The sequence below is a fragment of the Eumetopias jubatus genome, unplaced genomic scaffold, assembly GCF_037043125.1.
Source record: "Eumetopias jubatus isolate StellerSeaLion01/CBP00866 unplaced genomic scaffold, mEumJub1_p1.0 scaffold_1, whole genome shotgun sequence".
Classification (NCBI taxonomy): domain Eukaryota; kingdom Metazoa; phylum Chordata; class Mammalia; order Carnivora; family Otariidae; genus Eumetopias; species Eumetopias jubatus.
In genome coordinates, this window is record NW_028274807.1 from 58,541,908 (window position 1) to 58,602,855 (window position 60,948).

At 49.2% G+C, this 60,948-nt stretch overlaps 1 protein-coding gene across 5 annotated transcripts; it reads left to right on the forward strand.

Moving 5' to 3' along the window:
- The first annotated feature begins 19,229 nt into the window (after positions 1 to 19,229).
- Positions 19,230 to 59,128, forward strand: BOC (BOC cell adhesion associated, oncogene regulated). Of its 5 annotated transcripts, XM_028110705.2 has the most exons (19): positions 19,230 to 19,264; positions 23,850 to 24,025; positions 24,705 to 24,983; positions 40,995 to 41,141; positions 42,999 to 43,142; positions 44,623 to 44,916; positions 45,289 to 45,561; positions 46,886 to 47,193; positions 50,477 to 50,639; positions 51,091 to 51,201; positions 51,713 to 51,919; positions 52,285 to 52,466; positions 52,924 to 53,029; positions 53,342 to 53,464; positions 55,799 to 56,020; positions 56,695 to 56,930; positions 57,145 to 57,224; positions 57,699 to 57,892; positions 58,941 to 59,128. In XM_028110705.2, exons 1-19 carry the CDS (start codon positions 19,230 to 19,232, stop codon positions 59,126 to 59,128), a joined length of 3,468 nt encoding a protein of 1,155 aa, XP_027966506.2. The 5 variants fall into 5 exon arrangements, with proteins under 5 accessions (XP_027966506.2, XP_087883282.1, XP_027966507.1 ...); XM_088027156.1 differs by lacking the exon at positions 19,230 to 19,264 and having other exon boundaries at positions 23,935 to 24,025; positions 57,151 to 57,224; XM_028110706.1 differs by lacking the exon at positions 19,230 to 19,264 and having other exon boundaries at positions 23,935 to 24,025; positions 50,480 to 50,639.
- Positions 59,129 to 60,948: the final 1,820 nt, after the last annotated feature.

A 60,948-nucleotide genomic window follows, 5' to 3' on the forward strand; every position in this document is an offset into this window, starting at 1 on the left:
TTTCCAGGTTGGCTTCTTTTACTTGGCAGTCTCCTTCGGTTTTAAATTCAGCCTTCTGTCCCCATCGGCTCTCCCTCCCCCACATGCACACACCCAGCTGGAGTAAAAGCCCTGTGCTGAGACCCACTTGACCAGAGCCCACGAGTCTCATTCCTTCATCATCTCCCAGTGAACATGCCTGGCCCCGGTGCTACCGGAGTTTAGCCCAGGCTGGTGAACTGTCAGGAGCTGCCTGTGTTTTGGTTCCACATCTGGAGGTATCAGCTGTGCAGACCTTCGCATCCCATTCCTAAATAGAGACAGGAGGAGCACATGGGGCTGTTTGTCTTCCTCCTCAGTAGTTTGTTTTACTTGCTTCGGAGCCGGAGGAGGAGGGTGGGGAAGTGAGCTTCCCACAGGCAGGCAGCACTCCTTCACATCCACATCCACTGGCCAGCCACACGTCCCCCAGCCTCTGCAGTCACTGCTGTCAGCCCTGTCCAGGTCCAGGTGGTGTGTGCGCTGAGCCCAGAGAGTGAGCACTGAGGCCTGTTTTGTGGTCATTTGGGAGGAAGACCAATAGGGAGCAGAAAGACTGAGAACATTCTCCCTGCCCAGAAGGGCTTCTTTCCTGAGTCAGCCTTGTGAGCCAGGATTCCTTGGGAGCTGGAGGCAGGCACCTCAGTATCCAGTGCACTCACCAGTCACTCCAAACAGGGAGGCCCTCTGGGGGAGTAAGTGCCATGATGATGGATGTTCTAAGGGAAGCGGGAGGAGGGAGCTCCTCAGACCTACGCCCCAGCTAGGGCAAGGAAAGTGCATGCGAATGGGTCCTGTGGGTCATTCGGTTGAATGAGGCTCAGAAGTTCCAGGGGCTGAGGAAAGGGGGTGTGCAAGGTGCAGAGAGTTACAATCCTGGGGAACAGGGACTGAAATTTAGACCCCAGGTTCCATTGCTTCCTGTTTGGAATAAACACAGAGCTCAGGCCAGTTGGTACCTTCGTACTCTGAAGGACGCCAGCCAGGGTGTCAGAGTTCAGTGTGAAGGAGGACGAAGACTCTTTGGCCCCCTTGGAAAGTCAGCTTTTGGACGATGGAAATTCCATGCTTATGGTCCAAGTCCATACCGCCTCCTCCTCCGGTTTTTCTTCACCCAGTGCACCATCCAAGCTGTATCCTGATCAGTGACTCACTAAAGGGCCCCAGGTCACCATACATTGGCTCTGCCTAGTTGTCCCCAGTGCAAGTGGAGACAAATAGTACTTGTCCCAAGGTTTGCCACTAAAATTGTGAGCACTATTGCAATGGAGTTTTTAAAGTTCTTCAAGCTCTCTGTGGGCAAGTTGTCCTTGACTTTGTGGTTAGTTATGGAATCAGAGTGTAGCCTCCTCGCCCCTTGTCTTCCTGAGTCTAATTCCTCGCCCCTTGTCTTCCTGAGTCTAATTTTAGAGCCTAGGAGGCTGTGGCAGTAATTACTGACACTCAACACAGGGGAAGCCTTGGCCCTTTCCTCGGTTTGCCCAAAGAGGCAGACAACAGAAAACTACTGAACTGTGTGAGTGTGGGGCCTGTGTTCCTTACCAAATCCAGCCTTTACCCCTGTCTCCCTCCTAACATTCCATCCCCACAGGAGGTATAGTGAGAGTCCTGAGAGAGAATCCCAGGCCAGCTCCTGTAGGTACATGCCAGATAGAGTGTGCCTAGGAACAGGGGCACTTTTCCCAAACCAAGAGATAAATACATGATCTGACAAAGCATTTGGGCTTGTTTTTTTTTCCCCCTGATTGGTGTGTGGAAGAAATCTCAGGAAGGCTGATTTTATAAATAGCCTTTATATTTACTAAAATATAAATTTATAAATGTAACGCATTTTTTAAAAAAATCACCTTTAGCATAGAGAATGGCATTCTGTGGGGATCATGCCAGGACCTCCCAAGATGTGGTTGCCTGTTAATACGGGATGCTCAGGGAGGCACAGCACAGGCCTTGTACGATTTGGGGAGCTTCAGCAAGTGTTGGTAGAAGGAAGTCTCTGGTGCAGTCTGGGCCTTCTTTAGTACTTTCCAGAACAATATGCAGAAATCAGGGCAGGGTCCCAATTCCACCCACTGCCACTCTACTCCCCTCTTTAGAAGAAGCCAGCCTCCATGGTAGCAGAACAAGGAAGGTCCTTATTAACTAAGGTCTATGTGCTTTCAAAGTCAGAAAGTAAAGAGGAAGAGCATGAGCAATTAAGATGGACTCCTAGGCAGGCAGAACTAATTTTCCCCACACGGGAAATGAACAAAAATGCCAGTACCTAACACCCTTGGTCTGCATGGGGGGAAAAGCAGAGAGACCTGTTTCTTTGCATCTCAGCCAAGATGGGGTGTGTTTCCCTGCCCAAGGAGGGGGGTTCTGACCTGTCTCCCTAGTGTGAAGAATGCCACCCTTTGAGACTCATGATACTTGCAGACTGCCTCTCTTGAGTCACTTACAGCAGAGGCCCCCAAACATGTTAAAACCATCAAATGGTGGCCTTCCTGTTGATCAGTGAACAGATTATTGAGCACTGTGCCTGCTGCCCACAAGACACTTCTAGCCTGGATTATGAGTATCTCTGAAATCCAAACCAGAGGTTGTTTCACGTTGAATTGCCTCATCCACATTCTCTCATTAGAGAAGTGCTTGGTCCGAGTAGGTGCTAGATGCTCACCATTATCATCATCATCATCATTATTACGTTGGTTTGAGATAAACTGCCGACTTAGAATTCTTTCCTAAGCCAGTATTCTTGGCGCATTTGGCTATTTAAAAGGAGTTTTGTCAATTATGGTATGTTGGGAATTTTACCGTAGAGACATGGAGGCCCAGAGAAAAGTGATAGATTCAGAAGGCCAAGCCAGTTTTCCTGATGGTCTTTCACCTGGGCCTCAAGGCCTCTGCACTTGGTTAGTTCTGCAGCCAGAGAAGTTGGGGGTATGTTGGTGGTGAGATACGCTCAGGGTCCTGGGGAAGGCCCACCCCGGACAGAGAAACCCCAGAAAGGAAACAGAGGGTGTGGGGTGCAGCCAACTAGCTCTGGGTCCCTGCACCAGAGGGCTAGGGGGATAGGCTCTGTAGGTCTCCTCTGGCTATGGCCAGCAGTCCCCTTTCAGAGATGGGGCTGCCTCTTTGGCCCAATAGCGGGGAGCCTTTCAAGGTCAAAGAGAACACACCTTCCCCACCAGAATCTGGGCACTCACTGAAACTTGCTTTTGAAAATGCTCTTTGGCTTGACTGAGAGGACATTGGGTAAGTGGGTAGGTGGGTGGGTGGGTGGCATAGGGGTTTTCCTGGAAGTTAGTGTGGGATTGGGAAGGTTTGAGATGTTCTAGTTATCCTTTGAAAAAAACAAGTTTTATTATTATTTGTTTATTTAAAAACTCTAACACAGAGAAGCAGAAAGAATAGTATCATGAACAAATGTAGTGATCCAAAGGGGTACGTGCACCCCAATGTTTATAGCAGCAATGTCCACAATAGCCAAACTATGGAAAGAGCCAAAATGTCCATCAACAGATGAATGGATAAAGAAGATGCAGTATATATATACAATGGAATCCTATGCAGCCATCAAAAAAATGAAATCTTGCCCTTTGCAACGACATGGATGGAACTAGAGGGTATTATGCTAAGTGAAATAAGTCAATAAGAGAAAGGCAGGTATCATATGATCTCACTGATATGAGGAATTTGAGAAATAAGACAGAGGATCATAGAGGAAGGGAGGAAAAAATGAAACAAATGAAACCAGAGAGGGAGACAAACCATAAGAGACTCTTAATCTCAGGAAACAAACTGAGGGCTGCTGGAGTGGTGGGGGGTGGGAGGGATGGGGTGGCTGTGTGATAGGCATTGGGAAGGGTATGTGCTATGGTGAGCGCTGTGAATTGTGTAAGACTGATGAATCACAGACCTGTACCTCTGAAACAAATAATACATTATATGTCAAAAAAAAAAAAAGAAGAAGAAGTTAGTAGGAAGGGAAAAACGAAGGGGCGGAATCGGAGGGGGAGACAAACCATGAGAGACTATGGACTCTGAGAAACAAACTGAGGGTTCTAGAGGGGAGGGGGGTGGGGGGATGGGTTAGCCTGGTGATGGGTATTAAAGAGGGCACGTCCTGAATGGAGCATGGAGTGTTATACACAAACAGTGAATCATGGAACACTACATCAAAAACTAATGATGTAATGTATGGTGACTAATATAACAAAATAAAATTAAAAAAATAAAATTAAAAAAAGAATAGTATCATGAACCCCATCTACCCATCACCCAGATTCAACAGTTATCAGGACAAAGGGTTTTTTGTTTTGTTTTGTTTTGTTTTTTAATATTGGTTTGTTTTCATTAGTATCTGTGTGCCAGATGGGACAGGGATGGATGCCACAAGGTTGCTCTTTCCAAAAGACGTGTGTGATCCAGTCTCCCCGCCCTCTTCACAGCAGCATAGAGAGGAAAGAACACCAGCCTGGGGCACTCGAGTTTGATTCCCGGTTGTTCCATGGTGCTCTGAGATGTTTCTGTGTTACCCCCTACCCGATGCTGAGCTCTTAGAGAAAGGCTGAACTCTGGCTTTGGATTCTGAAGACCTGATATTGAATGGGTGTTCAGTAAGCATTGATTGACTTGTAAGGCAAGTGATTGCATGAGACAGGGTGGGTTCCATCTGGATAGGTGTAAGTCATCTGAGTGCTTAGTTCACCATTGGGGGAGCAGTTCACCCAAAGTGGGCAGATGGTGGGATTCATAGTTGGGTAGGGGGTGACTATCTGAACCCTGGGGGACTCTGAATGTGTAAAGGGTTGGCCTTCATCATTCTAGAGTGAAGGGGCTCCTGCTTTTGCCTAGAAAGAGGGAAAGAAGATTGTAGCAGCACGAGAGAACAGGAGAGAGCGGGACTGGGGCTGCTTTCTGCCTGGCCCCCAGATTATGGAGCCTGCAGGCTGTGGGTGTGGCGGAGCAGGCTCTGAGAATGAGGCTCCAGCCCCAGACCCATTCCTCTGGGTGGCCACAGACAGCCCGCAGGCCGCCTGCACCACCAGGCCTGCGTGTCATTCCAAGTGCTATTTTATTCACTGTGGCGTTGGCAAGGAACAGGGCTCCTTCTAATGTGGGGGAGGGGGGTCCACTTCCAGCCCTTGCAGTGCTGGGCAGCTCCGCTGCTCTGTGCCCCTCTGGGCAGGCCTGGGGATGTTAAAGGAGATGAAATGGGGTGTCGGAGGGGCATGAGGGCAGATGCTGCAAACACTTCCCCCTCAGCTCCAACCCTGGGTGTAGCTAGCAGGGGCCTCAGGCAGGGTAGGCCAAGGCCCACGACAGACCCCGGCCAAAGCCTCCAAGCCCTGCCTTTCATCAGTGACCTGCCCCGCCTGCGCCCTGCCTGGTCTTTTTCAGTTTAAACTTCCAGCCCTGCCCTCCCCTCCCATACACTCATGATGTGTGTGTTAGTGTTTTAATTTTTATTCTTGGCAGAAGTTAAGACACAAAATGGATTTGGAAGGAGATGAAACCAGTCTGGGTATATGTTGGGCAGCAGCAGCTTCATTCCTGGAGTGGGCGGGCCGTGGAGGGGGAGGGCTGGGGTGGGGACCAAGTCTCTAAGGCGAGGGTGGGAGCTGTCTCCTTCCCTGCTAGGGACCAAACTGAAAAAGGACCTCTCTGGTGAAGGCCTGAAGCCAGAGGCTAAGCCGTTAACCCTGTGGGACATCGAAAAGACAGTTCCAGTGGAACCAAAGCCCTCTGGTCCAGTATGGTTTTAAGTGGCTGTGGTGGGAGTCTGGCTGGTCAGCACCTGTCCCACTCTCTGGTGGTCTGTGAGCCCCTGGAGACTGTTCTGCCTTTGTTAAAGGACTCATTGCTGCCATTTCAGGTTTTGATGTGCAAGCACTAAAATGTGCATGTCTTCTGCTGACCTCCCAGGCCCCAGAAGTAGTGGTGATGGCCCCAGTCTGGCAAGGGTCACTGAGGACCAGTCTGAACCTCCTTTTCTACGGTGGAGGCCATCTTGGCCCCCAAAGTAGGTGCTCTTTGCAATGGTGGCCTCCCCTTGGGTTTTTATTTCTCTGTGAAGAGGAGAAAACTAGGAATTTGAAAGTACAGAAAATATTTGAGGAAATGTGAGAGAAGCTTTAAGAAAATGTTTTATTCTTTAAAATGTATTAAGATACTCAGTTTTTGGAATTGAAAAAAAAAGTTTTAGCTTTAAAAATTACAAGAATTTCCTTAAAATAATTTAGTAGGGAACATTTTTATACAAAATTCTCCATTCCAGCCATGGCGTCCAATGTAACCGAAGCATTTCTGATAGACATTCTGAATCAAAATGGCCCCCAAATCCATGGCAGGGACACCCAGTGGTTCCCAATCTTGGCTGTACGTTACAGTTTCCAGGGAAGAGTTGTGAAATACTGCTACCTTGGCCCCATCTCCAGAGCGGGGCTTATATTTGTCTGAGGAGCTGCCCAGGGATTGGGGTGTCTTGATGTCCCCAGATGATTCTTCTGGGCAGCCGGAGTTGGCAGTGTTCGGTCTAATGCTTGTGTAAGCACAGAAGGAAGATGAGAGAGGCCAGATTAAGAAGTGGAAGAATTTTATTGTCTCTTGCTACATGCTGGTGCATATAACTTGGATCCAGGCTCAAACCACTCCTGCCAACTTTTGGATGGGATTTGGGCACTCATACCTCAGGCCTGACTCTGAGTGTGGTTGGGGACAGCACATCTTTAGGAGTTGAATGCAGAGTGCACTGTGGGATCTGCCAAACCAGTCCCTCCCAAAACATAGTAGCCAGTGCATGACTCCAACTCAGACCGACTTTGGTTTTTTCAGCCTTTTGCAGTTCCTTCTTTGGAAAACAGCGCATTGTGTATCTGCTTGAAATGATCAAGGACATCAAGACCAACAGTCAGGAAGCAGAAAAGCCGTGGCTTTGAAGTCTTTACTTGAGGAAAATGCTTAATCTTTCTGAGCCTCAATTGCTGCATCTGTAAAATGGGGATGACAATACCACCTACTTCATAGAGTTGCTTAGAGGTTAGACAAGATAATGCATGTAACTTGTTTCACACATAGTAACTCAACGAACGGTCAAGTGCTTTCCTTTGACTTATACCAAGATTGATGATTTCTTCTAATTCTAAAGATCTGCCTTAATCCCATATCGCAACAAAACCTGGTATGTTATATTTATTAAATCTCGATGACTTTTACTTATATTTACAAATCAGTTAAATTAAGAAATTTGTAATTTAGGAGGAAAAAAGGCACTCTTTAGATGTTAATATGCCCAGCATGATAATTTCAGCAAACTAACTTCTCGATGGATACTTTATGCAATTTACTAAACAAAGTAATTTCAGATTTGTAAAGGTTAACAGAATATTAAATGCGTTTACACTTTTTTCCATATAGTATGGCAGCAGCAGATCCTGGAATTAGAGGAGGTGTTCCTTATAAGCCAGAGTTGCTGCATGTTAGAGAATGGACACAGGTACCTCTTCAGATGCGATAATGGGGCAAAGAGCGGTCTTTTTATGGCCCAACGGGTTGTTGGGAAATGAAGTCCTCAGGCCTATGGGAGGATAGAATAGCAGTGATGACATACTATTTGACACACTAGCCTCCTTTTTTCCCCACTTTTAATTACAAAAGTGATAACTACATAGCTAACCACTTTGAATATTTCTGAAGTAATTAATGTAAAAAGTACAAATCCCCTAATCTTCAGAGGTAAATGATGTTAACATTTAAGTGTCTTATGGCCTCTGAATAGCTATATGCCACATATTATATGCAATTTTTTAAATTACAAAAATGGAATCGTGCTGTTTTACAAGTTGCTTTGGGGATATTCTCCAGGAACCTCTTAGGCCAACATTTCCCAAAGTGTATTTGACGAAATTCTCCTCACTAATGGTACTCTGAGAAAAAAGAGTAGTGTGGTCAAATAAGTCCAGGCCTGTGGTTACATAAGTCCAGGCCTGTGGTGAAGTAAGTTCAGACTTCAGTGCATACTCTACCCTCCTCTTGGTGATTCACAGTACCTAACAGCATATTAGAGGCTCTGAAAAGGCCCGCAGTAAAGGAACCTAATTAGTTTTTCTTAACATAGCATTTCCCTAAATTATTTTTGCCATCACATTTTTGCCTCCAGTAAATTTTTTTTAAGAATTTTTTTTAAAGATTTTATTTATTTGAGAGAGAGAATACATGAGAGGGGGGAAGGTCAGAGGGAGAAGCAGACTCCCCTCCGAGCAGGGAGCCCGATGCAGGACTCGATCCTGGGACTCCAGGATCATGACCTGAGCCAAAGGCAGTCGCCCAACCAACTGAGGCACCCAGGCGCCCTACCTCCAGTAGATTTTTAGAAGTGCCGTTTTAGGCATTCCTTGCTAACGTCTCCTCCACCTATTTCCCTCTGCCGTCTGTGGCGTACTCCTGTGGGGGTAGGCAGGAAGAAAAGAGCTCATCCCTTCACTTAATCAGCAAAGGCTTCTTGTGCCCCTCCTGTGTGCCGGGCACTGCGACCACTGCTGCGGATATGAGAAGGAGCAAGCTAGCAGGCTGTCTGCCCTTGGAGACCTTGGGTTTCCTTCCCGCGCTGTCATGGTGTTCGTCATACCAGGATGGCTTGCACCTGGGGATGGCAGCGCTTCAGTAGGGGTCCTCTCTGCAGCTGTTGGAGGCCATGAACAGCAGGCTAGCATTACCCCCAGCCCCGCTGTTCCTGACCCTTCACCACACTTCTCCAACTCCCCACACTTTGCTCCTGCTATAAATAGTGGTGCCTGACCCAGCTGGCGAGCCTCCGTGTGTTTGTTTTCTCTGCGTGTGCCAGGCCTGCACCGGGGCCACTGTGCTTTACAAGTTGGGGAGAACTGACGGGAGATGGGGTCTGGGGCTTCCAGCAGAAGGCCGGGACTGACAGACAGATGGACTGGAGCATGCTTCAAGTCTCCAAATTGGTATTTATTTTAAGTTTTAGGTGGTTTAAAAGAGCTTTGTAATCGAGAAAGAGTGGGGGTGGGCTGTGGACTAAATGTGTATATTTGGGGGTCAGGGAGGTGGTGAAGAAAGTGGGTTTGTATGAGGTCAGATGGGAAAGAAAGTAAACTGTCATGGTTCTAAAGCACACTCACCAGCTGGAGCTGACGATGTTTGCTGTGTGAGCAACACGTGCACACACACGTGTGTGGATGCAAGTCTGTCCTAGAGGTTGTGAATGCACATGCCCAGAGCACGCAGATGGGGGTGTCTGGCGCCTGAGATACCAGCTCTTCTTAACCCTCTTGTTGAAATACTAGGGATAGATCTGCAACAATGATCAAACTAATGAAAGTATTCCTAAAAGTAACCCTAGGGGATTATTCAAATTTAATAAATTGCTGTCATGTATTGAGCAACTATTTTGTACCAGTCATTATGCTAGATGGCTTACTAATGTAATGTGTTTTTTCTTCAACATCCCTGTGTGCAATAGATTTTATTGTCCTACATCAAAGTGGTTCCTTCTAAGTTCAGAATAAGGGTTTCTGGCTTACAGGAAGGTCTAGGAGAGACCTTGCTCGTGTCATAGTGCAGGCAGATGCCAACCGAAGAGTGCTGGCTCCTGATCTCCTGTCTTGGCCCTTACTTCAGCAGTTTGCCCCCAAGGCTTAGCTTTTCATGTGAACGCTTCAGATTTTCTGCCAGCACGCATGAGCCTGTTAGGAGTGGTGTGTGTGTTGGTGTTTGGGGGTTGGGGCTGATTTTGCCCAGCATTTGCTTGAATCAACCCTAGAACTACATAGACCGAGAAGCAGCAGCCTGATCGTCACTCATTCTGGGTCACAGAACCTGAGACACGCTGCGAGTCCTGTGGAGGGTGTGGATATGGGCCTGGTGCCATTGGTTGCTTAATCATCAGGAGGAAGGGGCACAGAAAATGATCGCAGGTGACAGCTTAATTGGAGTTGGTGGTGATTATGTCACCTAACAAAGTAAATCAAAGTCTTTTCAATCCCCAGAGCTTCCTAAATGCCCAGCTTCTAAGGAAAAGCTCCCTCCTTGACTAGATGACAACGGTTCTTTCTGATCTTTGCCATGACCTTTCTTTCACCTTTGTGTCTCAGGTTGTTATTGGGTCACTCAACAGGTATTTGCTGAATACCCAGAACTGTTTTAGATGCTGATGACACCCTTGTGAATATCTTCACCATTCCTGATCCCTGAAGCCTTTGGTCCAGTAGCCAAGCAGACCGAAAATAGTGTGTTGGTACTTGCCCGGGGGAAGTGCGAGACTCTCTAGGAGAACAAGAGCTGGGTTCCTAACCACTGCCTGACACCCAGCGGGTGCCAGGGACATGCCTTGAACAGAAGAGCATTTGCTCGGGTGCTACTTGTCACATATTCTTCCCCACCTCCTCCTTGGCAAGCCCACCCCCACCCACCTCATGCTTGGATGCTACAACAGGAAGGACCTGTGTCCTGCCTGCCTTCTCCACTGAATAAGAGCCACATCCTGGTGGGAGATAGGAAGAGGGATATCAGACACTCAAACGTCACCTTCCCCAATTCAAGCAAGCTCTGCTTTGCAGCGAGAGCACCCTTGGCGGTTCATCAGAGCCAAACTCCAAGGACCAAATAGTCGGACTTGGAAAAGATCTTGGAAGTGGGTCTTTACAGCTTAGCAAAGATTCATTGAGTACCTACTATGTGTCCAGAAGAGAGACTTGTAAACAAGTTACGATACAGTGTGAGATGTGACAGTGACAAAGCTGAGGCTTAAGAGATCCTCATTGGCCTCAATTAGCTCTAAGCCTCTTTCTTACCTTAACTGATATACTTTAAGTTCTAGTACTATGCTGGGAATGAACATGGACCATAGAAAGGGGAACTCTTTTAGGACTTGTGAAGGGGACTACATTGGAGGACTGACCTTTTGTCCTGAGCTGGGCCTGAGAGAGAGAGAGAGAGAGAGAGAGAGAGCGTGTGTGTGTGTATGTGTGTGTGTGTGTGTGTGTGCGCATGCGTGCACGCACATTCAAGTGTGTGACACATTTCTTTTGTCCATCCCCTAATGCTTTTGTTAGTGGGTCTGGTTTCTTGCCTGTACTTAGAAAAATCTGTGGCTTATCTTTGATCTTTGCCTGAGGCCATGATGCATTTTAATTTTGGTATAATAGAAAGATGTTGTCAGAGCTGAAAGTTGACTAGGTTCCAAGTTGTTTAAGGATGGGAGGCTGCCTGTACCCTCTGTCAGTGTGTGGCACCTAGTGGGTACCCAGGGTGGGTTTGCTGAACTGACCTGAATTCTATCCCAAGCCCACCCCAAGGACCTGTACTTCTCATCATGAACTTGGGGTTGCCAGCTATACTCCCTGCTCTTCTCAGCATGATCGCTAAGTAGAATGTCCTTGCTTGTCTTACTATGCTTCTGACATAAATTCTGTTACCTTTCTGGAGGTTTTGGGGAAGAAGCCATTTCTGCAGTTCTGCATATGTTGCAGACCAAGCAGTGCTTGCTCTCCGGTGTACTTCCTGGCATATTTCCTATTCTTCTCAGGCCTCCACTGCTTTCAGTGGATACTTTCAGATAGAATCGCGTCCCAGCCTTCCCCTGAGCCTGCTTAGGACAGGTAGTAAGGGTTGTGTTTACACACTGATCACTTAAACAGGATCATTTTTCCTTTGTCCTAGGAGATAGGACATTAAGCTGTTAAGATCTGCTTTAAGTGCTGTTCAGGCCCTAGGACAGGTTTGTTTATATACCCTGTTCGTGCTGTCTACCCATATTCTAATAAATTCCTTGTAGGTGGGCTCTTTTGTCAACTATGAGCACCCTAAGGTTTGGGAGTGGATGCTCCGGTTTCCTCTCCAGTCGCTATGTTACCATTTTACTTCATTGTTTACTTGTGTGGATACAGGCCTGGCCATAGGCTGTGATTAGAAACAGGTGGATAGGAGCAGGTGGCTTTGTTGTGGCTTTGTTCATTCACTGACAAGGTCAGAGGTGAGCTTCTTTCTGTGCCTGGGCTGGGAGTGAGGGTCCGAGGAATCAGGAGAATGTTTTCCCCTCTGTAAACCCTTCTCCATAACTTCTGGTCCCAAATGACCTATTGTCTGATGGGGATCTTTTCCCCTTTCTCTCTGAACATGTAGAGACACTACGGAGAAATTATGATCATTATCGTCATTATCATCATCAAGAGAGTGCAGAGAGAGGGCATAAACAGGGTGAGGGAGAGGTGGTTGGGAGAGGTTATTAGCTTAAGTGATGTAAATGTTGAGTAGAGAATAAGAGGCTAGAAAGCAAGTCTTGCTGGAAACTTGGGAACACTGTAGCACTCTCCGTGGATCTCTTGCCCCACAGAGCTATTGTGAAGTTCTGTAAAACACTGTATAGAATGTAGGTATTACTGCTTTTTTTCTTTTTTTCAACAAAGAATATTTCTCGAACTTCTGAGGCATGTGTGTAGTACAGCAGATTTGCTTAATTTTTTATAGCATAGAAAGAACAAGCAAAGAGACGGTATCCCATGTGTCTGGAGTTCTTAAAATGCAACATCTTGAAGTCTTAAAGTACATCAATCTGAAAGCCCACTCGGTGGCAGAGCCACTGTATGAAATTAGACTTCCAGTGAATGGCTTCCATGACACCTGTCCCCCCAAATTATTGCATGATTGCTATGTGCCAGGCTGCTTTCACATGCAATCTCATTAACTCTTTGTAGCAGCTCAGCAAAGGAGGTGTTATTTTCATTTTCATTTTCACAGAGTGTAAATTGAGACTCCGAGATGAAGTAATTGATCCAAAGCTGCATTCTACCAGGGGGTAGAAGTGACAGAGCTCATATCTAAACCCAAGGCTCATGGCTTTTTAGTACCTGATCCTGCTGGGTTTCAAAGCAAGTCTATAATAAAAATTTGAGATGCCCCCTAAAATCCTCGTGTGATAAAGCATCGAAAAGGGTTTGGATAACCTCTCTCTCCATCTGTAAAGTGGGGACAATAACACTCCCTGGGTTGTGAATATTAAAAGTGATTGGGGTACACGAAGCCCCCAGCACTGGGCTTGGTAAAGAGCAGGAGCTCAACTTATTTAGCTGCCTTTCCCACATCTCTGCTCTCCTCCCTCCTCCCACCCTTCTCCTCCTTCCTCCCTCCTCCCCTCCCCATGCTTTCCCTTCAGGCCTCAACCCATCTTTCTCTTTCTGACGCAACAGCTGTCTTATTTCTCCTTCTCCCATGCCTTTCTGCCTGTCTCCTTCCACCCTGGCCTCAAGCTTCGGGTCATATTGATGCTGGCCAGATAATACCTACTCACAGTATCCTCCTAGATTAGGTTCCTTGCCATTCAGTGGCTGCAGGAAGCCAGAAGTCTCAAGCTTAGTAGGGTGTTTGTTTTGGGAAGAGAGAGAAGAAGGAAAACAAAGCAGGTCCTTGAATGAAGCCCCAAGCCATAGGAGCCTCTGCAGAGGCACTGACTTCTGTCCCACAACTTGGCACTCCCCTCCAGGGATGCCCACACTGATCTAAGGGCCATCTGATTTTGAAAAACAAAGGCCATGGTTCTAGTCCTTTGCGCCTAGAAAAACCCCATGGTTCCACCACTGATAACTGTGTATCTTTCTCTGTGTATTCCTCCTATACATCCAGGGCCAGATTAACAGTCCTTCTCAATCTCAAATTCCTAATCTGAACAAACCCTTCAGTTTGGCAAACATTGGCTGAGCCCCTGTGATGTGCCAAGGCTTTTCTAGATGCTAGGATTACCAAGATAAAGTGAACACAACCTTGCCTTCAGGAAGTTTATAGTCTGGGATCAGAGAATAGAGATCAGAGGCATGTCACAGACACACACGTGCATCACAGATACACACATGATCAAATACATAAATTATTGTGGAAACGTTACAATAGATGTGCAAAGCTCTGTGGAAACTGGGATGAGGAATAGTCACTGGAGGCATCATACAGTGACACTTGGGGTAAGCTTTGAAGGGTAATTAAGAATTATTCTGGTGGAATGAAGAGAGAAGGGGGAGATGGTTCTGGTAGAAGTGAGGGTGTGAAAATGCAGCTTGCCCTAATTTTAGGACTTGTGGGAGGAAGGCCTGGGAAAGGTTGACGGCAGCCCAGTTATAAAGGACCTGGAAGGTTGTGCGAAGGAGTTTGAACCTTATTTAATCATGCTCAGCTGGGGAGATGATGTGGAAGGTGGGTTTGTTAGCTCCTTAGCTTGTTTGGTTTTAACCAACCTCAAAAGGGGAAAAAAATCACTCCTACTTCCTTTACATTTTCAAATCAGCTGCTTTTGTTTCCTGTTCCTTTCTAGGCCTCAGCCAACTGCTTACATGCTTTTTACAGAATGAGACCTAGGTTTTTTTACTTAACCTCTTTTACATATTTTTCATGTTGCTACCTGATCTTTATAATTATTATTTTAATGGCTGCATAATAATCCATCAGTTATTATGCTATAATTTATTTAAAGCAGTAGAATGAAAAGAACCAAAAAGTTTTTAGAGTTAGAAGCTGTTCAAATCCTGACTGTGATTTACCATCTGTGTAATCTTGGACAAAATATTATCACTCTGAGCTTTAATTTCTTCATTTATAAAATGTGTTGATCATATACCTACCTTACAGGGCCATTGTAAAGAGTATATCAAATTAAATGAATTATGAATTATGGCCTGGAGGAGGCACTTATTCAATGGGGGGTGGTGGCTGCCTACTTATCATCTTTACTGATTGGTTGAGCTTGATTTTCTAGAAGGGAGGAAGGTGGCAACATGGAGGTGGATTAGATGGGGAAAGGAGAGCTCTAGACCTACAGAGGCCAGCAGCAGTCGCCCCTAGTCCATGTGACTGTTGAGTGCCCAAAATGTGGTCAGTCTGAATTGGGATGTGTAGTAAACATAAAACACTAGGTTGAGAAGACTTAGTATGAAACAGAATATAAAACAGCTTGTTAATAATTTTTATAATAATTAACATTATATTATTTTGGATATATTGTGTTGAAAGATGTTAAAATTATTTTCACTTGATTTTAAAATGTGGCTACTAGAAAACTGTAAATGACATATGGGGCTTGCACAGAGTTCCCCTGGCTGCTTGAGTCCCTATGACTGATCATATATAGGAAAGACAGGAGGAGTAGGTACATTTGAATAAGTGTTTGTATACACAGATCGTTAAGTGGGTGTCCTCTGAGTGGTAAAATGAAAGGCAAGTATTTGTTCTAGACTAGAGAAGCTGTCCCCATTTTCCTTGAGTTGTCCATTCTGACTGTTAACCATGTCACGCGCAGCAGTGGTAAGATTACTGACCAAAGTGCTCATTGCACGGAAGCCTGGGAAGAGTGTGACTTCTCTGCTGAGCTCGCAGAGCGCCTCAGGCCCGCCTGGCAGTGAAGCGCCAGGCTTCCCGTCCCGCTCACTCTTTCGTGGAGCACTTCTCTGTCACACGTGCAGTATGCAGGGATCACACCACTGGGAAAAAGACTACATAGACAAAATGAAGTTGGAGGGACAGGCTTCTTCTGTAGGGGGTATAGGTGCTCTGAGTCCTGTGCAACCCTGCTTAGTTGTGTGTCTTCACCTTCTCTGGTTTAGAGTCCTCAGAGAAGAGGTATTGTCGCCTTTATGGATGTAAATGGATTTGATGCTGAGGCTGGCTTCCGGGTAGCATTTCAGATAACAAATGCTATTTAGGTTTTCCAGCCAGGAATTGAAATTGTACCTAGCTCTTAAAATATTCACTGGACCATTTCGTGTAGGGTTGTTGGGTAATAGAGCCTTAAAATCAAGATACAAGATAGAAGCAAAGATAATTTATAAGAACTTTTATGTATTTTCCTACAGTTGGTCTCCCATGGGTTGAGCTCAGGAAACCACACACTTGGGATGCATCTTAGTGGGGCAGGAGCAAGGCAAGTGGAAGATACCAAGTTTGGAGGACAAAAAGTAACCCACAACAAGCACCAGGGTCTGTTGTGCTCTGAGTTTTATCTGACTTAGCCTGCCTGACTTTGGCCTTGGTTGATGCGGATAGCAAAAAGGCCTGGTGACAGATTCTGGCATCACTGTGGCAGCGGCATTGCTGTACCTTTGCCAGGAGCATTCTGCTTCTGCTGAAGTACTGTCACCCATCTGAACCCTGACTGTAGTTGTCAGTTGGGTAAAGGGTTTCATGTTCTTGGCCAGCAGTGGTAAAACTATAGGAGCATATATATGTTTCATTCATTTAGCAACCATTTACTGATCTTTTTCTACATGGCAGACACCATGGGGTTAACGTTTTTCTGTAGGAGAGGACATGAAAGTTTTAATGCTTTTTTTTCTATCTTGATTTTAAATTTGTGACTTTTACAGTCACAGAACAAATAGCTTTGTTTCACCACTTATGAAACGGATTCTTTACTCTTTGAGGACTTCTTGTATCCTGGGTACCAATTTTATTTTTTTGTGAAATTGGGAGAAATGTACTCTTTTACCCCTCCTACATTCTCTGCCCTTCTTTTAGGCCTTGGGGAAGGATCACCTCTGATCTCTGGGAGCCCCAAATCTCACTTCCGGCAGATATACTTATGACAAGGCGTCATCTGCTAGACAGCCCACTCCCTCAATGCAGAGGGCCCTGTGTGCCCTGGTTGGGCTGTGGCAGACTACAACTGTCACCTCCTCCTCAGTGCTGGCCAGCCAGAGGAGGAAACTGGCCCCAATGTGGCAGGCCGGTGGGTCTTCTGCCCCTACAGAGATTTATGTTTGAAATGGTTTCATCCCATTGCACTACCTATGACTTTTCAAGGCAATTGTGAAGAGCTGGAAATTGGCCAAAGGCCTGACACCTCAGGGGGTCAGGTGTCACTGGCTTTAATGACGTCGAATTGACCGGGATTGGGGGTGGTGTTGGGATACCTGGGCATAGATATAGCTGAATAAATATGAAGGATTCTGTGCTCCGAGGCCGTGACGGGCCTTATCTACCCACCACACTCTCTTCCACAAGTGCACAGATTCAGGCCTGCCCATACCTGCACACATACAATATGTCCCCTTGCAGGTGCTGTACCCCTCTCCCCACTTGGCTCCCCTGGAAGTCCCCACTTCTCACCTCTCCCCACCAACTGCAACCCCCACCCCAGCACTGTAATTCCTAACCCCAAAGCCCAGCCTTTCTGCCAGCCCAGGCCTCTCCAGGTTAGAGCTCTCTTAGGGACCCTTTCCTTTTGAGAGGAAGAAAGAAAGAAAAAGGGAGGAAAACCAGAAAGAAAGAGGAAAGCAGAAGAATGAAACCGGACCGAAGGGGCAGTGGTGCCTTGAGCTATCTCACTGCATTACAATGAATATGGACTCTATTAAGCTCCGTTCTGCCTGTTAGTGTTTCCCAGGGCAACACAGCCCCCATATGGCAAGCATGCAGCAGATTAGGGTAGGCCCCTGGGCCTCATTGAAGGCTGGGGGGGCTTGACTGGCAGTTGAACCCCCTCCCACCTCCCCCTACTCCTCACACTTGACACTGCCTGTGTTTATCTAAAGCAAGGGGGGGGGGGGCGGCATTTGGAAGGGTTTTTGTCCAGCTCTGAGAGAAGGGAGAGGAGGCTGGAGGCAGGGTGGGTTGAGGGAGGTTGAGGGAGGAAGGTGGGTGGAGGTGGGGTGGAAAGGGGATAGGCAGGAGGAAAAGCCTCATAAATATTCAAGAGGAGTGGTGAATGGAGAGAGAAATAAAGCAGATGGAATTCGTGTTAAAGAACAGCACAATCACCCTGGTTTGAGCCCTCCAAAAACAAAAAAAAAAAAGAAAAAGAAAAGGGAATGGCTTTCTAGGAGTGTAGGAGCTGCATTTATCCAATTAGCAGGGTTGTCAAATTGAATTTATATGGAATAGGGTGGGGGAATGGAGAAGGGAGTGTAGAAGAAAGGAAGTGGTTTTCCTTTCCTCTTAAGGTTTGTGGGTTTCCCCCCACCCCCGCCCTTTATGGCTAGATTTTTAAATTTCCTTAAAGAGAAATTTAAGGAATGGGTATGTGTGACAGTTATGAAGAAATGAGTAAATGTGACTCCCTAGTAACTTTTTCCTCAAGTGGTAGAGGTGGGATAGAATTAGATCTGTCCAGTGGGCAAATCAAGAGACCACATCTTCCCTTTACTCAAAAGGCAGAGGTGGCTTCTCTGGGGATTCCTCCCCAGAACCAAGATGGTGTGTCTAGATTCCTTCTATCCCCTTCCATGGATGGTGAAGGGGTTCACCCACCTGAGTGGAAATAGGTTCTGTCCATGTTGGTTAGCAACTCGTTATAAATTTTGGGTTCAGTGAATGAGGAGCCCCGGTTGGGCAAATGCCACGTTGCTTATTTATTTATTGCCTTCTCAAAAATCATCAGTGGGGCCCCTGTCTGTGGTGTTCATCTCAGACTCTTTTCCGTAGTCTTCCACAGCCTGACCCAATCTCAGTTTCTTATCTTGCCTCCTTTCATTCTTCTGGAAGTCTCCAAAATAGGGTACAAGCTCCACAGGGGAAATAGAAGAAATTCCACTGCAGTACCAGAAGAAAAATTAGAGCTGCTCTTAAGGTTTATTTCTGTCTAAAAAAGGAATAGGAAAGAAATTCAGCTTTGGTACCTTTAGTCTGTATATCACACAGTGATGTGTCACAACAGTAGCAAGAGATCTCCTCTGCATCATAGTGGAGGCCTCACTTGCTTATTCACTCCTCAGTTTTCCTGTTCTCTGTTAAGTGGATTTACAGATTATATAATTTACTTTTGACTAAATTAATGCTCACAAAAGGACAAGTAGCTTAAAGAGATTGCTGCAAAGAAACTGGGGCTGAAGAGTATACAGCTAATCCAAGCACATGCTAACAGGAAAAAAAACAGCAGAGCTGACCCTCTTCAAGCCATTTAAGAAAGTAAAAACAATGCTAATGGAATCCCATCTGATGAGAAGTCAACAAAATAATTAACAGTCGGGGCGCCTGGGTGGCTCAGTTGGTTAAGCAACTGCCTTCAGCTCAGGTCATGGTCCCAGGGTCCTGGGATCAAGCACTGCGTCGGGCTCCCTGCTTGGCGGGAAGCCTGCTTCTCCCTTTCCCACTCCCCCTGTTTGTGTTCCATCTCTCGCTGTGTCTCTCTGTCAGATAAATAAATAAATAAATCTTTAAAAAATAAATAAATAAATAAAATAATTAACATTCAACCAGACCGTTTGGAAGAGGTTATATCCATATCATTACTGATGCACCTAATCCTAAACGGGCTTTCTGTCTTAAAGTATTAGCTTTAATTACATTATAAAACAATCATGATTAACATGTTATTAAAACATGGTTTCACTTTTACCTACTCTTTTTAAATTTTAGTTCGGCAGCCCATGCATTTATGAATAAATGTGAATGGGTTAGGGATATTTGTCCAGAATATTTTACTCCTAAGAAAGCAACATCAGAAAAGTTTGGAGACCACTGTTCAAGATAAACCTTCTGTAACAGCTAAACTGCTTGATATACCAGCCTCCAGACAGACCTTTCCCACCAGCCCTGCCCTCAGCTCTTTACATATGCACATCCCAAGAGGCCTTCCAAACCCTTTATCCAGGAAACCTTTCCTGAAGACCCAATATTGAAGATGCTCCCCTTTGGAGTTAGGCCTTCTGAAACACACGTGACCTGTGTCACCAAGACTGGAGAGAGGAGAAACAGTTCTCTAGCTCTGGTTCTCTAGCTCTTAACAGCCTTAGCCCAGAAGTGACACATGACATGTTCGCTCACACTCGATTGGCCAGCACTAGTCACATGGCTCTAAGCCATCTGCAGAGGATGCTGGGAAGCGAGGAGCTCGTGGAGATTTGCTGAACACTAGCTGACTTAACATCCCAAGCTGTACGTTCCTCAGGACAGAATCCATCTTTTAATACAGTGCTTTGCCTACTGTCTTCTATGGTAGATCACAGTAATATTTTTTCTACCTGATAGTAGTGAAATCACAATATCATTTTTTAATAGACATCCAGACAAAAATCTGATTAAAGAATAAGCTAGAGGGGTGCCTGGGTGGCTCAATCAGTTAAGCATCTGCCTTCAGCTCAGGTCATGATCCCAGGGTCCTGGGATTGGGCCCTGAGTCGGGCTTCCCGTTCAGTGGGGAGCCTGCTTCTCCCTCTCCCTCTGCCCCTCTACCCTTCCCCCGCCCCACCGCTCGAGTGTTCTCTCTCTAACTCTTGCTCTATCTCAAATAAAATCTTTTAAAAAGAAAAAGGAATAAGCTAGAAATGTATTTAGAGGCTGGCTAGAGCATGACCTATACTTAAGAACATCAAAGTTTTGTTATTCTCTCCTGTTTGACAACAGAGTAGTCTGGGTAGATGTTCTAGATATTAGTCTAGAACTGCATTGCCCAGTGTGGTTACATTAAAAGTTCAGTTCCTCAGTCACATTAGCCACACTTTAAGTATTTGATAGCCACAAGTGGCTAGTGACTAGTGCTTATAGTGCAAATGTAGAACATTTTCACCATTGCAGAAAGTTCTATTGAAGGGGATTGTGTGAAGAGCAGTAGGAGATTGTTCTAGATTTGGATATAAATGGTAAAAGAATGAAAATGACCACAGAGAAAGTTACTCTTTTTCTGTTTTTAAAAAAGATTTATGTATTTGAGAGAGTGAGAACCAGCATGTGCGCGTGCACAAGAGGTGGACTGGCAGAGAGAGAGGGAGACAAGCGGACTCCCTGCTGAGCACCAGAGCCTGACATGGGACTCAATCTCAGGACTCTGAGATCATGACCTGAGCAGAAACCAAGAGGCAGATGCTTAACCAACTGCGCCACCCAAGCCCCACAGAGAAAGTTACTTTTGTAGATAATGATCCAGGTAACATTATTTTTCTGCATGAGAAAATAGATTCAAAAATATTCCCAATTTAGTTCTTAAAATACTTCTAAGCAGTTGGTAAATATGACCTCAGAAACTGTTTGCTGGAGGTAGTATTGGGATAGTAGAGAAAGCCTGGGACTAGGAGTCAGAAGGCCTGACTAGGAGCCCTAAATCTCTCTTAATTAGCTGGGAGACCTTCTGCAAATCACTTAGTCTCTCTGCTCCTTGCTTTTCTCATTTATAACAGTCGATACCCAGAGGTGTTATTCTAAGCTATTATTTTATTTTCTTTGAGGTCCCTCCTAATTTAAAATCTTTTTTTTTAATTAGGTCTGTGGGTAAAAGTACAACTTTTTAAGTAAAAATGACCTTCCTTAAACCCTTCTCCTAAATCTATTTAAACCTCTATATTCAGCCCTTTGGGAACTAAATTCACTTGTTTCCCAGAGATTTCCCCCAATGCCACTCCTCGGAGCAGGAGTGCCAGCCTCTTTTTTGAGGCCGGGGGCTACCAGCACTCACTGCTGCCCCCCACCCCCCCCACCTCCTCCCCGCAGCCACTTGACATCACCTCTTATGAGCAAATCTTCTCCCTGCCTTCAAAGACCTTTGGGAAAAGTGAATCTTACTCTTTAGAATTGGGAACTTGCAAAAAAACAAAGTAATTTGGGGTCAGAAATATTTCTTTTTTCATGTGGCTAGCCCGCCTCAACCAATGGAACAAAAAAAAACCTTTGTCCGATCTTGTTCTTGTCATTGAAAAGAATGCTTTTTTAGAACTAAGTCTCTCTATGGTTTCTGCTAGACCACCTGTCTTTCCATTTCACTCACCTTGGTTATTGGCCATAGGATATCCAGAGGGTGTGCTATGTGTTTAAGACCACGAAGGCTTCCCTTTCTTTCCAGGACAGCTGCAGTGTCCTGGCCGGTCAGGGAGGAGATGTGGCCTCCTGTGCCCTGGTCTCGCCTGTGTTCCAGCCGGTCCTCTTGGGGGAAGGTGGAGCTGGCTGCCGCCTGCTGCTGGTGGATTCACAGGTGTTTGTCATTTTCGCACAAAATAAATACTCTGGGCCTATAATTTCTCACTTGCCTCAACCCCAGAAGTGTATTCTGTTGTTGTTGTTTTTGGAAAGTTTCGAAAATGTCTGCTGGGTGGAGATAATTTCAATGGGAGCAAGTATGTCAGCAGTTAAGTTTCTCAGACACATTTTCCTTTTCTTTTCCATGTCCAGATAATCCTTAAAAATAGCAAGGACCTAGGCCTAGTGAGGAATTCATGTCAGGAATTTATTCTCCCCTCTGTCTTTGATTTTTTTTTCCTTCCATCTCTCCTCTTTTTCTGAGAAAATCTGTAGAAAATAAGAAGGATCTACTTTGCATTGCCAAGAAAAATAATGGGCCTTACTGTTGCCTTCCTCCAACTTTGAAATTGCACCTTGTTCATTTCACAGTGGCACAAAGTCACACTGTAAGTAGGAATTCCAGTTAAGCCTTACTTGTCTTATTTCTATCATTACAACAAAATTCTCAGAAATTTGTATCTTTGGATGATCTTTCTGGACCAAGCTTACTAGGTAACTGGGTCCAGGAAGCAACTCCGTTTTCCTGGTGGCTAAATAAGATGCATCATAGCTACAGCGATGCCCCTTCCTCCCTACTTTTGTCATAGTTTTGCATTTTGTGAAGGAGACTCCGTGTGACCTGCTTTGGGGTCACCAAATGGTATGTTTACAAATCTGTCGTGGGGATTAATGAGTTAACTCCTTTCTCCCTCCTTAGATACCTGCTTCCTCTTACTCCGTGTCTGTCCCCAGGTATATTCTTTTCTCTTGGTTGCTTATAAAAGCGGATTGGTGACTGGCAGCAAAAGTGGGATCTGTTTCCATTTTGAATCCTATAAATTACCAAGGGTACAGAAGTAACAGTAATTGTTTGGCTGGTCCTCGTTAAGCAGAAGGGGGTCTGGGCTGAATTTCCTCAGTAAAACCGTTGTGGACTTTACAACGCGAACACCTCTGCAGCTACCCTGTGCTCAGATAAGAAACAGCCCCCCTGTCCTGTTTATCGGCTTGTCTTCTTTTTGCCCTTTATTCTTTGTGTTCATTTCCTGCCTCTGTGCCCCTTCCTCCTTCCTTCCCTTTCTTCCTTTCTTGGGGCAGGGACAGAACAGGAAGCTGGAGCATGTCATGATCAAGTTCCCTAAAATCCTTTAATTGGTAATTCATTCAGTGTTCTAGATAAATAGGTTATTTCATTGGGAAAAAGTAGAGAATTAGAACAAGTATCTGGAAAATCAAGAGGACACCAAAACTTGCCTTTTGGTATTAGTTTATAAATTTGTTCATGAAATTTTCCTCTAGAACTCACTGTTAAGATGCCTCACTATTCTATATCACCCTTATTCCAACTCTGTTAAGCGCCCCACTGGGTGCAGAGCACTGATAGAAAAAATATGAAAAGGCTCCTGTTGGGGTTAAAAGTACGGAGATTTGAAAAGATCTCCTTGGAGTCTCTGAGACCTTAGGATTCATCAGTAACATCCCCTAAACTAAGGGTTCAGCATGCATTACGCATATGACGGTGCTGTCCACAATAGTCTGGTAGTGGCAGCATGGCCTGCCATGTGGCCGTGGACATCTGGCCTCCTGCAAGGACATGGTTCCCAACAGGTGTGTGAGATGCTCACTGCCCGGACCCTGGCCATGGCTGCAGGTCCCAGCCCATCTAACGCTGGGCTCCCCTGCCCTCCTTGCTGCCCGTACACAGGGAAAGCCTCTAGCACTCGTGCCACAATAAAATACCCTTCTGGCTCAGGGGAGCTACTTAAAAGAAGCTTTTGACAGGAGAGTGTTTTTTGGTCTTCCAGCAGCTGTTGAGGTCGTCATCTTGAATGTGGCCCTCACGTGTGCTGGAGGCAAGGGGGTCAGAGCCAGGCCCTGTGGCAGGCAGCCTCACTCACCGGGGCCATTTCTCTTCCTCACAACAGAGCGGTGCGGGGGATCGTAGTACCTCTTGGAGTGACTCCGCTGGCTTATGGGACATTGGCTTGGACCCTTTGTGACACCGTGCTGCATGGGACGATGACAACTCAGAGACAAAAAAGGCCCGAGGTCACCCTCGCTTGCCTCCTCTTAGCCGCGGCAGGCTGCTTTGCCGACTTGAGTGAGTGCCTCCCTTCCCTTTCTCAGACTACCCCTCTTGCAAAAACACTTTGCCCCCTTGTGTCACATTCAGTAGTGACCCTTTAAAAAGGCCTTCCTTTTCCTGAATTTCAAAGAACACTTCATTCTCACCGGCCTTTGGGGATACTCTCAATAATGCAAGACGAGAAATCATCTTGGCACCCTCATATTGGTTGTACTTTAGAATTGTAATCATTTCAAATATATACCAGCAGAGGAAGAGTGATAATAACTACCTTTAACTGAGCACTTACTATATAGGATTACGGCAGGCAGTTGACAAGCATTGTTTGTAAGCTTCACAACAACCCTGGGAGGCAGGTTAGTTACTAGCCCCATGTTATCGGTAAGAAGCTGAGACACAAAGAGGCTAAAGTGACATGGTTCAGAAGCAGTGGCACTGGGGTTTGGGCCCAGGTCTGTCCAACCCCAAAGCCTAAGCTCTCGCCTTTGCTCCCCGCTGCCACTCCAGTCTGCCTTCTGAGAATTAGTACGGGCTGGGGAATGGGCCCAAGCACCGTGGAGTTCTTCAGATGAAGATCGACTCCTCCCGGTCGCCCGGCTCTGAAAGGCCTCCCGGGTGCTGTGCTTCTAAAAAGGTCATGTTACTGGTTTCATGGGGGTGTTCGTTCATGGCTACGTCCCTGTTCTTCCTCCAGACCAGGTCCCTCAGGTCACTGTCCAGCCTTCTTCCACGGTCCAGAAGCTCGGAGGAGCGGTGATCCTGGGCTGCGTCGTGGAGCCCCCGTGGATGAACACCACCTGGCGCCTGAACGGGAAGGAGCTGAACGACTCAGATGATGCCCTGGGCATCCTCATCACCCGCGGGACCCTCGTCATCACCGCCCTCAGCAACCACACCGTGGGACGGTACCAGTGTGTGGCCCGGATGCCTGCAGGAGCCGTGGCCAGCGTGCCGGCCACTGTGACGCTAGCCAGTGAGTGCTGCCCCTTTGCTCCTCGGCCACAGTGCACTCCCTCTCCCATTCTCTCTCTCCCCCAGACCATTCATACCCCTTGTCGGTAGTGTTCATATGAAAGGGGGCCTTATAATTTGAAATTTCAAACCAGAGAGTGGTAGCTGCCCAGCAGTCCCCAGTGGTGGAGGACCACTGTGCCCCTGGGAAGCTGCTCTCTAAGTAGGGGCAGTGTGTGGAGTGAGCATCTCCAAAGAGGGGAACTCGGCAGGGTTGAACTGTTTCCGTGCCACGCCTTTCGACTTTCCCTCTAGCTGTAGGGGTGGTAGTGCCCGCTCCTCCCCGCCCTCCCCGCCCTCCCCGCCCTCCCCGCCCTCCGCATCCTCCCCGCCCTCCCCGCCCTCCCCGCCCTCCGCATCCTCCCCGCCCTCCCCGCCCTCCCCGCCCTCCGCATCCTCCCCGCCCTCCCCGCCCTCCCCGCACTCCCCGTCCTCCCCGTCCTCCCCGCCCTCCCCGCACTCCCCGTCCTCCCCGTCCTCCCCGCACTCCCCGCACTTCCCGTCCTCCCCGCCCTCCCCGCCCTCCCCGTCCTCCCCGCCCTCCCCGCACTCCCCGTCCTCCCCGCCCTCCCCGTCCTCCCCGCCCTCCCCGCACTCCCCGCCCTCCCCGCCCTCCCCGTCCTCCCCGCACTCCCCGCACTTCCCGCACTCCCCGCCCTCCCCGCCCTCCCCGTCCTCCCCGCCCTCCCCGCACTCCCCGTCCTCCCCGCCCTCCCCGTCCTCCCCGCCCTCCCCGCACTCCCCGTCTTCCCCGTCCTCGTCCTCCCCGCCCTCCCCGTCCTCCCCGCCCTCCCCGCCCTCCGCATCCTCCCCGTCCTCCCCGCACTCCCCGCACTTCCCGTCCTCCCCGCCCTCCCCGCACTCCCCGTCCTCCCCGTCCTCCCCGCCCTCCCCGTCCTCCCCGCCCTCCCCGTCCTCCCCGCCCTCCCCGCACTCCCCGCACTCCCCGTCCTCCCCGTCCTCCCCGCCCTCCCCGCCCTCCCCGTCTTCCCCGTCCTCGTCCTCCCCGCCCTCCCCGTCCTCCCCGCCCTCCCCGTCCTCCCCGCCCTCCCCGCACTCCCCGTCCTCCCCGTCCTCCCCGCCCTCTCCGTCCTCCCCGCACTCCCCGCACTTCCCGTCCTCCCCGCCCTCCCCGCACTCCCCGCCCTCCCCGCCCTCCCCGCACTCCTCGTCCTCCCCGCACTCCCCGTCCTCCCCGCCCCGTGCCCCGCACTCCGTCCTCGGGGCAGTTATGGTCCACAAGGCCATGGAGTCCGAACAGAGCTGCCCATCCCACACTTGGCCTCCTGTCTGTCTGAGGGCCAGGCAGATTCCAAATGCCAGACAAATAAATAGTAGAACACAATGAAAAGGAAACTGTGTCACAAAGAGTAAAGAGAACAGAAAAGAGGATGAGATTGGGGTACAGTTTGGTCCAAGGAGGATGCCAGGTGAAGACTTTATACTACTCTTAATTTGTACTCACCACTTGGGTATATTATGGTGCCCAGGTGCAAAGCACACATTGCCTCATTTTCTACCCACTGTACATACGGGAGACGAGATTTACTGACGAAATAAACTTCTGAAGGCTGCAGGGCAGCCCAGCATCTGTCCTTATATGCTGAGGCTAGAACCAGGAAATATTAAGAATGACCTCTTCCTCCTTGGAGCCTTGTTCCCTCATGACCTACCAGGGTCCCCTTACCCCTGACAGCCTTGCTTCAGACTTCCACGTCGCCATCCTCATCACCCTCCTGAGCTATGTGTGTTAGGGGTCATGCCTAAAGCAGTAAACTTCTGAAATGCACCTTAAAGGTTGGCTGGGGTCCTGGGGTGTGTGAGGCGTGAGTCCTGGAGGAAAGCGGTCGGAGATGGGGAAATAGACCAACAGGGGAGAAAAGACCTCTGCCTGCCCTCCAGTTCTCAGGTCCTTGGAGGGACTTCCCTCTGTGAGAGAACAGAGGAGAGCCTGCCGGCAGTGTTCCTGTTTTCTTGGGAAACAGTCAAGCAGCCCTGCCCTTTTCTCAGAGAAGGGAGAAGGCAGGGCGGGTCCTCAGCTGCTCCTCCGGGGCCCAGGCTGAGCCTGGGCTGCATCCTGCAGCCTCCCCACACAGTGGGAGCCATTTTCCTTGGTGGCAGAAGAAGCACATTGAATCTGAGCCCCAGGACTTTGGGAAGCAGGCTGTGCATGCTGGGTGAGGGAGGCAGACCCCGGGCCACCAGCTGGGCCCTCCCCTCCACCTGTGCTTGTGGGGTGTGAGGAGGAGGGTACCAGCAGACTTAGGTGAGGAGGGTTGAGGGTAGGGAGGGGGTATCTCATCATACAAGAAGGGCTGAGGTCAGAGCTGCTCTCCTACCATCATATTCCTCTTATATTTTTCAATTGTAATGAAAATGACAGAAAGTACAGAGTTTATAGAAAATAACATTTCCCCTCAGCCCACCATCCTCACACAACCACCATTTACCATTTTGGAATATACCCTTCCAGTCTTGATCCATACCCATACTTTCTGTTTTTTTATTGAAGTATATAATTGACATACAATATCAGTTTCAGGTGTATAACAGTGATTTGATATTTGTATACATTGTGAAATGGTCACCACACACAGTCTATTACTAATTGTATTCCTTGTGCTGTACATTATATCCCCACGACTTATTTTATGACTGGAAGCTTGGACCTCTTGATCTCCTTCACCCATTTTTCTACCCCGCCCCCCAAAACCTCCTTCTCCTCTGGCGACTAGGACTCTATTTTCTGTGTCCACGAGTCTGGGTTTTGTTTTGTTTTGTTTTTTTAGATTCTACCTGTGAGTGAAATCATGGGGTATCTGTCTTTCTCTGACTTATTTCATGAGCATGATGGCATGCCCATACTTTCACACTGTCCTGGTAGTCTACTGAGTGTATAGCTTCTGTCCAAATTCTCTCCCCCTCAGCATTTGTGGTAAGCATTTTCATTGGCCATATGACCATATTTACTTTTCCTTTCCTGTTGAGTATAAAATGCATCCAGTAAAGTACACAAAGTGCACTAATAAGTCAACATCCCGATGCGTTTTTCATATGTATGGGTAACCATCACTCTAGCAGGTTCCCCCATGCCCTTTACATAGTCATCTGTCCCCCTCCCCCAGCCCACAGCAGAGCAAGGTCAGAGTTACCAATGGCCCTCGAACATCCCCTGCGTGGCTCTACCATATGTCCTGAACCCTTCTTCTATAGCTGGGCCATTAGGTCACTTCCAGTGGTTCATTATTACAAGTAAGATGTGCCTTTTAGTAGCCTTCATGCCTTTAAAGGATAATGCTGCTCAGCTAGGAGGGTTGCTCATCTGCAGATGGTCAGCACATGTCTGTGAAGACTCAGGAAACTCCATAACCATTCATTTGGCCTCATTAGGAGCCTGGCTGAACGTTTTATTTGGAGGAAGGGATAGTTGGAGAGTAGAAGATTTATGTTGGAGCCCTCCTTCTACTTGAAGGTGTATCTGTATGAGGAGAGACCATTTTTTGCCCCTGTTGTAAAAAAAATTCCTGGCCACTTCTTTCTGTGGTGCTTGAAGGGATCTGCAGTTGACAGGGAGGACAAAGGGAAGGGTTTGGTTGCATCCCAGAAGGCCCAGTGAGAGAAGAAGTGGCTTGTGCAGAAGCCCAGTGAGTCTTGCTTGAAAGCCAAGAACTGTTGGCTTGTCGTGGAGACATGAATCAGAAGTGAAATGTTTGGGGCTGACTGGAGGGTTGGAGAAGTGCTGGAAATGAGGAGAGCAGGCTCCGAGGGGCTGTGGCCATGGAGTGGAACTGCAGCCTCCCCAGCTCAGAGGAGGCAGGGGGAAGGCGGGAGAGGCGGCAGAATGGGGTGCTGTCTTTGGGCTAATGCCATGGGGGATTTGGCCCAGACTCAGCAGTTAGATTAAGTTTCCGAAAGCACATTCCTGAGCAGAATGGGGGCTGTGTTTTGCTGGTTGGCTGATGGAGGGAGGCTGAGTGGTGAAGGGATTACCAAGGCATGGTCTGCATTTAGAGGCAAGGCTGAGCGGTGGCGTGCTTGTGCACACGCACACACACCCCCGCCCACACCCGCCCACACTCAGCACTTAAGGCTTCCTTTTCCTCTGACCTCCTTTGCCTGCATTCAGATGTTCATCCTCAGACAAAGCACTCGCTGTTTGGCTACCTAGCAAGGTGCTGCCTCCTGTGTCTTCGTGAACTCCTAGATCCCTGGGACCTTTCGATGGTGGGGGCTTGGACCTGGCTTGAGGATTCAGGGGTGTGGAGGAGGCCTCTAGCAAGAACTTTCCTGGTCGAGACCTCTTTGACTTAGATGCTGGGGCCTGGGGGTATGCTTGGACTTCACCCCTATCTGTGGACCTTTGCTTCTGGTCTTCAGGTAAAATGGAACCCATGTGGATAACTGCTGTCTTCTCTCCCTGTGGAGGTGTCCGTCCCACTCTCCTCTCTGCAGAACTTCTTCTCCTGTTGAACCTAAACTTTATTTGTGGTAAATCTCTTGCTGCTAATGCCTCACTTCAGACCACCTTGTCTAATTCTTGCTTTTCAAAATACTTTGGACTTGATCTCCTTTCTTCCTTTCTCCTTTTTTACAAGCTTTACACCAGGAGGCCAACCACTCACCATGGCTCAAGTATTCCCAGTCTCTGCACCTGAACCAACAGCAGACATTGCCAATGGACACCATATTCCTTTTTTCTATACTCTGACTCAGCCTTAGAATTGTTCTCAACCCAGCCCAGCAAGTAATCACAATTCAGCAGAGCTGGCATACAATGTGAAAGCTGTTTTCTATTCCTTACCGCTAATAATTCAAATACACTCCTACATAATTCTTCATTTTTAACATTTTCCATTTTTTTTATTCTTTAACTCTTCCAGTTCCCCAATCATCCCTAGCTCCCATTCGTTGTTGGTAACTGGGTAGTAATTCTATAACTGGGAACTTTGGTCCTCAAGCTAATGTGAAGTCTTCAGCTGATGCTGGTTTGAGACTGGATCTGTAACCCCTCCAGAAGGCCTTTAAGCACTATGACCCAGGCATGTGCTCGAATTATCCTTTTTCTGGCCTCAGATGTCAGAAGGTGAGGCCACTGACAGGAAAGGAAGGAGCTCCTCTTAGGCAGCTATCTCCATGACTCTGACTCTGAGGAAGGTCAGAAGGTGACATCATTTAACCTATGAATAAAAGGAAGAGACAAACTGGTATAATGGAGGGGGGAAAAAAAGAAACTTAAAAAAAAAAAAACAATCCTTGGGTTTAAGTTCTGACTCTGCCCTTAGGAGTTGAGGTGACTTTGGGCAAGTCACTTAATCCCTCAGGTTGCCACAGCTCTGAAATGAGCAGAGTGATAATTATAGCATCAGTATCATGGGTTTTGTTTTGTTTTTGTTTTTTTGAGCATCAAATGATGTAATAGTTCAAAAATAGTAATATTTTGAAGCATTTTATAAATGCCGGGCTTTATATGTTCACCCATTACATGAGCGAACATTTGCGGAGTGTCCTCCTGCAGGAGGCCCTGGGGCCTGTGTCCAGCCCTGCGCTGCCCAGCTCCGTTCTGGGAGCAGCCTTCAGAAGAACGAGTCTGGGGAGTGGAAAAGCTTCCATTCCTAGCCAGAGCCAAGAGACAGGGCTGGCTCATTGGGAAGAGAGAACTAACCTGTTTCCTGTGAATTTCTCAGCAATATATATACACATGAGCTCCAACCCAGATTCCTACCTCCTGGCTGAGTTGGAGGGTGACCGTGGTGTCACCACATCGCATGTTGTCCCTGTAGCCACAGGGACATTTATGCTCCTGATGGTTCACCGCCCCCACCCCCCCGCCTTGCTCATTCTTCTAACCAGGTAGTTGTTGGCTTGTACCGGCAGGCAGGGCTGCCCCTGGCCCTCAGCACGGGGACCCCCAAGCAGAAGCCATGTTTCTTTCTGTTTTTTTGCTCCCCCCACCTTTGGTTCCTATCAGACACTTCCTGGAGGTCTTCTAGGCTCAGACCCTGAACCAGAATAAGCCATAAAGGACCACTGTGGACATGTATGTACTAAAATATTTCTAGCTTTCTTTATCCATGTTTGAGTCAGGTTCTCCAGAGTTGTAATCGCTGATCACAGATCACCACAACAAATGTAATATTTCAAATCTTTTCATCATTATTATGAGAATTAATAAAATGTAACACAGAAAATGAGCAAACACTGTTGGAAAATGGCACTGATAGACTTGTTTGATGCAGGATTGCCACAACCCTTCAATTTGTAAAAAATAAATAAAATAAAATGAGGTATGCCTCCATATGTATATGGAGAAGGAAATAAAGGTAAAAATAGAAAGAGTTATTTTAAAGAACTGGTTCACAGGATTGTGGAGGCTGGTAAGTCCAGGATTCGTAGAGCAAGCCAGCAGGCCGGAGATTCGGGAGTCCCACTGGCAAACCACAAAGCACCCATTCTCCAGCAGTGAGTTCAGAGTTTGGATGTTTTGGTGATTGGTGTCCTGAGAATTGTGTTCAGAGTTTCCAGCAGAGCACAGTTAGACCTAACCCTTGCCTTTGAGGAGCTCTTAACCTGATGGGAAAGATTGACTGCAGTAACGTGTTAGCCTTAAAACAAGTCAATCCCCAACCAAGATATAACCAGATTTTCCTGGGAGCTCAGGTGGACAGTGATTCATTTCAATTTCAGGGGATTGAGGAAGACTTGGGAGTTGAGCCTTAAACAGCGTGCGGGACAATCTTTATCTCTCATTTCTTGAGTTCCCTCATACCTTTCTCAGACCTTCAACAACTAAATTTAGCTCTTAGCATTGTGTACTTAAGATTTAAGCCCAGTGCAGTTTCTGGGACGGTACAGATACGTCCACAGGGAGTTTGATTTCCATAGTGAGATAATTCCATGGTGAGTTCAGTCACATCCTGAATGTAGCCACCGAATGATTGTCTCTCTCTTGCTACCCCGCCGGATTCTCCCCTAACTCTCCCCCATTTCTCACTGTCTCTCTTTTCCCTTTGGGAATGTATGTTCTGTGATCAATAAAGGAAAGCTCAGAGTGTTTTCTTCAGTGCCACTCCTCTCTGCCAGTCCACTTCAGCCAGCCAGTGACTCCTTGACAAAACAAGAAGGAACCATTCGCTCCGGGCTGGCAAAATATTTGTTGGTAGCTTAGGCATCTGAGGGGGAATCCTGTGCAAACCCTTTGCTTTGCAGTGCATGGGCGGTGGCAGGAAGAAGAGCTGGGGAAGGAAAGGTAACAGGTGGCATCCTGAGCTGGCCCAGGAGGGAAAGGGAGTCTGCAGCTGGAGGCCAGGCTGGCGATTCTGCCAGGCTGGGGAGACGGAGGCAGCTCTACGGGGTGGTGGACATAGTCAGAAGGGGAGAATGAGCCTCAGTGTGAGATTTAGCTGCTTTATTCTGTAAGTTTTGTTTTACTGTGCCAATTGGACAAGAAAATTCGTGACCACTTAAGTCCAAAAGGAGCTAAAAGCAACTTGAATATCTAAATAGGAAATGACTAGGGAAATACCTTATAGTATTAAACCAAAGTCCTGTTAACCAAAGTGCTGTTTTCTACTGGATACAGGCAGAAGTTCATGCCTCGTGTGGTATGAGCTCAGCTCAGGGCATCGTGGCAGCAACTGTCTGCCCCAAACAGCTAGGGTTCCAATTCTCTATTTAGCAATGGTCACAATTTACCAAAAGAAGGCCTCAAGTCCATGGTACATCTACTAAGGACACACTTACTTCTCCTCTCCTCAACCTGTTCTTTGCATGCACAGCCACATGCTTAAATAAAAATCTTAAGTCCATCTTCTTATCTAAGAGTGAAGGGAAGACCTTATAGTGTGTTAAGCAGGTACCACCTATAAATTCAACGAGCCAGAGCAGACTTTGCTCAGGAAGGTGAGGGAAGCATTGATTAGCTTACTTGAAATCACTGGAGCCCTCTAAGGAACATGATGCAAGATGGTTCCTTTAAAATAAAAAATCAAGACAGCAAATGAGTCCCTTGGATCCCCCTTTTTTTGTGTGTGGAAAAGCTTAGGGATTTCTGCCTTGACCTTGTTCTTAGACTTTCAACCCTTCCAGGAGTCTGGTAATAACCCTGAGAACAGTAGAACAGAGAGTCTGTCCTGGAAGAAGATGTACCCCTGCAGGTGGGTCAGTGTTCACATCTAAGATGAAAACAGTCCCTCAATAGTGAGACAAAATGTAGGCAAAAGGGGAAAAAAAAACTTGCTGAGGCAAAAACGGCATTTTTTTTTCTGAGGGAAAATGATGTTTAATGTTGAGTGACTGTGTTCCTTTACTTACAAACGTGTGATGACTCCAGGAATCACAGAACAGGACTCAGGCTGTGGTGCAGCACTTAAGCCCGTCTCTCAGCCTCACCTCCCACTCTAGACCCACCAAATGCTGCCGCTTCCTCATCTCATCTTGCATTTTCCCCTTGTTTTTGGAATGGTGCCCCATCTGCCTGCAACACCATCCTTTCCATTCCCTTTCCCAGAACATGTGTATCTCCCTTGGGATAATGAATTCCTTCTCAGTTTCCAAGACGTGAGTATCTTCTCTGGGAGTCTTTTCTCGATGCCCTCAACTTCCCAAGTCTGGAGTGGGGTCTCCTCTCCCAGCTTCCTCACCACCCTGTGTTTGCTTCTGTAGCCCTCTCGTTTGCCTGGAAGACAGAGACTGCTGCCATTCATCTCTGTGACCGCACGGCTTCCCACAGGACCTGGCACACAGCAGGCCTTCAGTGAATGTCTAGAAAGAGGAGGACTCCCAGATAAGATGTGTTTGAAGTCTAGAAGGCCAAAAAGGGCATGCAAAAGGCGAGCAAAGATTTCTTCACCAAACCCTGATCTATGAAGAGGCTTAAGGAAGTGAAAAAGGATGAAGCAAGGACTTAGGGTATAAAGAGGTTGAAGATACAAATAGATTCAGGGAGGGTTCAGAAAAATTGTTGGATGTCAGAAGCCTAAAGGGCTGTTTCAAAGGAACTGAGATGTTTGGAGGAACCTTTGGAAACTTTGAAGGGAGATGCCGGTGAATGTGGCTCTGCATCCTACCACACACTTCATGGGACACTGTCAGAGGTGGTGGGCAGTTTGCATCAGTAGCCACCGCTGCTTGTAGGGATATGTAGTTCCCAGGTGTGGGGGGAGAAAAAGTGGAACCACCGTGAGCCCCGCTGGCCTTGGGACGGCGCCCGTGCTTCCCACCCGGGGTTCTGCATGTAGGGACCATGCTGGGGCTCCCCTCTCCTTCCTCCTGAGTGCCTTGGCCTCCCTTTCCTCCCCCCTCCCACTTCCTGTACAGGCTGCTAGCCTGCCAGAGACTCTGCCAGGATCCAGCTCTGGCTCTCCTGATCCCAGACCACCAGGACTCACGTTAATTTTCCCATTGCTACGTTTGTAGTTTATATTTGGTTGATCAGAGAAATATGTATGATGTGGGTTGCTGGCAAGTACATCTTTTTTTTTTCCCTCCTCTTTTTCTTAAGTGTATTTTCTCAAACCATTTCATTCCTTCACTGAGTCCAAAAGAAACTCCCAAGTTCTGCTCACCAGCCCTACCTCATTGCAGCACTGAAGTCAGATAAATGAGATGGTCTACAGACATCTTCTCTGTTCAGCTGGCTGCCAGACTCAGTGGACACATGGCCCCCATCCTTGCCTTGTCTTCAAGGATTAATCACATTTCTTGTTCTCTTATTTTTAAAAAAATATTTTTAATGATTTAAGCCAAGAAATTCCTGAAGCCTTAGACCAGTTTATTGCACATCATTTAATGACATTGCAAACTAGGTTCTTTTTTTTTTTTTTTTGTCCCCTTCTTCCTACCACGCTCCTCCCTTTGTACCCTTTCTCCTCTCCTGCCCACCTCCGGTTTTGGCTTTGATCTTCTGCCCTCACCCTCCTAGTTCTTTCATCTTTCCTGCCTCCTCAGCTTTCTCCCATGGCTCAAATCTGAGTGTAGATCCCACCTCAACTCAAGGGGAAAGAAAGAAACACAAGATGGAACAAGTAATGTATTTGGCATGTGCGAGGGTCTTTTTTTTTTTTTTTTTTTACCCCCATGGAAACTGTTTTTATTTAAATAAGAGACAGCATGCCTTATTTTCATCGGAAAGTGTGTTTGAAAAATTTCATGCCATGGCTCTCAGGAGAGAGTTTTGGAGCCAAAATTATTTGTGCAATTGGAGACGCAGAAAAAAACTCCTAACCAAAGCAAACACCTCTCTCAGCCTACAGAGGGAGGATGAATCCTCCCTCTGCCAACCCCCCTGCCCTTTCTGAGTTGCTCCAGAGCTTGAGGTGACCTGATCTAGGCTGGAACACTGGTAGAGATGGTTGGGACTAAGCCTGCAGATGATACTCTTGCAAATTATTGTACCCTCCCTTGTGTGTTGTTTTTACCTGTCTTATCTATCAGAGTAAAGGTCCCAGAGGTTAGGAACTATATTTTTGTCTGCGTGATCTCTTCTGCAGTGCCTGACGTACTAGACAATTCTGTAGCTCCTGGCTGAATGAATGAGTCAGTGATGTCTGGAGGGGATGGTATGTGCCAGATGTCTACTGTGGAGTATACTGGTTTTGCTCAGCCTTGTGGCCGCAGTTTGGTTTGGCTTCAGTGGTCTGTGTGACAGGGCTACACACTGGCAAGAGGCTTAATCACTACCCAGAATGCGTGGCTTCTGAGAGGCTTGCCCATGCCACAGTGAACCCCATCCTTACTGGGTGCCAGGCTTTCTGGCTTCATGGAAGTACAGTTCTATTCCAGGCTCTACTCTGTTTCTGAGTTGATTGCCGTGGCTTCCCGCTGGCTGAACACTTTATTTCAGAGGGCTGCCCTTAGGGGTCCTGCCAAGGCATAGGTCCTCAGGCGACTTGGATGTCAAGAGTAGTGTTGTGGTTGTCTGCGCCTCAGTGAAGCCCACACAGGAGGCAATGCTCGGGACCCTTCACCTTCTCAAACTCCACCTCCAAGTCCATCCTGGAGAGCAGTGAGCCGCGGGTTCCGCCAGAGAAACCTCCTCATTTTACTTCCCTTGAACCTTTGCCACCTTTCAACAAGTCATCAAGGTGCAGGGAAGGGCCACAGGGTCAGCATGTCACTGAGGGGGACTACAATAGGGCAAAGTCTTCCTATGCTTTGTGATGGTAGCCGGAGATGCAGCAAGCCACCACAAGAACAGTTGAGGCCTAGAGGCCATGAGAGTTTGGGAGTAGAATTATTGGCCCAGAAACTTGCCAATGGCCAAGAGGCTACCAAGCCATGCTGACAGCATTGCGAAGTGAGCCCCATGCGGTGCCCCCACGATCTGGTGGGTCCCATCCAGACCTCAGCAGATGAGTACAGGCTTGTCTTGAGGCAAGAGGGTGGGATGGGACTGACTATACTTAAGAAATGCCTGGATGGGTAGCAAATGACTTTTTTTTTTTTTTTTTTTTTTTTTTAAGTGTTCAGCTGAGTTCATGGAAATAGGGACGGGGTTGATACTATGCAGCCTCCAGCCAAAAGGCACTGTCTTACCTGACTTCTTACTTAACTGAACTTTGACTTGCAGCCTAAGAGAGGTCTCAGGGAGAGGAGGGCCAAATGAGGAAATGCCTTGAAATGCCTTATAGATTACACCGGGGGCATTCTACTGTGGTGCAATGCACCCTGGAACTGGATGTGTAAATTCTATAACAGTTGGGGGGGATGAGCCTACACTTAAGATTTGACAGTTTTGTGTCATGGGAATTCATGATCATATACCAAATACTGTAATTTAATTCATAGCTCTGCTGAGCTGAAGGATGGATCCGGCTACGAGGTGAGAAGAAATTCAAAGGGGCTTAAGATAAAACTTGCCTCTTTGTAGTCTCGCAGGCGACCCTGGTGACGGCAGCCACACCCACATACTTCTCACAGTTCTTATTTTCCTCCCTGTTTTCCCTTGGCTCAGAAGGCAGGTGCCTACTGTACCCTATAAATGTGAGGAGGAAACCCAGAGCACATCACATGGTTTGCGTCTGAACAAATCCCTGTCATCTGTGGAAATGACGTATCAGAAGATACATTTCCATTAAGAAATGGAGGGCCTAGAAGGAAGGAACTGGGCAGGGTTCTATATGAACCCAAATTATTTGGACTTTCTTAGAAAGTACAAAGTTCTGTGAAAAGGAGACTCTGTAAACCCAGAGATGGCCCCAAAGACCAGGGCTTCTGGCCTGTTGAGAGCTGAGAAACAAGAGTGGACCTATTGGCGTTTGATTAGTGCAGACAAGTTAATAAAATAGCCATAAGAATACACAAAGAGAGGATGCACAAGAGGGCTCTGGGGGAAGGTAAGAGGATTAAAGCTGCAAAAACATTCCTCTAATGGATTTCTCAAACACACCAGCCCACAGGCAAGGGCAGGTGTCCTGTCAAACCATTTCCCCCTGAAACCCGATCCATCATTCTGCAGTGCGGCCTGTTAACCCCATTTGGAATTGAAGGGCCTGCGCCCTAGGCCCAGGAAGGTGCCCAGAGCAGCTCGGGGACTGGGCAGGAACCCGGCTTTGCAGACAAAGGGGCCTGGGAATAGGCTGGTTTCCTTCACTTGCAGCCAACTAGATCTCTGCATCTGCCTCATCTGGTGGCTGATTAGGCCATTACTGATCCCACGGCTCCAGCCCACCCCCCTCCCCAGTCTCCTTCCTGCCTAAAAGCACTAAAGAGGGGGTGCTCTGATTTTCAGATCCATCATCACTTTGTTACTCTGCCTGTGATCCCTTAGTGAAACTCAACTTTTGCTCTAGCAGCCAAATTGGATGTGTTTGTCTGGGGAAGCAACGGCTAAGGCTTAAGCTCAGGAGGAACAGGGAGGGCCAAGGACCGAACTACTGCTTATTTGTTTTGAAGCCAGGAAGGCAGGCCTGCCAGTAGGATGCCCAGCTCGGGTGTACTTGGTCCTGCCCACATGGGCTGTTGTGCACATGTTGGCATCAGAACAGAGGGGCTATCTGGCCACATGGCTGACCAGTGCCCAGCTTTGTGCCTCCCCCACTGCACAGCCTTCTGTCTCCAACTTGGCAGTTGTCAGAAGGTGCAGAAGGAGCCAAGAGGAATGAGGGGGGTGGCTGTGTTTTGTAGTGGTGGGTCGGTGAGGTGGGTGCATGGAGAAGTGCGTGCCTTGTGCCTGGATAAGCTCTCGATTACAATGGGGCAACAGCCTGGGCCATTAACATGGAGATGGCATTCTGGTGCCAAACTCCTTTCTTTCTTGTAAAATGATCTGTTAGGTTTGAGTATATCTTTGCTTGAGGCAAATTTTCTTGGAATGAAATAAAGCAGAGGAGGAAAAAAAAAAACTCAAAACTCTTTGGTGGAGTAGTTTTAGATTTATTGGACCGTGGAAGAGAGTGCCTCTTGGTGACAGGAATTTTCCAGATGCCCCTGAGCGGACAATCGCTCACAGCTCGCTTTGTGGGGAGCCTCCTGACTTGGCAGGTACAGCACACACTGTGCGGAGGAGGATTAAGGCCTTTGCATTGTTTAAGTGCATTGCTTTTGAAAAGCAGTTAGCAATATTTAGTCAGAACACACTGTGCGCAGGCCATCCACCCTCTCCCATAGTCCATATCTCCTTCCTCTCTGAGAAAACACACATCCGCTGTCTTGGCTGAGAAGCTCAGCCAGGACTGGACTCCATGATTTTGGGGGTCTAACGCAAAATGAAAATGTGGAGTCTTGTTCAAACTTGTTAAGGATTTGAAGACGGTGATGAGCAGTGTGATGAGCATTAAAGCGAGCACCGGCCCCTTCCAGGCAGAGGGCCACGTGCAGCTGCACAGAGTGCACTCCCAGCAAGCTGGCCTTGGGCTCAGCCTTCCAAATTGTTCATTCATTCAGCAAGGATTTATAGAGCATTTGCTGTATCCTGAATACTGTGCAGTGGGGTTTGGGGCTGGGGTGTGTAGTGTAAAATCAATAGGCCGTCCCCTAGGAGTTCACAATTTAGTTGGAGTCAGATAGTTAAACAATGACGAGATAATTCTTTAAAAGCCCAGAAGGCACTGTACCCACCCAAAGGAAGCAATCCATAAGTGAGATCTCCCCTTTACCCCCAGATATCACTTGTTCAGCCCAGAAAGTAAAAGAGGGCGATAGAAATGAATGGGGGCAGTCTGTCTGTTTTTGCCGTGCCACTGGTGCACAGCACATATTTCCTACTCCACCTTCACTGCCTATTTCACATCTCTTCTGTGACTCCAGAAGTAACCACTCTAGAGGCAGTCTATTTTCCTAATAACCATACTTAGATAAAAGGTTCGTAGAAAATGTGTTGTGCTAGGCCTCTGTCCTTGAGCTTGCAGTGTAGACGAAACACAACTAGGAAATTTGAGTTCATAGGCAACACAAATGGGCATCTTGTACCTGATCGGAGGGTCCCAACTTCCAAGATAGTCCTTCATTCGGTCATTCAGCATTGACTGAGCATCTACTTAGGCCAGGCCCTGGGTTAGGTTCAGAGGACACATACACAAACAAGACTTGGTCCCTGCCCCTAAAAAGTTCACACTCTAACATTGTAAACAGAGAGACAGTGATCCTTTCATAGAAACAAAAGGGCTTTCCTATCCTGGCATGGCTTGTCTAAAAGCTTCTGGAAAGTTCCATTAAGTGGGAAACCTTCTGACCTTACTGCGTGCCCTGATCCCTGGGCTCTCCTCTGGTGACCAGAGTTTGTTTTTGGTAATTACCTCTTCTCTTTTGTGAGAAACCTGATTCCTGCCTGCTCCTGTCGCCTTCTTGCCTTCTCTGGGTCTCCCGGGGAAACAACACAGGCAGGTGGAGTCTTGCAGCAGAATTGCAGTAAAAGCTCGGATGGCGTCTGTTCTCAGGAGCTGAGCAGAATTTTTGGTATGGTCAGCATTCAGAGAGGGTGCCTCAAGGGCTTTCTAAGTACCTTTATGAGGGAGCGTCTGGGTAAATATTCTCATCTTTCTTATCTTCGTCCCCTTTCATTTTATGTCTTCTTTTAAATTCAACCACAGTCCTGAAAAACAAAATTGGAGTGTTTTTTGCCCAAGTGTCCAATTTTGTTCAGCAACATCAGTGATTTGGCTCATACAAAGAGAGTTTTGTGGTTTGAACGGTTAAGTTATTTGGGAAACATTCTGCTCTTGTTGCAGATGGAGCTCCATCCTCTCCCAGCTTAGATCCCAATCTTGCCACCAAGCCAAGTCAGAAGAGACAGCCACCATGTTGTCAGACACCGCAACCTGGTGTCAGGACCCTCAGCCCTCCCATATTCCACTACCACGAGCCACACCGTGGAGACGCGTCTTTGCCTTAGAAAGCCCTCAGAGCATCCACAGATCCTGCACCCCCAGCCCCAAGGAAGGATTAGCCATGACAGAGAGTATAGCTCTGGGTAGCCTCAGCCTTCCTGTCACAACCATGGTTGGCGATTGAGCAGTATCTAGGGCCCGTCACTTTTACTGGGATGTCAAAGAAGAACCAGGGAACTTGACTGAACTGGAAAGAAGAGATCACAATTCTCTTTCAGCCTTCCCTTCCATCTCCATTAGCTGTGCCAGAGCATTTATGCCTTGATCAGTGACCCATCTCCTGCCAGGTTCAGTAGGGCCCCTGGGCCTGGCCAACTGGCCACCATGTCTCAGAGTAACCGAAGAGGCCAGTCTGGGTCACAGGCATCTCCTGGTGGAATTCTTTACACAGTGTCCCCACTCTCCAGCTTATACATACCAAGTTGAACTCTCTTGCAGTGATGGAGGCCACACATTCCATCCTGCAAACTCTTATAGACAACAGAAGGCTGGAGGAAGGACTTGGACCACCCCCAGAAAGCCCCCAGGGAGTGAGGCTCCTGCAGCTGTTTATCATGACTGAAGACACCACGGTATCTGCCCACCCTAAAATGGTGCTTTGTCTCTCTCCTCCATCGAGGCCCAGTTGGCACCTTCCCTTCTCTCCACAGACCTCCAGGACTTCAAGTTGGACGTGCAGCACGTGATTGAAGTAGATGAGGGGAACACAGCGGTCATTGCCTGCCACCTTCCTGAGAGCCACCCAAAAGCCCAGGTCCGATACAGTGTCAAACAAGAGTGGCTAGAGGCATCTAGAGGTGAGTGAGCAAGTGGGGAAGCTGACCACCTCTGCCTACTGCGTCCTCAACCCCCATCAACATGCCCTCCGCTCCCTCCTCACCTCACTGGTCAGCGGTCTTCTGCCTTGCTACATAGCCCTGTAGGATCCTAAAGGGATTGGTTTCCATAAGGAAGGTCTTCTGCCCTTTTGAGAGGAATGTCTTCATCCTCTGAGGCTCTGGAAGATGTTGCTGAGCTGTCACCATTTGATCAAGGCTGTCAGGACAGGGTTCTGGATTCCCTGCCACCAGGCACACACAGCAAGGCGGCCTGACGAACCCAGCCGTCCGTGGGACTGCAGGGCTGCCCGATGGGAGGTGGAGCTCTTTCCCATACAGCAGAGGAAGCTTGCCAGTGGGACTTGGGTTTTTCCCTTCCCATCTTCCTGGTAATGCAGCTGTCTCAGCTGTCCTAGCTTCCTGCTCAGGCCACGGCGTACATGACAGCTGGGCTAGGAGAGGCCAAGCTGTGGTCCACAGAATGCCAGGGAGGAGAAGGGATGTCTCTCAAGATGAAAACAGCTTCTTCCCATAGTTGACCCTTCACTGAAGGCCAAGTAGACCCTGCTTAACTGAACCCACAGCTCAAAATGTATTCCTTTTAGAATATTCTATAGCTACTTAAATATTTTCATTACGTTTTTCTGGTTATGAAAGGAATATGTTCCTGTATTCCTATGAGGAATATATATGTTCACTATAGAAAATGCAGAAAACTATTTTTTGACAGGGTAAAACCCCTAATCCTTCCACTCAGAAATAACTGGAGACTAAGAGGAGTAGAGAATTAATCTCCATTGTCCCTAGCAGAAGCTTGGCTATAGCCTCTGGAGGAAGCCCCACAGGAATCAGGGGTTTTTCCCATTCTGTCAGGCATTAACTAAGCTGCTCATACCTGGGGCAGCCCAGTGGCAGGCAGGCAGGCACCAGGCTCAGTGAACCCAGATTTCGGAGACACCAGGACCCCCCTGGGGCAGGCCAGGCCACCAGAGAGCTCAGAGCTGATGGCCAGTGCTTTGCCTACCAGGAAGCTGAACACCATCCCAATCACTGGAGCGTCCAGAAGCCACGGATCTTTCTCCTGTTGAAAGAAGCAGAACACAGCCCTGGGGCCACGTCCCCACGGCATCCCTGGTCCCGAAGCAGACAAAGTCCAGCAAACCAGTGATGCAGAAGAAGGGTTTCAGTAACATTCATGGAGAAGGTCGTGGTTGGGAGTTAGAATATTCCTCCCTGGTTGCAGAAATTCAATAGTGAGGTGGCTCAGAGCCATGACCCTGACAGAGACTCATGGGAAATTATAAATTTATTTCCCTCCTTCCTGGTGGCTTGCAGGAATGACCATCTCATCTCCCACGTGTACAGCATGGGGCCCTCAATCCTTACAGTGGCACTGAGGTAGCACATATCCTACCACTTTACAAATGCGGAAACAGGATCTAAGAGGTTAATCAGCTTGTCCAAAATCACACAGTCCATGGCAGATCCAAAGTTTAAGCCCAGGTCTGGCAGACCCCAAATCTTGCTTCCTTTCCACCCTACTCCCTTGAAAGTATAACATGTTCTTTCATAGACCTATGTACTAACTCAGGGGATTTAGCCAGTTTGTTAGCTTGTCAGCCAGTTTGTCAGCTGATTGGTTAGTTTTACTCTCTGGCATTTCCGTCCCCCCTTGATTTGAGGTTTTACGGGGAGAATAGCATTTTCAGTTTGGGCTTATTGGGATTCAGGTGCACAGCTCATGGTTTCTGCCCTGCCTGCCCACTGGGGACTACCAGCTGCAGTATTCTGGGCCCAAACTCATCCCATGTCCCCTTCACCCTGCCGTTTTCTCAGATAACTACCTGATCATGCCATCGGGAAACCTCCAGATTGTGAACGCGAGCCAGGAGGATGAGGGAATGTACAAGTGTGCTGCCTACAACCCAGTGACCCAGGAAGTGAAAACCTCAGGCTCCAGTGACAGGCTCCGCGTGCGCCGTAAGGGGCAAGGGGGTGTCTCGCTGATGGAAGGGGCTGGTCAGGCTGAGAAGGGAGGGGATTCAGGGGAGGGGGGGCACAGGCTGGGCTCCAAGTCTGAGTTCTCTGAGGTGGGGGTTGGAGCTGTGGGGCTTGGGCCAGTGGGATATCCAGGACTCACATGGAGTGGGGGTCCTCTCCCCTCTAGCGGCACATGTGCCCTGCCTAGCTCCGGAGGTAGCTGTGCTTGCTTGTCCCTTTCTCCTGCCTATTGGGAGCTCTCCTTCACTGTGAGACTTCCAGAACGGGGATCTGTTGGGATGTGGATGCCAGGGCCGGACAGCCTGGTGCTCAGCAGCTGACAGCACGTGCACAGGACAGGGGATGAGGCGCTTGTGCCTGTGTGAGGCCACAGGGCCTGCCTGGCACAAGGCCAGGCCGAGCTTACACTGTCTGCGCCGCTGAGGTGCGCCCAACACCTCCCTCTGGTGATGGTCCGTGGGGGCCCACACACTCCCCCAGTTGGATGAAAACAACGTCTGCCTTTGCCGAGCATTTCCTGGGGGCCAGGCACTTTTCTAGGCTTCCAGCTTATTCAGTGGAGGGACGTCTTATGTGAAGTTTGGTTTTAGAGGCAGCCAGGGGCAGATGTACTGTGCAGCTAACGAAGCCAAACCTCAGCAGTCCCTCAGTCATGGGATTTTGTATCTGTAATTGTGCATTCTGGTTCTTAAAGAGGGCCTCCCAAGCTGTGTAAGTCTCAGGTCTTACAAAACCCAGATCTGCCCCTGCTTGGCACCTAAAGCAGAATCACACAGGCCAGCGTGGAGGGAGGGGCCCCTGGAGGGCAACCTGCCTTCCAGTAAGTGCTATGCCATTTCTCCGCCAGCACTGGCAAAAGATCACTCCTTCCTTAGCTGAGCAGCTGAGCCAGAAGTTGATTTGCTTTGGGAACCTGTGATACTGTACAGCTAAGGAAGGAAATGCATGTCTTCAAACTGTGGGTCCCGCTCAGCTCCGTGAGGTGCTCACACCGTGAGTCATGCTGAGAACCAAGACCTATGGGTGGTGTGGGGGATACCGTGGACCCTTGTCTCCTAGCTCATCCTTCGACTTGGGGTGCACTTGCTGAGTGCAAGCAGGAAAAGCCACCTACACCATTTGTTTCTCTGTCCAACCCCTCATCTTTTTCTTTGCCAACATGCATAGTTATTCATACGTATGTTGTGTCAATGCCGCTATTCCAGTATATTTCCTCATTTCTTACAACAGCTCTCTGCAGAAGGAGGGCCTTGTTTTTGATAAAGAAACCAAGGCCCAGGGGAGTTCAGTAACTTGCCTCACTTTATGTAGGTCGTAAGCCCCTGAGCGGATGTTTGATTCCAAGTCCACACTGTCTGGGACTGCCTCCTGGGGCCTGGCCACCTGAGGCGGGATGGAGGGGATCCTCTGCACCGAGTCCTGGCCCCACATGCTGCCCTTCACCTCCCGGCCCCTCCAGGTTCCACTGCCGAGGCTGCTCGCATCATCTACCCGCCAGAGGCCCAGACCATCATCGTCACCAAGGGCCAGAGTCTGATCCTGGAGTGTGTGGCCAGCGGGATCCCACCCCCACGGGTCACCTGGGCCAAGGATGGATCCAGTGTTGCCGGCTACAACAAGACACGCTTCCTGCTGAGCAACCTCCTCATCGACGCCACCAGTGAGGAGGACTCGGGGACTTACCGCTGCATGGCCGACAACGGGGTTGGGGAGCCTGGTGCAGCAGTCATCCTCTATAACGTCCAGGTATTTGGTGAGTGTCTCCTGCAGACTTTCTTCTCCTCGGTCTTCTCTATGGTCGGTGGGGTCTTTCTAGATGCTCCTAACCCCAAGGCTCAGACAGGGTCAGGTGCCTCGTGAGAGGTCCCATGCCCAGTGAGTGGTGGAGGAGGACAGAGAGAGTTGGGCATGCTTGGATCCCAGGGGCCAGGGTACGGGCCTGGCATTTCTCTCTAGCCCTTTCCTGTCATGACCGACAGAAGAGACCCAAGAGCCTTTCCTTCCCTCTACCGACAGTCACGGGGAAGGGGGGGACCCATTCCTGACTACAGATCCCTCCCCAGCCTGTCTGGTCCTGGATGGGAAGACCTCAGCCTTTCTTACCCCTGCTCTGGTTTCCTGGCAGAACCCCCTGAGGTCACCATGGAGCTGTCCCAGCTGATCATCCCGTGGGGCCAGAGTGCCAAGCTCACCTGTGAGGTGCGTGGGAAGCCCCCGCCCTCTGTGCTATGGCTGAGGAATGCCGTGCCCCTCGCCTCTAGCCCACGCCTCCGACTGTCTCGCGGGGCCCTGCGGGTGGTCAGCGTAGGGCCTGAGGACGAAGGCGTCTACCAGTGCATGGCTGAGAACGAAGTTGGGAGCGCCCATGCCGTGGTCCAGCTGAGGACCGCCAGGCCAGGTGAGTGCAGCCCAAAAGGCTGGAGATCTCAGCCGCATATTCACAGAGCTCTTTCCTCAACTGAAATCCAACTGAGAACCCCAATATATAAAATAGATAAAAGTGGCTTTTAGTTGTGAGTTTAAGCTTACATTAATTTATTTAAAAGTCAAAAGTGTACATTTTCGCTAGTGGAAATGATTCGTTTTACTGTTGTATTTTTTAAAGGTTTTTTTTTTTTTATTCATTTGAAAGAAAGGGAGAGCGAGTGCACATGAGCAGGGGGCGGGGCAGAGGGGGAGGAAGAGGGAAAGAATCCCAAGGAGACTCCTCATTGAGCGCAGAGCCCAACTCGGGGCTCAATCCACAACCCCAAGATCATGACCTGAGCCAAAACCAAGAGTCGGACTTTCAACCGACTGAGCCACCCATGCGCCCCTTTACTGTTGTATTTTTAAAAATGCTTTTTATTTTGTGGAATCTGTGGGTTCCTAGGGTTCCATGACATCCAGTTTAACAACTACTCCCCTAGAGTTAAGAAAAGCAAATCTGTCCTTTTCAGCTTGATTCATTTCAGCTGATACCTGTACTGACTGAGCAGTTACTTATGTGCTCGGCACTGGACTAGATGATGGGGGGGGGCAGTGCAAAGAAACATAACAGAGATTCCACTTCCTCATGGAGGAGACTAAATGCACCAAGGGAATAATTTGATAACCTGAATCCACATGATCAGATGCCAACCTTCTATGGCTCAGCAGGCTGGGGAGAGGAACTAGCATTGGCAGATTCTGTAGATGCCTCCTGAGGGAGGTGCTGCCTCTCCTGGCCTCTCAGATTCTCTGATGGGGTTACAGTCGGCTTCCCATCTCACATGCCAGGCTGCTGCAGTGGAGTAGGAAAAGGCTGCATGGTGTTAAGACCCTGCAGTGAAGGGACATGTCCCCCACCCCAACATAGGCATAAGGAGGAAGGTGCAGTGTTCCTCAGGAGTAAACCGAACCGTCACTTGAGGTGAGGCTAGTGCATGGGCTCAGGAAAACAAGCAGTTTGCGGAGATGCCTGCCTGCCGCCCGGGGCCATGGCAAGAAGCCTGGGCACAGGGCATCAGGCTGCCCATCTCTCCTGGCCGGGCAGTGACGCAGCTCTCTCTCTTCCCACAGAGCCTGGCTATGTGTGCAGTGGGCTGATGGTCACCTCAGGCTCTGAGCTGAGGGCTCTTCCTGTCCCCACAGGTTTTCTCACTCCTCTCTGTCTTCTCCCTGGGGCCAACAATTCAGCCAATGACCAGGGGAACTAACTAACTAACTCTTCCTTCCCTTCTCTTTCCTTCTTGGTCCTCCAGCTACAACCCTGAGGCCATGGCAGGACGCTAAGCTGGACACTGCCACCCCTTCCATGCTGCCCTCCAGACCTGGAAGCCCTGACCAGATGCTAAGGGGGAGCCCAGGGCTCCCAAAGCCCCTGACATCAGTGCAGCCAGCTTCCCCACAGTGCCCTGGAGAGAAGGGGCAGGTGGCTCCTGCCGAGGCGCCCATCATCCTCAGCTCACCCCGGACCTCCAAGACGGACTCATATGAGCTGGTGTGGCGGCCTCGGCACGACGGTGGTGGCCAGGCGCCAATCCTCTACTACGTGGTGAAACACCGCAAGGTATGGTGACTGGCATTGTGCGGACCTCTCAGACCTGGGCAGGGATTTCTGCCTACTAGCCATCTCCCCTTGAGTTCTTGCAGCCTGGACCAGCAATCCCTACTGCTGCCCTTGACTTCCTGTCTCCTCCGGTGTACTTTCCTGCCACCTCCCAGGAAGTTGGTTGTGAGTTGAGGCATGTGAGACCCTAAGACGCCCAGGAAAAAGTCATGTGTGCTCCTTCAGGTTCTCTGGGAGCTGTTTTCCCAGAAGCGACCACCACCAACTTCTCCTCCTGGGGGAAAGTGAATAGTCTCCCTGTTCACCATCACCTGCCCTCCCCCTTCCCTCTGTCATTTGTCGTTGATATTTTTTATTTTGTTTTTTAACGGAAGCAAGCTCCACTGGGCACATACCTGCAGGAACTCCACATGGCAAGCTAGCTGTAGGGCCAGGAAGACAAATATTTGTGAACAAGTGTTTTCTCTGAGGACTGTAAAATACCCCCTCAGTTTTCAGGATCCCTCATGGCTCGGCTTTGACAAGCGGGCGTTGGAGGTGAAAGCGCATCAAGTTGCTCAAACCTCAGCTGTTTCTCCTTGACAGAAGGAGGCCTGTCCAGGTGGAGGTTTCGGGAGCTAGCAGGGAGGGGACCTCTGGCCCTGGCAGGGTGTGGGGACAGCAGCCAGGCCATCCTCTTGGACACGGTGTCCTGTGAGGCAGGACAGGGCCGTGAGCTCACCTGCTGTTACCCCACAGGGAGAAGGGCATAAGGTTCCCTTTAAGGAATGTCCTGGAGGAGCATTTCTGTTCATCCCAGATGTGTGCTGCTTTTTCTAAGACCATTAGATAATAGAAAATTACTGTTCTTAAATGGATTTTTTTTAATGTTCTTTGATAATGTATTATAGGTGCTATATTTTATATACTAAAAGTATTTATCAACTCTTCTCCCCCTCCAAAACCAAAAAACGAACCCAGCCCTTTGCAGTGCGGCATGTCAGCTGTGCAGTAGCCCTTTCCCCTGCTCTGGACCCTGCCAGCCCCTCTCGCTCTGTTTCCCTCTGTGACCTTGGCTCAGGACAAGTCCGCAGACGCACTGGCTCGTCGGAAAGACCCCTGAGGCAAAACTGCCTCCTAGGTGGGGGTTGGGGTGCAATTTCTCACTAACACGGCCTGCTGGCCTCTTCACAGCCAGCCAGCAAATGGGGGTGAATGTATTTGTAACAAAAAGCTGCATTGTTCTGCCCAGGTTATGGGGCAGGGCTGGTCCTAATCCTGTTTCTGTATGTAACTAGACACCTGCGTCTCGAGTTGTAGACAGAGATCAGGGCAGGCCAGATGCTTACAGTCCGCGGGAGACAAGAACCAGCAATGAGAACAACAGTCATATTTTTCAGGCCAATAGGTGGCCATGAAACTGCTTCACCAAGAGGCAGGCTGGCAAAGGCCATGTGTGGTGATCCGGAAATGCCAGGCCGGGGCCGTATTCACCCTGTGGGTGTGTGACAGTGACTAATGACCAGGCTATTTCTTAGTTCTGTTTTGGAGCCCAGTGGCAGCGTGAGGCCAGCGCCGGGAGGGCCAAGGGAGAAAAGGGGTACAGGGAAAATGAGAGGACCGTGCCCCCGCTGGGTCTGGCTTCGGTTAGGCTCTGGCCTCTGGGGCACTTGGGGCTGCTAGGTGGACACAGCCAAGACAGTAATTATGTCTTGCAAGCAGGACCTTTCTCGAAGGACTAGCAGGTCTTAAGGATCGTCACACAAGGAAGGATTTTGAAGGGAAAAATCAGTGTTTGGGTTGTGTTTCCAGCCCCTTCTCTTGCAGGAGACTGGGAAGCACTCAGCTCATTTTCACTTTTTCCCATTGTGAAGCCAGTTTCACTTCCTGCCGCATCTGCAGACCCTGGGCTACTGTGTCTGGGTTTCCAGTACTACTGAGGATTCTCAGTTTGTAACAACTTCTTCCCTTGGAACAAATCCTGGAAGTCTGACATAAATGAGCCCAGACCATCCCTGTCCCTTGAATAGAAGGTTTTGTTCTCCTTCGGAATATTCTGCTTAGGGATAAGCGCTTTTCCTACCAGCTGTTTGATTCTTGAGCAAACCACAGCTCAAGTCCCTGCAGACTCTGTGAGATGTGCCCTGTTGGCAGTTAAACCTCTTGTCCTGAAAGGTAGGGTAGGTGAGATGAAGCAGCCTCTCGACATCACCTGTCGGGGAGGGAGCCTGGATTTTTTTTATTTAAAGAGCTAGCAATTTGGGGCCATTAAAGGTTAATCCATAACAGTTACAATTCATCCGCAGTTTTTAAGCACAAAGCGAGGCGTGAGGGCAGGAGTGGAAAGAGAGGGATCAAAACGGTGGCCCCCGCCCAGTGGAGGATGTGGGGTGAGTCTGCAGAAGGGGCCGGGCCCTCACCGGGAACCCACTGTGTCCCAGGCTAGTGCCTGACACTTTATATACATCATCTCACTGAATCTTCAGAAGAGACTGAGAGCTTTCATTTGACTAGTGTGAGAAATGAAAACCTTAGGGATCAGAGAGGTTAGGGAACTGGCTCAGGGTTACGCAGCTGGATTTAGAGACACAATCAGGATTGAAACCCAAGATTTTCTGGCTCCCAGACTCTTTCTTTCTAGGACGAGTTGCATATGATTACGAATGTGCCCTCTGGAGTCAAGTCATGATTTTTGCGCTCACTAGCAAGGTAGCTGTAGGCAAATTACTCCTCTCTCCAAGCCTTAGCATTTGTGAAGCAGGAAAAAAACTACCACCTGTCTCTTGGTCTGTTGTCGTGAAAGCTCTTCACAGGGCCTGTAAAGTGCTTGCTGCCATGCTGAGCACACAGTAAGCACTCAGCAGCCGAGATTCTTTCTACTGGTGCTGCTGCTTTTATCCTCCTAATCATCCTCTCAGAACATAAACTTAAGGGACTGTGTTTATTTGGTTTAAATAGAGCAAGGAGAAAAAAGTTAAATGTGGAGGTTTTCGGAAATACAGATAGGAGGTGTTTGGGGGAAATTCTCAGCTCTAAGAGGGCTGTCGACCCTCCCCACTGAATTTTCTTTGACGGGATGGTTAAATGAGGGACCAGGGAGCCTACTTCACTGTCCCAGAGAGGATAGAAGTTCCAGAGCCTGCAGGACCAGTCTGCGCTCAGCAGCGCCACCCCTCCCCAAACCCGGCCCACGGTCCTTCCCTTCCTCCTGCCCTGCTGGACTCCATTCTGCTTTTTCCGCAAACCACGGCCACCAGTAGCTCTGGGCTGAGATGCCAGTTCTGATACCAGCTACCTTCTCCAGCAGGTCACAAACTCCTCTGACAATTGGACCGTCTCCAGCATTGCAGCCAGCCAGCACTGCCTGACCCTCACCAGACTCGACCCTGGGAGCTTGTATGAAGTGGAGATGGCAGCTTACAACTGTGGAGGCGAAGGCCAGACAGCCATGGTCACCTTCCGAACTGGTAAGGGTCACACATTGCCCCCAGCTCGGGGTTTTGTGGGCCTGAGCAAATCCTGCCAGGCCCAGGAGGGGAAGCCCTGCTCACCTTGGCCCAGCTGTTCACCTTGAACTTTATCTTCCTTTCAGCTGTTGCCTCCCTGTAGTTTATGAGCCCAGGCTGAGGTCCTGTGTCTCATCAGGAGAGCTGCCAGCTGGCCTCTGTGGCCACTGCCCCTGTTGCACACCCGTGTGTGTACACACATGCACACACACGCACACCCGCACGCTGGGGCCAGGCACAGTACCATAATGGTCAGGCAGAGCTAGGAATCCGACCACACTGCCAATGTCCTGTATGATTTGAATCACCCTGTTAGACGCCCCCAGCAGAGTCTCAGGCTGAAAGAACTCTCTGGAAAGGGAGACCTAATACAGGCTCCCCCATCTGCTGGTTTTGATCCATTTCCCTCCAGGACGGCGACCCAAACCTGACGTCATGGCCAGCAAGGAGCAGCAGATCCAGAGAGACGACCCTGGAGCCAGCCCCCAGAGCAGCAGTCAGCCAGACCACGGCCGCCTCTCTCGTAAGCCCCCAGCAGCTCAGAGGGGCGGGAGCGAGCAGGAGTCAGGACTGGAACCAGGCCCACCACCTCAGAAGGCTCACTGCTGCAGGTGGAATGGGATCTTGCTCCGTGGGTCTGGGAAGCCTTACGATATTTTCTTGGCATCTCCCCAGCCAACCCCAATAAGAAAATGTAGATTGGAGTTTTTCAAGTAAAATGTTAGTCTGACATGAGGGGTAAGGGTTGCTAACCCTGTGGGTCCAGACAGCACAGAGGAGAGATCCACAGACTCTGGGCCCTCCACAGTCTGACATTGCAGAAGCATGGTTCTAGGGGCCCTAGCTCAAGGGCTTCTTCTGGGAGAAGGTGACCCAGGTTAGCTCTGGAAGTTCTGATACGGCCACCAGACGGGGAGGGTTGGGGGGGGTCGGGTAACAGGCCCCAGTCAGGAACAGGCCAAGTCCAGTTGCAATACAACCACCTTATCGTGTCCCTCCTGCTTCCCTCTTCCCTCACGTATGGTTTCCTCCAGCCCCTGAAGCTCCAGACAGGCCCACTATCTCCATGGCCTCTGAGACGTCAGTGTATGTGACCTGGATTCCCCGTGGGAATGGTGGCTTCCCAATCCAGTCCTTCCGTGTGGAGTACAAGAAGCTAAAGAAAGTGGGGGACTGGATTCTGGCCACCAGTGCCATCCCTCCTTCCCGGCTCTCGGTGGAGATCACTGGCCTAGAGAAAGGTAGGGGTCTGACCACTGTCCCACCTGGTCCTCCAGCTGTCCCCGACCCCTCGGAAGACAGTCGGAAATTTGGAGGCTCTTCTTTCTGCTGGTCTGGCCCCGCCCCAGTCTTGCATACATGGATGCTCTTGGTGGTGTCCCCTCCATCCTACAAACCCTTCCTTATCCTCCCTCTCTCCGTAAGAGGTCCGTAGCTGTCCCCTCTGTGGCTCCTTTCTGAAGAAGATGGGAGTCCTTGTGTCCTTTGGGGACTGGCGTTTGGGGAAGGGCTACCCAAAAGGTCCCTCCAGGTTCTGGGTGTGCTGGGTGGGGGTTGGTCAGAAGTGTTTTCCAGCTCCTGGGTTCAAGTGAGTGTCCCTTACCAGGCACCTCCTACAAGTTCCGTGTCAGGGCTCTGAACATGCTGGGGGAGAGTGAGCCCAGCGCCCCCTCCCGGCCGTATGTGGTGTCGAGCTATAGTGGCCGTGCGTACGAGAGGCCTGTGGCAGGCCCTTACATCACCTTCACCGATGCTGTCAACGAGACCACCATCATGCTCAAGTGGATGGTAAGTGGCCTCGCACAGAGTGCAACAGGGAGATGGGGCCTAGCTTCATGATGACAGGGGCTGGCTGCTGCAGCAGGAGCAGGAAAGAATCACTTTTCTGCCCTTCTTCTAAGATCCTTCCCCTTAAGTGGCCACCCCCCCCCAAGCCCCCCATACCTGGGAATTGAGCCAGAGAGCCTCATCCTTATGGTACCCAGGCAGGTTTAGAGGGGACTTATGTCTTTGGAGAAATGGCCATTTCTGGTCTCCAAGAGCTGGGGGACCTTTAGGCTAAATAACAAGTGATCTTACAGCCTTCCCCCAGAAAGCCTTGGAGATATCAGCAGAAGTATTTTCTTGGCTCCCTCAGTGAATTTTTAAACTCCAGGCTGGGGTAAAATTTCTATCCACCAGTGCTTCTATTCACATGATTTCTCTGCTCCATGGTCAACTTGTTTTTCTTCTCCATTCCCTATAGTATATTCCAGCAAGTAACAACAACACCCCAATCCATGGCTTTTATATCTATTATCGACCCACAGACAGTGACAATGATAGTGACTACAAGAAGGATATGGTGGAAGGTAAGCGGCACCTCAGGTGATATGGTTTTCTCTGTTGGCAAGGGGGGCCTAGGTGTTGGTGAAAGTATAAAACCTGGGCTGGTGGGCCACAGAGCATCCGTGCGCATATCATGGACCCGTGCCACACCTAGGGTCATCAAGATCATAAACCCACATGCTTCCTTTCCTCCAGTGCTCCTCCGCCCCAGGGTGCCCTGCTGCATTCACGGCACCAGCCCAGACACACACAACCCTGTCCGAGTCCGACTGTGACTGGTTCCAGACAGACCAGATGCATATCACTACGTGTGACTTTCTTGCTGTGTTTTCCAGGGGATCGATACTGGCACTCCATCAGCCACCTGCAGCCAGAGACCTCCTACGACATTAAGATGCAGTGCTTCAATGAGGGCGGGGAGAGTGAGTTCAGCAACGTGATGATCTGCGAAACCAAAGGTGATTCTCTTTAGGCTCTCTGCCCTCCTCTTGCTATTTCTAGCCAGCTAGGACCAAGTCACTGTTCCATGTGGCAGGCTGATAACTCTTCCCCATGAAGACACCTTATTTTCTAAGTACTCCTAAACCTTGTCATTTTTAACCCTTCTGTTCATTTGCCTGGGCCTCAGGTATGAATAGGGTTGCCATCCTGATGGCTTCAAGGAAGTGGGGAATTAACTCATACATGATGACCTCATGGAATAGAACCCATCCTTAAGGTCAGAACTTTCTATAAACACTATAGTCCGATAACATTTGGTACTTACATTGGTTGGTTTACTGGATTTAACTACAATTCCATAGGGGTAGGAAAGAAACGGAGCAAGTTCACTTAGCCAGTTAGGGTGGAGCACACTTTGGGCCAAATTCATCTAACGACAAGCCTGGATTCTTTCCCTGCACTGAAGCATGTTAAACATCTCTACATAATAACTTGTTAATATTTGCACATTGGTCAAGTGGATAGATATCATCGTGTCCATTTTGCAAATATGGAAACATCTAACCCAGGTATATTGCAAAGAACAGAATCAGGAGAGGATCACAAAGGAATAGGAATGGAGACAGAAAAGAATCCATTTTCCCGACATTGGCAACACTGTCTCTCTAGCTTTGCACTACTTTCCTCCCCTATTCAGCAAAGGCAGAGTGCCTCCTGTGTGCACTCCCTGCCCGCTTCCCCCCTGTGCAGGGAAGGGAGGGGCTGGAAGTCCTGCAGCAAGTGGCACACAGAGCGCCCAGGGCAAAGAGCAAAGGCTTCACCCTGGCTTCACCCCGGGCTGGAGGGCTTGAAGCTTCAGGTGGGTCTAGCCTGGGGGACAGGGCCTGCCTGCAAGTAGCACCCGGTGGTTGGAGGGTGTGGCATCTAGAAGGAGGATGAGAGAGGGAATGTTCAGGGAAGGACCCGGGGGGGTCCGTGGGCATTGGATCATCGAGGACCCTGTGGCCATGGGGTCGAGAGGGCTTCCTGGTGTCTCTGCGGGAGCGGGCTGGGAGAGAGCGCGGTGCCTGTGAAGTACGGGCGAAGAGAAGGTACAAGTTGGAGTCTGTCCTGAGGACGTGGGGGTAGGACCAGGGCCCGCTAGCACGTCGGGGCCAGGGGAGAATGAGGGGAGTTCAGAGTGAACCGTGAGGTGTCTAGCACAAAGTGCGCACGGATGATGTTGCCATTTATTGAAATGGGGAAGCCAGAAGAGCAGCAGAGCCCAGGAGAAAGGAAGGAGCAAGGGGAAACCACTTGGAGACTTCCTGGGGCTGATTCTTCCGAGACCCTGAGAGAGAAGCAGGTCTCCCGGCGGGGGAGGGCCCTGGGCACAGGGACTTGGCAGCCATCAGGACACAGGACAGAGTAGAGAGAGTGTGGCCTGAGAGGGTCGAGGAGGGCTGGCAGTTCTGAAGAGAAGACAGAAAAATGTAAGCAGCTGCCCTCAGAGAGGTAGCGGGAGATCGCCAGCTGTGCTGTCAGAGTCGAGAGGTAGATGGCTGTGCATGGGCGTTAACAGGTCAGACACAGCCTGCAACTAGCACGAGCCACAGGAGGAGATGCCATCTTGTTAGAGAAGGGGTGGTTCCCTGTTACTGAATGCCCTAGAGCATCTCCCCACCTCCATCTCCCTGCTCTGCGGCCAGGCTCAGACCTAGGACTTTGCAACCCTTATCTGCCCAGGAATAGCAAATCCATGGGTAAATTGTGCCATTCCCAGTTCTTTTGCTGGTTTCATGCATTTTTTTTTAAGGATTTTATTTATTTATTTGAGAGAGTGAGAGAGAGAGCAGGAATGGGGGGAGGGTCAGAGGAAGAAGCAGACTCCCTGCTGAACAGGGAGCCTGATGCGGAGCTCGATCCCAGGACACTGGGATCATGACCTGAGCTGAAGGCAGACGCTTAACTGTTTGAGCCACCCAGGTGCCCCTCATGCGTTTCTTTGTTTTTGTTTTTTTAAAGATTTTCTTCCAAAAGTTCACTGGCTATTCTCTGAGAAAAGCCCTACACCTCTTCTGCCCAAAAGACCCAGTCTGATTCAGTGCTTGGCTCACAAATATCTCAGGTTGTGTTTTGAAATAGAAGGTTCAGTTCCCTTCAGCAATACCAAATCTCCCATTAGAGGCCAGTTTCATGCTGAGCTTGGATGCCACACTCATCTAATACAGAGTTTTGAGGCACTGCCTTGTGAGTTTGACCCCATTTCCCAGTCCCATGGAATCAGGTTTGTTGTTGGTGCTGTTTTTTTGTTTGTTGGGGGGGAAATGTCAGATAATCGATGCTGAAGTGAGTTTTGTCCACAATTACAGCCCGGAAGTCTTCTGGTCAACCCGGTCGGCTCCCACCCCCAACTCTGGCCCCACCTCAGCTGCCACCCCCGGAAACCGCAGAGCGGCCTACGGGCACCGGGGCCATGGTGGCACGCTCCAGCGACCTGCCCTACCTGATTGTTGGGGTTGTCCTGGGCTCCATCGTCCTCATCATTGTCGCCTTCATCCCCTTCTGTTTGTGGAGGGCCTGGTCTAAGCAAAGTGAGTGAGTGACCCCCCTCGGCACCTCGGGGAAGGAGCCTAGGGAGGGGAGGAGGCACCCTGCTTCGCATTCACTAGAGCGTCAGCTCCTGGGTCCCCACACAGGGCTCAGAGAGAGAAAAATATGCCACGCCCAGACCCTTTCCTCCCAGTTCATGGGCCTTGGCAGATGGAAAGCATGCAGTGGAAAGTGGTCTGTCTTCTCTGAGTCTCTGGAGCTCAGTACTTATCTGGCTCCAACTCCTTTCCATGTCTGAAGCTGCTGCTCTGACCACATGTTCGTGTTGCAGATGGACCCCACATCCTCCCTGCCGCTTCTCTGGGCCTGCGGATGCCTTGAGCTTCCCCTCTTGGCCTGTTACCCACTAATTGCTGCTTCAAATGGCAACACGTCTGGGCAACTTGCCTCATTTAAATGTTGCTTCTGTTGGCTCACCACTTCTTGCCCCTGTATCTAGTCACCCTTCTCCCCACTGCAGAAAAGTCTAAATGTTAGAAGTGGGTGACTGGAAGAATATTCGGAGAGAGAATATTCTCATCCCTGAGGCAGTGTCAGCTCCCTGCGTACCTCATTTTACCCTATGTAGTCAGAAGTTTTCTGAGATTTCTGTGGTACTGGAGGCTGCCCTGGGCCTCCTTGGCCTAAGCATACCTCTGTCCTTCTGTCGTTCCAGAACATACCACAGACCTGGGTTTTCCTCGAGGTGCCCTTCTGTCCTCCCCCTGCCAATATACTATGGTACCACTGGGAGGACTCCCAGGCCAGCAGACCAATGGGCAGCCCTATCTCAGTGGCACCAGTAGCCGGGCCTGTGCCCGTGGGATCCATGTGAACAGGGGCTGCCCTGCAGCTGCCCTGGCCTACCCAGGCGTGAAAGCTCAGCAGCACTGCCCAGGGGTGCTTCAGCAGGTAACGTAGTCCTGGGAATGGGGGCACAGAGGTGCGGGCCAGCATAGGGGAGGTTGTTGGGCTGCCTCCTGGGGCTTTTTCCCTTCCAGCCTCTAGTCCTGGGCTGCTGGGTCTGGCTCTCTTTAGTCAGGAAGGAATGGCTCATTCTGTTGAACACCAAACAGGAAAGCTACCTGGACTCTGATGTGACCTTTTTGTTACTCTTTCTTTTGAGCACCAGGAGGACACCAGCGGCCTGCTAAAGCAGACCATTCTTGGCACTGGATATGACCCCCCCAGTCACCAGATTCCCAGGTAACCAGGCCTCTCCCATCCCTGCCTTTCACTCCAGAGCTTTCTTTCTCATTAGCTCCTCAAACCCAGTCTCAGTCACTGAGGGGGGCCGGGGAGGGGGGCACATCTGACAACCTGCTCCACCGGACTTGTCTCCTAAGGAGGTGTTGTGTTTGCAGTTATAATGCCCTTCCTGCTTTGCGGCATGGGTTGGCCTGTCAGAGTCCTTCCCTCGCTCGGCAGGCCAGAGCAGCCACATACAACTGGCTCTGTCCACAGGCCCCTCGGCACCTGACTGCACATCCTTTCACGCACCCACGACTTACACAGAATAAAATGGAAATAGACTAGAATTACCCACGGAAGTGGTGGTATGGCATCTCTTACTGTTCAAATGGTCAGCCCTGACCAGCTCTGATGCCCTCAGACAGGGCGGTGGACAGACAGGCCCACGCTGCCTCCACCTCACTTCTCCATTTGGTCTCGTGCCCGCAGGGGTCCCAAGTCTAGCCCAGACGAGGGCTCTTTCTTATATACACTGCCTGATGACTCAGCTCACCTGCTGCTCCAGCCCCACCAAGACTGCCGCCACCTCCAGGAGCAGCCCACCGCCACAGGCCAGTCAGGTGCGAGGAACGTACCCCAGAGCCCTGGGCTGGAAGCAACCTGGGACCCTCTTTTTCACCGAGGTTGGTGCCAGAGGCAGGGCGGGAAATTGCACAGGCTGGGGATGACATGAAGTAGGTGTCCATAACCCCACAGTGGCCTAGAGAGGGGGAGAGAACAGTCCTCAAAAGTGGTGTTAAGAGCCATCCAACAGCTTTTCTATGGGAGAGACAGGGAGCGAGCGAGCCTGTGGGGGCAAACCAGGTGGGGCCGGCTCTAAAAAGCTGAGAAAAGGACACATCCCCATTTCAGAGAAAGAAGCCCTTTTGGTCTCGGCATTTTAAGACCATTCACAAATTCCTACCGCCTCTCATCACACCAAGAGGCATTCTCTAATCACCCCAAATACCTTGCTTTGTTGGGTCTTGTCTCTTAATTAAGGAATGAGATGATATCAGCCATTAAGCAACCGAGTTCTCACCTCACCCTCCTAACTCTGTGCTTCCACAGAGCCTTTTCTCCGGGGCCTCAGTGCATACCGCCCGCCCCACAGTCCTCCTTCGTGCCAGGCTCTTGGAAACCAGTGGACGCTTGGTTGGGGCACATGCTGATTCAGACAACTGGCTAATGCTTCTTAGCTTCCATGGCATGAATGTCCATTCGCATGCAGATCCTAGACTCTGTCTCTGGGAGATAAAATTCTAAGACAGGCACCTCCTAGAGCCAGATCCCAGCATCATCAAAACGACTCCATCTGGGGTGGGATGATTATGCCCAGAGAAATCCTATCAGAGGGGTAGACTAGCAGCTTATATCTGGAAAGAACAGGGCTCTCTTCCACATTTCATGGGCTCAGCTGACTTCATCTGCCCCAGGGTATAGGCTTAGTGCTTGAGAGTCTCCGGTGTTCCCTCACTGAAATGTGTAGGTGGCACATGGGTAACAAGTGCCCCACCCCCCCGCCATGTCTCTAAGACCTGAGAACAGAAATGCCCTTGCCATAGTTATGTCTTTCTGCCTCTTTTAGGGCTAGTATAACCAACTCCCATCACAGAGACTGACCCAGTACCACTGAGCAACGGTCCCTGGTCAGTCTGGATTTTAATGTTTTCCATTTTTCTCTCCCCTCAGGGCCCCCGTGCTGCTTGGGCCTTGTACCAGTTGAAGAGGTGGACAGTCCTAACTCCTGCCAAGTGGGTGGAGGAGACTGGTGTTCCCAGCACCCCACAGGGGCCTACATAGGGCAGGAACTTGGGATGCGGCTCTCCCCCAGCTCACCAGTGCACGTAGCTTTTGAAACACCACCTCCTACAATTTAGGCAGAAACCAATATCCCAGAAAGACTATATATTGTTTTTAAAAAGAGAGAAAATTGGTATTTATTTTTCTATAATAGCCATATTTATATATTTATGCACTTGTAAATAAATGTATATGTGTTTTTATAATTCTGGAGAGACACAGAGAATCCTACCCATTGAGTTATGAGGGGGAAATCAAAGAAGCCCCCGTAACAGGATTCCACCTGGCAAGAGTAACACAGTCTGAGGAGGCAACCCTTCACTGAGCACCTCTGCCTCCACCCAGGAGGCCACACAAGGCCCCCAGAGAAGCTGCTGAGAGGATGAATCTTAGGCACACTGTCCATGACCAATGATGAGGGAAAAGCAATGGCCCCCATATCACAGGCTGGAGACACTTGTGAAGACGACTGGACCGAGTACTACAGGAGACGTTTTCAGAAGATGCTCATGAGAATAGACTAAGATGTGTATAGTCCTATAAATATTAACAAACTTCCAGAATCAATAATCTGTGGCAACCTATCTCTGTAAAAACAAACACTGTAACTTCTAAATAAATGTTTAGTCTTCCTGTAACCTTCAACTTTGTCACATGAGTCAGCATCCTCTTTAGATGTTAGGATTCAGTTTGAGTATTTGAAGAAAATCTCCACTTGTGACATTTCAACTCTGTCAAGAGTCTGAGAGCTGGTAAAGGTAGCAGATGTCTAATTCTTTGTCTTTTTAAGTATTGTGTTAGTAACTGTTTAGCCCGAGAGGGAGACAGTGTGAAGTAGTTAAGCAGATTCGCAGTTCTCTTACTGAATGGACTCGACTCGAGGTAAAGCTTTGGTCACAGAGATATGTGTGGAAGACGAAGTATTTTCTCCAGATTGCCATTTAGTTAAGTGCTAGGCTGCACGTGCATGTGTGGTGCCTGATAAAGCTCACTTTTCTTTCCAAAGATAGACCAACATTGCCAGAGGAGTTGACTCACTAGTCGTCTAAAATCAACATTTACTTACTTCCATACAACCACAGGATCAACCTTTATACCTGCAACTGGCACTAGCTGGAGGCTGAAGCTTTGCACTGAAAGCCCTAACACTCAGCCGTTCTCAGGAGGGAAATTGTGTGCTAGATTTCAGCAAAGGTGAGTTACAGATGCAATGCAGCCTGAGACTCTGAATCTGGTTACGAGTCCTGGGGCCAGACTCACTCCACCCTAGTCACCCGTGGGAGAAACCAGACACTCAGACAAGTGCACCCTCTACTGGCCGGAAGAGATACCGGGCCTGCGCTTACCTTTGTTGCATGCTTTTTCTGTCCGACAGCTAAACTGGGAAAAGCGTTCTCATCGAGATGCAACATGATCTTTAGAAAAGTTGTGTTTAAAAAATACTTTAAGAAATAAAATGAAGGACTGTAAGGAACATGGAAATGATAGAAGAAATAAGATGTAACTTCAGCTACAGCCCTGCACTGTGGGCCTAAAAGTCACTTCCAGGAGTGGGACAGGGCCAATACTCTCAATCCTTACTCAGCTAAGCCAGGGTCTCTCCGAGCTGGGCTGTAACTCACCTCCTAGCCCACTGGCTTTAAATTTTATTTTACTTATTTATTTTTTTGCTCCTTGATGATCCCATGTAGTTGTCGAAGTGAATCTTGGTGAACTTTATGGAAGTGATACGTAAAATTGCTTTCTGCACAGCCCCGGAACCATAACAATATTGAATGGTTTTTGCTCTCAAAAAAAAAAAATTCTAGGAGAGAAAAAGCACTTCTAAGGCACATTAAATGAGATAAATATGTGTATTTACCTTAGCCAATAGCAGGAAAAGAGGAAAGGCATCAGG

Excerpts from the sequence above, each read along its gene's own strand:
- BOC (XM_028110705.2), top strand. The coding sequence starts at position 19,230 with ATGCACCTAATCCTAAACGGGCTTTCTGTCTTAAA. Across the intron at positions 24,984-40,994 it reads GGCCACTGTGACGCTAGCCA|ACCTCCAGGACTTCAAGTTG; the intron begins GTGAGTGCTGCC and ends TTCTCTCCACAG. Across the intron at positions 41,142-42,998 it reads GTGGCTAGAGGCATCTAGAG|ATAACTACCTGATCATGCCA; the intron begins GTGAGTGAGCAA and ends CCGTTTTCTCAG.